The sequence below is a fragment of the Polyodon spathula genome, chromosome 17 (assembly GCF_017654505.1).
Source record: "Polyodon spathula isolate WHYD16114869_AA chromosome 17, ASM1765450v1, whole genome shotgun sequence".
Classification (NCBI taxonomy): Eukaryota; Metazoa; Chordata; class Actinopteri; order Acipenseriformes; family Polyodontidae; genus Polyodon; species Polyodon spathula.
In genome coordinates this window covers 24772488-24844576 of record NC_054550.1, presented here as the reverse complement: position 1 = coordinate 24844576, position 72089 = coordinate 24772488, and the positions used below count along the sequence as shown (strand labels likewise).

Sequence of the window (72089 nt, the reverse complement as noted above, 5' to 3'; positions counted from 1 at the left end):
TGCATTAAAAAAAAAAAAGAAGGCAACCTCCACAACAATATTTTTTGTTGTGTATACTTATTGTATTTGTATTAAAAATTATATAGATGGGTCTGTAGCACTATCGGGGTTGACAAAGGATCCTGCATGCCCTAACAGGCAATGCAGGACTACGGAGGTGCACCTCAAGAAGGGCTATCTGGCGGCAAAAGAGGCAGTCTGGGTATCTAATGTGGCCAGCCTGTTAACTGTGTATCAGGCAGTGATTATTAAGGCCCTCCCAGAACAACCCTCTGCATTCCTTCGTACTGAGTTGGGTTTAGTTGCCCAATTATTGGTCAAACTGGCCCAGTTGAGTGCTAGGGCACAGGGACAGAGCATAGCTTCATTGGTGGTGGCTAGAAGGCAGCTCTGGCTATAGCAAGCAAGAGACTGACAAGGTTCCCCTGTTAGATGCCCCTATAACACCGGGGCACACGTTTGGCCCAGCGGTGGAGGACATATTCCAACAATCTGCTAAGGCCCAGGAGGCTTCTAAGCAGATGGCACAAATGTGGCTGCATCAGGGTTTTTAGCCAAAACGCCCACAACAACAGCAGCAGTGGTGTAGAACACCGCCACACCAGCCGGCTCGCCCAAGAGGTAGAAAACCCTCACCTGATAATAATGCAATGTGCAGTCAGCCTGTTTTCACCAGACCGCAGAGGGGAGGTTGTGTTCTAAAGGAGGCGGTAGACCACATCCTCATGGCCCCTTGCAGACCTCTTAGGACTGGCCACAGGTCAAAAAGTCCTGAGACATCCAGGCAGCCTCCAACCCACCCCTACACCCCATCCACAGCTCCAATTCTGGCAACTATATACCGAAGACATCTGGGTACACAAAAATGTAGCTATTGGTTACAGCCTTCAGTTCTGGCGTCCGACTGCTGAACTGTCTGGACAACTGACTCGTCTGTGCTCAGTTAAGGGAGCAGTTGGTGGAGCATACAGTGTGGGTCACAGACCACATCCAGAGACTGGGTCTGAAGGCGAACTCAGACAAGAGTCGTCTCGTGCCGATCCGATAGACCGAGTTTCTGGGTCTGCATCTGGACTCATTGTCCATGGAAGCGACCTTATCGATTGAGTTGTCTCAATAGAGCAGTGTCTCTCTCTTTTCAGGTTGAGAAGAACAGTGAGCATGACTTTATGCCAGCGTTTGCTAGGGTTGTTGGCTGCCGCCTCTCAAGCCCTCCCCTTGAGCTTACTACACCAGAGACCTCTTCAGGCCTAGTTCAATGCCTTCTAGCTGCACCCGCAGCGAGACAAACACTGTCAGCTACAGGTTTCCCAGACGTGCTGGAGAGCCCTGCACTGGTAGAAGGTTCCATCCAATATTCGCCAGGGTATGGGTCCCATCTTTCACAGGGAGATGATCACCACAAACGCCTCCAACGAAGGTTGGGGAGCGGTCTGGAATGGGAGAGGGACCCGCGGAGTGTGGGCAGACCCTGGGAGGTCAGCTCACATTAATGCTGTGGAGCTCAGAGCGGTGGACCTCGCCCTGCAGCATTTCTTGCCGGTGCTTCGAAGGAAGCACGTGATAGTGAGGTCGGACAACACCATGGTTGTGGCGTATATCAACCACCAGGGCTGGTTGCTGTTTCAGGGGCTTCACCAGATGGTAGCACGGTTATTGCTGTGGGCACAACCTCGTCTAACCTCCCTAGTCTATTTGCCGGGCCAGGCCAATCATGCAGCGGATCTCCTCTCCAGAGGAGGTCCCCTTGTGGGCAAATGGCGCCTTCACCCTCAAGTGGTAGCACGCATTTGTGAATGGTTCAGCAGAGTGCAGGTGGATCTCTTTGCGTTGCGAGCATCCACTCACAGCTCGATGTGGTTCTCGGTAAAAGACCTCGATAGCCCCCTGGGAGTCGACACACTGGCCCACGAGTGGCTGCTAGGGCTCCTGTATGCCTTTCCCCTGATACCTATGCTCCCCATCTTCTTGGAGAAGGTCAGGGTAGAGCAAGCGACAGTGATTCTGGTCGCCCCCCGATGGCCTCGGAGAATATGGTTTTCAAACCTGGTGCAGCTCTTGCATGGTCGCCCGAGGGAAGTCCCTCGCGAGCGGATCTCTTATCCCAAGCCCACGGGATTGTGGCATCCGAGCCCCGAGCTGATGCATCTATGGGTTTGGCCCCTGAACGGGAATGCCTGTCCACTTTAGGACTGTTGACAGCAGTTATTTCAACCATTCAGAGTGCGAGAGTGCCCTCTACTAGGTCCCAGTAAAGTGGCAATTGTTTCAAGATTGGTCTGGCGAGGGGCTAGACCAATCTCCCTCTACACTGAAGGTGTATTTAGCTGCCATATTGGCTTGCCATGTACGTATAGATGGGTTGTCACCAGGATTCCATTTTCTGGCATCTCAGTTCCTAAGGGGCGCAAGGCTTTTGCGACCTCTGAAATGGACCATCTTACTGTCGTGGAGCCTTGATGTGGTGCTGGAAGCCCTTACCAAGACACCTTGAACCTCTCCACAATGTGGTGTTGAAGCTTATATCTGTAAAAACCATGTTTTTACTAGCTGTGGTTTCAGCTAAGAGGGTCAGTGCATCCCTCTTGTACTCACTTCGCAGGAGACGGGTCTAGGGTCCTAATTCGGCTTTCTTGCCAAAGGTTATATCCCCGGCCCATGTGAAACAGTCGGTGGAGTTGATGGCATTCCATCCTCCCCCTTTCTCTTCCTAGAGGAAGAAAAGTTACACACGCTCTGCCCAGTGTGGTCATTACGGTGTTATATTGATCGTACACGAGGCGTGAGGCAGACACAGCAGTTCTTTGTGTGTATGGTTCTAAGACCTTGGGGCAGGCATTATCAAAGCAACGTCTTTCCCATTGGATAGTGGATGCTATTAAGTTAGCATATGAATCTGCAAACCTTCTGCCGCCAGGGCAGTTGAAGGCGCATTCCACTAGGGGAATGGTGACTTCCTGGGCCGTCTTCAGAGGTGTGCCCATGTCTGAGATTTGCGCTGCAGCCAGTTCGGCTACACCGCATACATTTACGAGGTTCTACAGATTGAATGTGCTGGGTTTCTCTGCTCCAGCATCTGTGTTAGACTCTCTCATGCCACACAATACAGACACGTAGAGAGACTAGTACTTTTGGTGGTTACAATTCTACCTTCGGACAGGTGTCATTTCGAGCATAGACACTGAGGCGCTACTCCGCACATGCGTAGATGGACGCCTATGCAGTTGAGTTATGACGTAAGGCTGTTCTGCTGCCATGCTTTCTCCCTTGCGACGGCTTGGGTATACTGTTCCCATCCTTCATGGTTATTTTCGAATTGAAAGGGAACAATAGGTTGCGGATGCAACTCCGGTTCCCTGGAAGAGAAAATAACCATCAAGCCGCGAGGTTGCTTCGGGAGCTTTCGCAGCCTGAAGCAAAGGAGAACATGATGCTGCATGCACTGGGTATTCTAAGCCGACAGGGGGGCGGGCTTAGACGTCAGTGCATGTACCAGCCTATCGGCAGCTTTGATATAAGCTCAGCTAAATGCTACCGCCTGGGGGCAATATCCCATCCTTGATGGTTATTTTCCCTTTCAAGGAACCGTGGTTGCATTCGCAACCTATCGTTCAGCAATACATACAACAGCTTGTGTGTGCTGCTGTTTAATTTTCTGAAACCAGGCCGAACACAGTACAGAATCATGGAGGACAACACATTGTTTCTACATATCCAGTGGGGACCTACACATTATTTTGAAAATGACTGTAACTGGCACCTCATTAATAATAAAAGAGGACCAAATAACACATCAGATCATTTTTCCTTTGATCTGAATATATTTTTAAGTTATTACTTCATTGAGGTAGACTAGTGATTACAGCTCAGGACTGTTAGTCAGTTGCAGTTTCAAATACTGATAAATTTTTTTTAATTATTATTTCATCTAACAATCAACAGTCCTAGGCCTATTTTATTTCTAAACAAACTGGGCAAACATGGTGGAGTGATCAATTATGATGCATCTGATCTGTGTGAAGTTTACAGCCTGCAGTAGCCAATCACAGCCTTGAGGCTTCAAGCTACACCTGGTTTTCAGGCAGACAAACCTCTGCTGATCTGTCTCACCTTTTGCAAGCACTTATTTTAGTAACATTTAACATAGAATAACTTAGAACATTTAACTTAGAACATTTTTGATTGGACCAATATGTACCGTTTAAACTCAGGTCCCGGTCACACACACTACATTTGTGGTTTTGAAACCTTGTGCATTGAAAAATGTTTTTAAATGTTATAATGCCAAACTTTTTATCACATTAAAAACATCTATGGAAATACAGACAGCAGTTTTCAGTGGTGTGCATATGCATTGGCAAGTCCTATTAATTGAAATGTTATTTACTACAGTAGCAGTCAATTAATCTTTAATTAAGATTAAGTGTTTTAATACAGTGGTAGTCCAGATTATCTCCAGTTCTGAATCCATGTGACCATGTGATTCTGGTCATCAATATCTAAAGAACAATTTAAATGAATTGAAAGTCGTGCCATTGGAAATTAAGTATGTATGTACTTAACAAATAATATTATATGAATTTGCGATCCACACCTGCAATAAATATACCCTAATTCTAAATGCAGCAAATAAATATTTTTGTAGTTGCCCATAAAGCCTACCAAATGGCATGGTTCTTATGGTTTCGTATGGAATAATTAAAGAGCCTGTCTGAGAAATCAACTGGAAAATATAGTCTTGTACCCCGTTGTAACAACTAACTGAACTATCGAGAAACAGACAAGTGTGCGGTTCGCTGGTTTAAACCTTACCCTTGTGTCATGTGTAAATACAAGATCCTCCCTGGTGTGTTTATATCACCCCTCCCTAGATTTTTTTCAGAGCAATAATATGGAGATCAGTTATTTTACGCTACTCATTTATTGTCTTTGTTTAACTATTCAGTGTTAACCCTTACAGTACTACAGTAGCTGTAGTGTTCCGCATTTTTATCTTTAAAAACATTTGTTAGAGTTTAATTTACATATAATAAAATTGGCAAAAAATACTTTTTAATTTAAATATTGGTAAAAATCAGGGGGACAAAATCTCAGTATGCACACTTTGCATGTCGATTATGATGCGTAGCAGTTCTGGTTTCTGATTAAGTTCCATGTCCCTGGCATGCATGATGAAGCAGAATCTGTGCAAGTTGAAGCCACATTTTCCCAAGTTAGCTGGTACTTTGTGAAAGTTTGGGCAATTGCTGTGCTGACAGAAACAGTATCTACAGAAGGTATAAACATGAAATCATAAAAAAGAAAAGAAAATTCACAGAACTGGATGGTCAAACCATGTATACAAAAAGAAAGTAGTCTGCATCTAAAAAAAAGATATTTAACTATTTTAATATCATAGAACTGAGTATAAATAAACAAAGCTAAAATAGTGTGTTACAAGACCTTCTAGCACCATGTGCTTTCTTTGTACTCAAGTGCTTACCTGCTTTAAAAAATATAGCTGAACACAAATTTCAATATTAATTGCAATTTAATAAATATATAAAGTTTAGATGTCATCTTATTCTCATGCAAACCATTTCTGTCTGACTTCTAAAAAACATGGGGGCAAATGTTAATTTTCTGGAGATTTTTTTCTACCTCAAATAGTGCATGGGAAATGCTACCTATTTTCTATGCTTGTAGAATGTGCAGGTTATTCAAGTAATTTGAAATGTTACCTGGGTGAAGGGAAAGAGGGTGTTATTCTTGCAATGGAAAAGTGAAGGCATCCCAGGTAAGGGGAGAGGGCAGGTTACTGCAAAACAACAGCCTACTATAGCTGCCACCGTTATTTGAGAAAGCTTTTTTTCTTTTTTTTACTGTGTCCCATTCCTCTGTCCTCCCTCAAGAAGTGGGGTCAGAGGAAGAAGCCAGTAGAAGAGGAAGTCAATATTTACCTATTGAATTTGCAGCTCAATGACTTTAATTGCATTGCCCTGATCATGATCATGCAGGAGAGCCAACAGTAAAATCAGTGGTTGTAAATCCAAAAAAAGGGAGGTGGAGGTAGAACAAATTAAGTTACTCTGTTCGTATTTTTGTTATTCTTATTATTTTACTTTTTCAGGAACTGTGCCTCTTCCATGGCTGGGAGGCAGTAATTTGTTACAGGCATGAGGTCCAAAGGCCCCCTGTTATCTGGGATAGGATCATAGGCAAATTATATCAGAAGACACAATGTTTAAATATTGCTATAATTACTGCAATCATTTCTTTCAGTCTTTATTCAGTTTTTTTAATTTTTCCTCTTCATAATCCCATCTCTTAGTGTGGGCAAAAACCTGACAGTTGCATGACAAGAAATGTTTCCCTTTGTAAAAGCATACTTCCTCTCTGTGTAGTTTTAGACTAATTGAAATGTTTCCTATTGAGCTCAATCAAGAAGGCAATTACCTAATTATTCGCTTATGCCTCTCCAGCCCCTGGAAAAAAAAAAAAAAAAAGAAAAAAAAAACTGCACAGACAAGCATGCTGGAAGCAGGAGGGCTTTCTTCTAAAAAGCTGCCACAGTTGAGCCAAGGTCTACTAGATTTAAGCTACCAATGTTTGCATAATTGGGATGTTTAGAAAATGAGTCTGTGTGCCCTTTTCTGGGGCCATTTGAGATGGTTATGTTAAAAGAAGGCGGCTAGATTATGAATCTGTAAATAACACCTTAAGATGCATTGTTTTTCTTTCCCTTAACACTGTGTTCTTCACTACTGTATAGGATCTTGAAAGAGGACTGGAAGCCAGATTGCACAGCTGCGATTAGTATTAGATTGAATAGCTGGGAGAAATAAAGGCTAAGATACTGTAAAATGCATACAAAATAGGCTCCTAAAACAAACAGAATGGGCAACACCAAACAAAAAAACAGAACTGGGACAAAAGTCATCTTCACTGCTCAACCACCATGGTTATCCTACTTGAAAACTAGCCTTTCAACTGGATCTGTAGCCAAATAAGAAATTCACCAAAACAGAGAAAGGATTTTTGTTAACTGGAAATTCTTTTTTTCAGATGAGATTGGGGAAATTAACCTTGAGTGACCTTAACAAAATTGATTGAAGTCCACAAGAGTAGCAGCTCATCTACAGATAGTGCAAGATAGACAGTATGCGGTCTAATTAGCCCAGCACTTACTAAAGTACCATTTATTAAAAGTAAATTCTTGAATCTACTATTTCAGTGAGTCTTCAAAAAAATGAATATACAGGTACAGCTATGGCAAAAAGTTTTGTGTCACCTAAAATTGTAGGACTGAGACATAATCGAAAATAAATACAAAATATTAACATCATTTAGATATTTTATTTGACATCATGTAAATCAAAGAAACTACAAAACACTAACTATTAAATAGATGAAAATTAAAAGTGTACCCTTGGATCTAACACAGGGCTTTTTTTCTGGTACAAAAAGTTACCTTGCTGCCCCATTGGCACCCAGTTATAAAGTGCAAGTTTTCCATTGAGACAGTCTGGTTCACCCATGTTGCCCCAATTCATTCACATCGGGTGTATTATAGACATAAGGATTTATCATGTCCTTTATGGTCAGTTCTAAGTCTATCAATGTTTAGCATGGAGAGTAGCAAATCTTTCAAGTCCTTTGCACACATGTAACATCTACCAGTTAGACACCAGAAAAATATGATTTATAAATACGGTCGCAAATGTTTATCAGCATTACTGGTACTGACTGCCAAAAACTGCCACTATTTATACCTGGTCCAAGAATTCAAAGCAGCAGAGAATTTGATATATATATTAACACACACAAAATGGGTCCTGTCTATTTCAAAGCACACATACCACGCATGCAAGCTCTTACTTCACGAAACACGTGCATTACTGTTGTTTAAAACCTCTGCTGTATGACGTTTAGTGCTCTGGCTTGAGATCATGGAAAGCTGCAAAGCGTCAGTGCTCAGATGCATGGTCCCATACACTAATATACAGGGTTAGAAACTAACAGTAGTGTGCTACTAGTCCAAACGACTAGTACCTTTTGAAACTCGCTAGTCCTTATGTGAAATGACTCATTTGGAATCAACAACAACAGTTTGGGTGCCTAAAAATAGGCTTAGATTTTATTTTGATAAAAAAAAAAAAAAAACAGCGTCATAAATTTTGATTTACTTTTTTTTTTTTTTTTTTTTTTTTTTTTAACAAAGCACTTTCGTAAACGCTCATACAGATCGATCAATCACTTATTTGCATCTCGTTACTGTGCGACTTACTTACAAACGATAAACTTCACATCCTGCACAGAGGGAGAACACAAACGTAAAATGTCATTAAGTAGGGCTGGCATTGCAGGGGAGATGAAGGGAGGTTTCAGTTTTGAGTGACTGTTCTCAAAGCATTATTTGTGAATGCTTATTCACCACTGTGAAGGTATATGTGTACATTTGTTTTAAGTACTCGCCCAGAGGACTACTGCGACACAGACATCAACTAGTCCTCCAGATTTAATTTAGATTTGGGCGAATGTCAGTTTCTATCCTTGTGTGTGTGTTGTGTGTGTGTTTGTGTCTGTGTGTGTATATATATATATATATATATATATATATATATATATATATATATATATATATATATATATATATGTGTGTGTGTGTGTGTGTGTGTGTGTGTGTGTGTGTGTGTATGTATATATATATATATATATATATATATATATATAGAGAGAGAGAGAGAGAGAGAGAGAGAGAGAGAGAGAGAGGAGAGAGAGAGAGAGAGAGATAGAATAACATATGCTGTATATACAGTGCCTATAGAAAGTCTACACCCCCTTGAACTTTTTTCACATTTTGTTGTGTCAGTGCCTCAGAGTTTCATGCATTTAAATGAGGATTTTTTTCCACTTATCTACACACCATACTACACAATGTTAAGGGGAAAAAAGCTTTTTGTGAGAAAAAAAATTACATTAGCATTAATAAAAGAATCTGAATAGTGCAACTGGTCCAGAATGGTGCTGCTGCAAGAATACTGGCAAGTACAAAACAAACTCCACATATTACATCTGCCTTGGAAACTTTGCATTAGATACCTTTCAAATAGAAATAAAGATTCTTCTGTTGAACTTTAAGGCTGTCTGGGGAACTGGCCCGAAATATTTATCGGACTTGCTGCATCCTTACATCCCCAGTTGGGCTCTTCAAGCTCAGAGCTGCTGGCTGTTCCCTTGACCAGGTGTGTCTCTCTGGGAGGTCAAAGTTTCTCCACTAGTGCTCCTAAACTTTGGAACTCATGCCCACTAGTTGTGAGAGGCTCTCATTCTCTCATGAAAGCTAAAGCACTACTCAAAACACAATTGCTTTTCCTAGCTTTTGGTAATAGGTAGTTTTTTTTTTTTTTTTTAAATGTAAGTCATTTTGTAATGTTTGTAATCATGTCTTTTTTTTTTTTTTTTAGTTATGACATTGTACTTTGTAAGTTTTTGTATTTTTCTTGTAAAATGCTTTGAGATGGCATGCAATGAAAGGTGCTATATAAAAATACATTGATTGACCCTGATCTATATGGGGCATATTTTGGATTGGGGTATATATAAAATCAAAAAGAAAAAGATAATGTAGGTACACAAAAAAATGTAAATAATTGATAATTTAAAAAAAAAAAAAACACAGACTATAAAACTTCTCAGACTACTAGTCCTTCTTCAGCTGGATGGAAAAAGCAGTGCTATAAACAAGTTGTTGTTACAAACAAGTTGTCTTTCAAAAGATGTTATTGAGGACACTGGCATGATAACTTCAAAATAGAATGTTCATTCCCAGAGGTTCTAAACTCCTTAATTTGAAAACGGATTTGTGTTCTTTTTGCTTCTTGGCTGCATTTATCTCATAGCAGTGATTTATCCCAGAAATTGTGATGTCTTCTGCAGTCATGTCATTGAGATGTAGAGTGTTAATTCTTATACTTCACAGATGTTCCACGAAGCGATCAGCTAAAAGCCATTTTGTTTCTCTGATGTACAGTTTGTTAAACTTCACACAAGCAATCTAGTATATTATTCCTGTACTGGTGTGAGTAAAAGTCTCATGAATAGTAAATGAAGATTTTAACCCATTTTATCAGCATGTTCTTGCCCCAAAAAAATCATTTCAAAGTTTTTTGGTGATACTTTCAGACCTATTGTGGAATCTCTCCATATATATATATATATATATATATATATATATATATATATATATATATATAAATCATCAGTAATTGGCAAGAAATAAACATTTAAAAAGAATGGTTAGAAGAGTTTGCAACGATAAAAGTTTGTGTCATTTTCCAGTCAGTTAAAAGTTGGATCCCAGTCTGTGGGAAGCTATAAAATGGGATTTGTAGTTGGATTCCTACTAACACCCCCACACCCCCCCATCCCCCCAAACTGCGCTGCTCATCCCCCAGAGAGAAGGGAAGCCAGAACACACTCAGTACAGACTTTCCACTCAATGCAACTAACCCAGGTGGTCTCTATGGTATGCACAGTATTGTGACACTGTGGAAAGTCTGAAACAATTGCAAATGTGATCAGCCCGGGCCATCCCTGATTGGTACTGTATTGCAGTATATGGTTACATTTAATGGCATAACTTTTTCCAAATGCTGCAGTGGTTTGTAAGGGGAAGGAAGGATTTGTAACTGACTCAAAGATGTTTATACACAGCTCTGGAAAAAATTAAGAGACCACTGCAAAATTATCAGTTTCTCTGGTTTTACTATTTATAGGTATGTGTTTGGGTAAAATGAACATTTTTGTTTTATTCTATAAACTACTGACAACATTTCTCCCAAATTCCAAATAAAAATATTGTCATTTAGAGCATTTATTTGCAGAAGATGACAACTGGTCAAAATAACAAAAAAGATGCAGTGTTGTCAGACCTCGAATAATGCAAAGAAAATAAGTTCATATTCATTTTTAAACAACACAATACTATTGTTTTAACTTAGGAAGAGTTCAGAAATCAATATTTGGTGGAATAACCCTGATTTTCAATTACAGCTTTCATGCATCTTGGCATGCTCTCCACCAGTCTTTCACATTGATATTGAGTGACTTTATGCCACACCTGGCGCAAAAATTCAAGCAGCTCGGCTTTGTTTGATGGCTTGTGACCATCCATCTTCCTCTTGATCACATTCCAGAGGTTTTCAATGGGGTTCAGGTCTGGAGATTGGGCTGGCCATGACAGGGTCTTGATCTGGTGGTCCTCCATCCACACCTTGATTGACCTGGCTGTGTGGCATGGAGCATTGTCCTGCTGGAAAAACCAATCCTCAGAGTTGGGGAACATTGTCAGAGCAGAAGAAAGCAAGTTTTCTTCCAGGACAACCTTGTACTTGGCTTGATTCATGCATCCTTCACAAAGACAAATCTGCCCGATTCCAGCCTTGCTGAAGCACCCCCAGATCATCACTGATCCTCCACCACATTTCACAGTGAGTGCGAGACACTGTGGCTTGTAGGCCTCTCCAGGTCTCCGTCTAACCATTAGATGACCAGGTGTTGAGCAAAGCTGAAAATTGGACTCATCAGAGAAGATGACCTTACTCCAGTCCTCTACCTTATGGTCTATTGCAAACCTCAGCCTGGCTCTTCTTTGCTTCTCATTGATGAAGGGCTTTTTTCTAGCTTTGCACGACTTCAGCCCTGCCCCTAGGAGCCTGTTTTGAACCGTCCTCGCCGTGCACTTCACCCCAGCTGTCGTTTGCCATTCTTTTTGTAGGTCACTTGATGTCATCCTATGGTTACTGAGTGACATTCAAATGAGTTGGCGGTCATCCTGGTCAGTGGAGAGTCGTTTTCGCCCTCTGCCGGTCTGTAGCTTTGTTGTCCCCAATGTGTGCTGCTTGACCTTGTTCTTATGAACAGCCATCTTTGAAATTTTAAGGATGGAAGCAACCCGACGCTCACTGTATCCCTCTGCCAGTAAAGCCAGAACTGAACCCTTCTTTTCCTCACTCAAAACTTTCCTTTTCAACTCTTTGGGCATGGTCAATAGTTATTTTTTGATTCCAATTACTTTTGAGGTACTACTAGCACTGTTTTGCCATCCAGATGGTCCTATTGCAAGAGGATAGTGATGACCACAGGAGTGGTTTTTATACTTTTCCTCGTTAAATAAGATTTGGTTCAGGTGATCCCCTAATCAGTACCTCATTCAGTAGAATGAGGTGTGCCTGTGTTGGAATTCAACAGACACTGGAATGGAATGGCTGCCATACATGTAGAGATGCTGATTTAAGAAAAATTTGCAGTGGTCTCTTAATTTTTTCCAGAGCTATATATATATATATATACACACACACACACACACACACACACACACACACACACACACACACACACGCACATGTACATATACATATATTACTTATGGTTTACAAACTATTCCCAGTACATCTTGGGCCATAAAAATAGTCAATATTCTGTTGGTGGTCATAAAATAAAGCAACAACCACTGGCTCTGTCACCAATGGTCAGCGATACCCTTGAAAACAGAAATAAGACTATACTACAAACTTTAAATTCTTCCCATGCGGTTCATGTATACATAATGTAAATGTTTTTAGTTTTTTTTTTTTTCTATTTAATTCTTAAATTCGGTCCATCTGCGCCACAACATATAATGTTCTAAATATATACAAAAAGAATGAAAATGCCTCACTCAATGCCAGACTGTATCCTGTGGTGCATGCATTTTCATCAGTGTGTTTGTCTTCCAGACAAAATGAATATCAGATGGTGGATTTTGAAAAAGGGCAGACCCAACCCTGGACGATTTGTGTTTGTAAAACAAAAGTATTTAAAAAAAAACTAAACATAGAGATTGTTATCCTTTAGAAATTATTGCTACAATCCAGTTGATTAAGAACATGCTATGCCTCTAACCACAGGTTAAACAGATGGTTAACCAGACGGAAGGACTAAGGTACTGTAATTATGTTCAACTGAGCACTGGAGGTCTCTGCAGTGCAAAGCCTAGACAAATAATTTGATTTCCAATTTAAGTCTCTTTGTTATTGCCATAAAAAAGACATTTCCTCTTATCATTCCCCTTGACAGTAAGCGTAGTGCTGCAATATTAATATACACATATAGTAACAACAATCAAAGATAAACTTAGAGTTAGCGAATTATTAATTGATCCATCCCATTAAGCGTGGGCCACACACACACACACACACACACAAGTCTGGTATTGCATGTAGAAGGTGAAGGAAAATCAGGCATGATACAATATGTAAGAAAATCAGGGGAGAAGAAAAAAATGACAAAGACACTAATTAAAAACATCAATTTAAAGTTGAAATGGAAGTACTCTGGGCTGATGAGCATGATTTTAAAATTAAGTTGATTTACTTTGAGGGCAAGGCTTATTGCATGATCTGAGCAGCAGAAAACATAGCTATTAAAACGTGCATCCTTCCTCATCAAGGGAATTAAAGCCGGCTCATTCCAATGCTTTGAATTCGGTTCAGCTTTCCATTGCAGTACTTGGTGTTAGCCTTGCAGGTGTCAAATAGTTTGACTAAGCAAAACACTTACAGTTTTTAGAAATTATTTATTTTAATGTTATTAATATTATCATTACGAACACGTGTGTGGTAATATATGATTGTTTTATATATCCCCATGTCAAATACCCTTAGAGAAAATAGTTGAATCTTTGGCTTGTGTTCGTTTATAAGCAGATCCTACCTTTGAATTATTATTTTTAGGAATATATTTATTCTATTACATTGTTTCTGTTAATATGCATGCTATAATCTAATATGTTAAGACATATGACATGTATGTGCATACCTATAGAATATATATCAGGATGTGTAACCTATACTTCTCTCAATTAACATACAACATACAATACAGTAATAGGGTCCATGTATAGTACACTGCACCAGTATATAAAATCTAGTCATTCCTGTATTATAAATGCTCACTGTTAAAATAACATTTCAAACAAACAGGCTTCTAGGTAACTTAAACGCATTACTTATCACAAGGCTTATCTGTCTGAACACCATCATGTGATTTAACCAATTGTGATAGTGAACTATTGACTTGACAATTGGTAATAATATTGACCTAAATTTCCTGTGCCATTAGAGGAAAAACAACCCCACAGAAGGATATTATCACTTCCATGCTTGACAGTAGGTATGGTGTTCTTGTCTTTGTACGCCTCACCAGACTTTTTCCAAACGTAACGACTACCAACATGACCAAATGGCTCAATTTTTGTTTCATCACGCCACAAAATCTTTGACCAGAACGCATATCCATCATTTAAATGCCTGTTTTTTTGTTTTTTTTTGGTTTCTTCTCGCGTGAGCAATTGGAAGGAGGCAATAGTTTTGATAAGATAACAGTGGCACCAAAGAACAAGCAGAATTTGAGCCCCATACTACAACAGAAAAATGATGAAGAAACAATATGTCACTTGGGCATCATGGTAGGGGATTCTTATTTGTAAATGATTTTCACATTTTCATTGTACTTCGGGGGGCATATCCAATTGATCTAAATATTGCCTTCACTTAGGTAATTAATTTTGAGTTGTTCTGGTACCAGTGTATCAAACTCCCAGCAGTGCATGGTGGTGTCAGTAGGGCATTTATGTATGTATATAAGAATATGTAAAACTCCAGGGAGATTCTATTTTTAAAATAATGGTAATAAATATTGCTGCCACTGTTTAGGTCAATTAAATAGACTCCAATATCTTCTCACTACATCAATGATTTTCATCAAGTCCCTTCAGATGGTAGCTACCAAAAGTGGGGCTTGACCAAACCAGTGATAGTTACAATGAATCCTGCACCTTGGAGGTTAGTCATAGTGAAATAAAAAATATTCACAACTGGGTTAAAATACAAGCAAAACTTCCATTTTCCCCAGTAATGAATGCTGATGAGAATAAGTGAAAACGATCTCTAGTGCAAATGAAAGCAGCTGCCTGGCTTCAGCCTGATTGTCTCTGATTTAGGTTGTGATTATTATCCCGGTGTGGTTTGAAGGTTGCTCTGTATTACTGAAATAAGATAGCTCACAGGCCGCATTCAGCTTCTCCAAATTTAGTGTAGCATCAAGCAATTCCGTGGCAGCAAAGTCAATCAAGACAAGTAACCAACTAAAAATGTATTTACAACATAATACCGGGGGCAGCCAATATAGACTTGCAAGTCTGATTTAATTACAAAGGGCATACACAGTGCAAGCTCTGCGCTTTGCTCTGAAATAAAATTCAAAGAGAAAGAGTTGGACCACTGAAGACACAACCATTCTTCTCTCCTAGGGAATAAACTTACATGTATCAAATAATTGGACGATCAATGCAACAGATGGATACAGACATCCTCTTAGATTATAAATTGATGGTATGAAAGTGATATTCTTTCAATAGGCACACTGCTGCTGAATACAGCCCAAGGTACCAACAAATTGTGGTCTATCTCTTGTCTCAAATGATTTAACACACTACTGGGGTCCCTATGGGACTCACTGTACTTAAATAAAAGGTGTTTGTGTCATGTACATAACCTTTAAGTGGTCGTGCAGTCCAAACCAAGTTTCTTCACAACTGATAAGCCCGTCTCTAGATAGATGTAAACAAATACATGGACAGACAGACAGGGTGTCTCCAAATACCCCCCATATTTTGATACTCTTAATAAGCAACACTAACGAATGTCTTTTCATGTTCAATCACAATATTTTCTCTACATTTATGCAGATGTACTTTAAAGTAAGACAGGTGAACAGAAAAGCAGCCTCCATATAACCTCAGAATATGATACAGTTAATAATAGGTGCTGAAAAAAGTCCTTTACAAGTTTCAACACAATTGGACAAGAGGTTCTTTGGATATATTTTATATCCAGATGGGGAAATTGGGTGATCTAATGAGATATTCATTTATTTTAAAAAGTGACAGAAAGCATCTGTTGAACACAAAGAATGTCTTTGTTGCCTTGTTTGATGTGGAATGCTACTTCAAATACCCCTGTGCAATACTTTCTCTCCTGCAAAAGCCCCCTCTGAGGGTAAATTAACTTTCTGACTACATTGTTTTTATACAGTAAAATGGTAACTCCAAACCTAAACCTTATCAAAGTAGCCAAGAACAAACCTCTAGTTTCACTCTATCCAGAATGCTACTGTAAACAAACACACTGTCATGACCTACAGTATAAGACACATTGCCAAATAATTCCAGGCATATCTTGTTTCTGTGTGCTTTGACAAAATGTCCCTACATACTTAGCCTATCATTTTTAACTCAATACATTCCTGTATGAACAAAGACAAAAATATTTTGCCCACACACACAAACAACACAGTACTTTCTACGCAAATAGACATAATTAGAAATATAAGAAGAGTGATTAGACAGCCTGGTGTGACCAGTTCTCAATTAACTCGACATTTCAATCCTTATTTGCATTTGTACAGTTAAACCATCGTTTTCACTGTTTATATGAATCAAAATTCAAATTGAGTCTTCATGCCATGCAATGCAATTTAAGACACACTTTCCAAGTATTTAGTTTGTTTCACTACAATACTCGACACCCACTATCTGTAGCATGAATTTCAACAGATCTTTTTATAGCATCCATACGCTTCCTTTTGTCAAGCTTTCTGTACCTGCGTGTGCGTAGGTGTGACTCACAATAACGTGTCATGTCCTTGCCAGAGGACTGAATTTGTGACTTAAATCTGAATGTTTTAATGTCTTAGCAGTGTAGTATCCTATTGTGTGTGTGTTTTGTAAAATTATCTTCTGCTTAGATTAGCATTTATCTGGGTGTCCTTTTGCCACTATGGGAGATGATTTTGAAAATATTCCAAAATGCTACATTTCTGAAGTAATGACGACTGTAGCTGAGAAACTGTAATTCTTGAACACTTAGCAAATGTGGCAACTATGAGTCAGTATATGGAGAATCTCTTACAGTTACAGAGGGAAACTAAAATTAAGATGGCACCCCTTGTGGTCATTTTTCAAACCACCTCAGTTTGAAGTCTTTTCAGTAGCATGTCCAGTGGTTAAAAAGGGCTTTTTTTTTGTATAGTATCTGTAATATACATGGTGTTGACGCAAGCAGAAACAACAATAGAGAATGGAATCAATGCAATATAATCTATTTATAACAAAAACACAACTTGGAAAAAAAACAATTCCTTCTGTTCTGTTTCGCTTCTACAAAGCTTTAAGATGAATGTAATACTTCCTACTGTTGCAAGTAATATCAAGCGCATGCCTTTTTGAGTCGGATGTAGTTGCAAACAGGATAAAGAGACACAGAGGGGAGGGGGTGTACTTGTGAACATACTGCAAAGCCCTTTGGGAATGTGAACAAGCCTGACTGCAAACAAGACAATAATGTGATAATTACGAAAAAGGTCGTTTCATTTGTGTGGAGAATGTTGTGCTGCAAGAAGCTTTTCATGATAATTGCTGTACCACAACTAAAGAAACATTCTCTTCTTGTATTATTTGTTGAAAGAGTATATGATAATGAAGGCAGATCACTACAAGACATGTGATCACTTATGTTTTAATAAGTAATATCATTTAGAGTAAAACTGTTTTGCAATATCAAGCACTGGACAAATATACCAATATATATATACCATATATTGCACCTTGTGGTCTGTGTTTTCAATCTCATGTCACCAGCCCATCAGGTGTCAATTAGTAAAGCAACAAGCGTGTCACAGAACAGTTCCACATGATTCAGCTTAAAACATCCCTGCTATCGCACCAGCGTCTACAGCCTTGCGCTCACCCGTTTCAAAACAGATCGGGTTTCTGACATTATTATTATTATTATTAACTTTTTGCCTTCTGCTGTTTCTTCACTACTGCCCATGATGCAGGAACCATAGCCGTGAAGAGATAATATTGTTCGTTGGGAGATGAGGCAGGAATGGCAATAAAGAAAACCTAAACCATTATTGCACAAGAGTATTCGTGCTCACTGAAACTGTGGGTATATACTGTATTTTATGCCTGTCCTGTATATGGAATTGCAGGATGTAAACAAAAGTCATCTAATACATTTTTGCTAAAGAGTAAATAGATATCATATTTTGTTTTTAGCTTTGTATACTGCCCCCTAACCTTTGTAAGATTTTTGCAGTCATTCTGAGTGTATCTTATTGCAATTACCCAACTCACCTGAATCTAGGAGCTTCTCTTCAGTTTTACTTGCCAGCAATAGATATTTGTAATGTAGTCTAGAGTAGCCAACATTTCTTTATATTCAATTATATCTATGTCTTTCTTTTTCAAGACAACACTCTTAAGATAATAAGCGTTGTTGCTAATAATAAAGCTTAAATGTTATTCTTCTTCAAAATAATAAATAATAATAATAATATAATAATAATAATAATAATAATAATAATAATAATAATAATAATAATAATTATAATAAAATGTATATATTTTTTCCACTAAAGCTTATACCCTTTTCTGTTTGCCTCATTATAAGATGCAACTTATAATGAGGCAAACAGAAAAGGGTATAATCCACAGACCACCAGCATAATTTTCCCCCTCTAATGTTTATTTAAACTTTCACGGCTTGGCTTGCTTTTCTTTTTCACGAGTGTCTTCACTTTTGTTTTTTTCCTTCCCACCACTTCACTATGCAGCGGAAGGTGTTTCCCACAGTTGCCCTGGTCAACCTGGTGTATGCCCTTTTGACCCTGCTATTCCCCAAAAGCCTGGCCCCAGACAATAGGCTGCTTTATAGCTCAGGCCTGGGTCGGCTCTTTTTCTCCAGGAAGACCTCAAGCTGGAAAGCCAACAGTTTTGACAACACAGCCAAGATATCCTGGGTTCCAAGTACTAAAAGACACTGGAAAATAAATGGGAATGCTAACTGGGCCTGCATCTGGCATCCTAATGGGCCACCAATGATTCCCAGCCTGCAGAGGAATTAGCACTGTTGTTTTATCATCCCTTGTGTTAAGTTTGCTGTTTATGTACAGCAATAAATGATTTTTTAAAAACATATTTGGGTCCTGAAGTCATGTACCACCAGCATTGTGGCTCATTTTCTAGGCTTGGAGTCAAAATATCCCCTTATGCACAGATGTGTGAGGTAAAAGCAACCTCTCTCTCGCTCTCTCCCTCCATTTCTCTCGAGGCTGTTTCTCCTTTGTGTGAGGGGGGGGGTTAAGACATATAGCTTTTAAAAGGAAAATTAAAAAATATCTTATGGCTCGCGCTCTCTGTCCAGCAGTAAAATTCACACCAATATTTTCCTACATGGCTGTCCAGCCAATGATAGCCTATGCGGCGATCCAGCCAATGATAACACAGAAAGCTGAAGCAGTAATCCAAACAAATTGTGCTTACCAGGAAATGCCAGAAAGCTACTTTATACATTATCCCTCTCTGCCAAGAGGGTGGCCATGATGGGTCTACCGCATTCTCAGAGCTAAAGTAATGGTGTTGACTGCAAAAGTATAAGGGCACTACTGTGTTACTGTAATTAGTTTACAAGGCACTGACACCAATGCCTGCCACAATGCTGAAGACTGGAACATTGGCCATAAACATGAGAAAATGTGCTTGTTACAAAAGCTAGTATAAAAAACAAACACAAACAAAACAAACAAACAAAAAAAAAACACTTCAGATATTTAATTTAATGGCTTTTTAAGTGAAGTAAGTTTTAATTTTTACACTTTTGTAGTGATTAGCTTTGAAAACCACGTTTATTCTTTAAATAGGGGCCACAAACTCAAATACAACATGTAAAACAGTATTTCTTACTATAACAGGGCTGGGAGCCCTGCCCTGCTCCCATAAAGTGTTTGTTTGTGTTAAAATCTTTAATTTATTTTTTATATTCAAATAAACGGCGAACAGCACGTCTTTTGCCCTGCAGTACCTTACCTCTGTGTTTTTGTTCCTGCTTCTGGCCTGTCATCATCACAAGCCGTCCAGTCACACATGATGTTAGCTGTGGGATCACCAGTGCCTCCTGGATGCAGGCCAGAAAGGGTACTGCAGTATTTTCCTTTTTTTTATTATTATAACTTTTTGGAGTGGGTGTTCAGAGGAGGAACAGGAGATCGAGAGGAGAAACGAAACAAAACAAAAATAAAAATAAAAATATATAGGCTCCGTGAATAGCTACTGCCCAGCCAGACCTGCGTTTCATGAGATTTGTTTTTGCTTGCCTTTTTGTGCTCTATGAGAGTCTATTTTTGTTAAAATTTTATTGTATTTTTGTTTAAAATTAAATGGTGCACAGCCCATCTTTTTGCACTGCAGTACCTTGTGCATATTATTCTTCCTGCATCTGGCCTGACATCACCACAACGCCAGCCTGTCACACCATTACATACACACACACACACACACACACACACACACACACACACTAAATATATATATATATATAAAATTTATAGAAGTTTTTCAGTCAGGATGCCTAATGTCATGGCAGGCCTTATAGAAAGAGTATAGAAAGTTTAGGAACCGGTACATAAAAAGTGCCTGGTACAAATTCCCATGAAGACTAAAACCTTTTTGTATTTGCGCTTATCGAAGGGGATTTAATGGGATAATATATTAAACAGTGTGCTGGCAAAATTCCTGTTTTTTTATCTGCAAGAAATGTATATCAGACAATTACACACAAGTCAGACCGTGTTTAATCTCTTCTAGCAAGGCAGAGGAGATTCTATCAAGCAAACAAGCACCACGATTCCGACTGTGTGAGCAATTTCGGCATTTCAGACCCTCGCCGATAGAGTGGAAGCATTTACCACACAGAGATATCATTTAGTCTGTAACTAAAACAAGCATTGATAACTTCTTTTTTTTTCTCTCTGTATGAGAAGATCATATCGAGCAAACTGGCTGGATTTTTTTGGAGGACTTCAAAGCTTATTTATAAAAGTGTTTAGAAAAATGCAATGGAAACAGGAAAATAACTTTCTGATTTTATAAACTTTACAACATCTGTTTTTACTTACTGCCATGCAATGGAGCAGTTTCCTGATTCTTTTAAGTTGGACTGAAACACTCTACATTGAATGTTTTCCCACAGCTTAAAAGTATGATAGTCTACTACTGCTGTACTGAAATAGTCAGACAAACAAAAACCCTCCATACGATGGACAAGTGTGTGCTACTTACACATGGTAAGGGGGTAGTAAAACATGCAATAGAACAAAAGACAATGGGTTTCTGATGAATTATTGTAATTGATGAACTATAACAGCCTGAACAGTCGTTTCTAAAGGCCAGGTCACACCTGAAAAATGAATGCTTTATCTGGTTAAACAAATACTCAAAATACTTAAGGTATAGAAGATATTTAAATATGCCTAGCTTCTGTCATACCCTCATGTATGGGAGAATACTGCAGAGTAAAATAAATAATGCAAAATAACCATCTGCGCATAAAAAAGTTCTAACCAAGCTTCATCAAAATGAGATAAGCAGGTTAGATGCGGTTTGCTATGTGACATGCGTATAGACTGACACCTCAACTATGTAGACTAACTAGATAGCAGCGGCATTCTTTTTACAAGTACAATTGAGAATGATCATAACCACTGAATGTAGTTTTGATACACAGCAGGCTATGAATCCAACTACAGTGCAAACTAATTGAAAGACCAACGATAAAAACAATGTTTTAACTGTGCTGAGAGGCTGAGCACCGGACACTTAAACCAGCATACTTTGCAAATTTGAATAAGCTCTATACATAAGTTCTCTGTGAATTGTTCAAAATGTTGTTTGAGCAGTTCTGGATGCTATTTCATCATTCTGCCTGGCAACGTAACATGCCATTTAAACCAATCACACATTTTAAATATGTAGACCTACTTACTTTAAAAAAAAAATGTAGATGAAACATTATTTATAAATACTGATATACAACTTAAAATAAAAACAGGACTGGAACAAGTTAATTACCACTTACTGTAAGAGAAAATGCTTTTGGAACATTCCAATACTTTGCAAACCTAAATATATGATTATGTTGATTTATGACTGCTGATCTTTTTTTTTAATAGATCTACGCAAAACCAGCAACAAAAGAAAAAAGGTACTTACTAACACAGTGTGTTTAATTTGATCCTGAACTGAGAGCATGACAAAATTATGAAGAAAAAAAATGTAGTAAAAAATAAAATAATTGAAAGAAAAAACAAAAAAACAAAAACAAACACAAAGCAGACTTTGTTGGACAAAGTTTAAAAGGTTTAAAGTTTCCATAGGTAATATTGAAACATAAATAACCAGCCTTGGTAGATAAATCTGTGTGATTGACAATCCAGTATTTTCATGATTGCTCTGTAGTAGAGCCTTTTGCCTGCCAAATTTGATTTCCAGTTATACTCAGAGACAAAGACCAATCACATTAAAAAAAAAAAAATCCCAATGTGGTATTTCAAAAATAGATATACTGTATAACAGATATGGAGATTTATTTCTCTATCTCCCTCACCCTACCTCACCAGACAATGCTGTTATAAATTGAATACATTTTAGCCGGTACAATGGACAGCAATGCAACTTTCTGTAATCCTAGAAGCCACCCGACCTTGTCATTCAATTGTACCCAGCCATACAACTATAATGTCATTATTGTCGTGATGGCCACTGTACTGAACATTATAAACATAATAAGCTTCATATTTTCTGCATTTACGAACAGCTTTTGTCCATACTTGTAGTACACAGTTCTAATTGATGAATCTTGCTCTCCAACTTCCCCTGTCAACATGGCTTCTGACCACATGTAGACCAATTAGCAATGTTTTGGGGGATATTTGCCATGAAAGCAGTTGCAGTCTACAATACAGGTGTCCCAGTTTTACAAAGACTAATCAGATAACTGCCCTAAGCCTTCCATACTGCATAATGAATCACCATAGCATTGCATGAAAACTGTACACCCTGAAGCTTTTAATTAAAATAATATTACACACAGAGTCCCTTTTAATAGCATGAGACCTTTTACCTAACTTGTGTATCGGTCTCATATACCGTCTATTTAGAAAAAGAAAGCAGAAAGCTGATAATGAAGTTTTTATTGTTGATTCTAATACAGTACAATTAAACGTTTTTAGGTGCAAAAAGCACATTTCTTTTCTTGTACAGACTGCATCTCTGACCCCTACATCTCCCTTCAAGTTGACAGTGTTAAGATCTCATTAAAAAAAAAAAAGACATTTAGACCTGAAGCAAACAAGCCACTGACATTCATCCATCAATACTCAGAGCCTCTTAATAAATAGCAATTATAGGGCATATATACAGAGACGTGGATAGCATAAGCCATGGAATAATTTCCTTCCGAGAAAATTAGCGACCAGTGAAAGACACAGGCAGTGCGTTCTGCACACCCTGCCCTATAGCAACCTGTGTCCTGACCTGAATACTAACAAGCCCTTCTTGGTTTCCCTCTCGCCCTTACAGACTGCCCTGCAGAGCCACACAGACATTTTGTTTGGGGTTACACAGACTCTTTCGCAATTTGTACTGGAGAAGAAAAAAAAAAGAACTTTGCTGAGGATCATGACATGCCCACAATGTATACAGAGATCTCAGAGCCGCTTAAGGCTCCCATTTTCCTTTCCTAACTCAATCATTCTCAGATTTCATTTTTTTTTTTGTTTTGTTTTATTTAAGAGTGATTTTTTGTTTTGTTTTAAACACACTCTCGTTCTCTGCAAACCACATAGGTTTATACCACTCTCCTTCCGGTTATATGTTAACAAGGTTGATCTCTAGGCATGTTGGCATGACAGACAGGTAAGTCTGTATTTGCCTTTGGCTCTGTGGGTAGGGGCTGAGGTTTAGCTGACACAGACTGCTGGCTGACAAAAGAGTCAGGAGGAGTTCTGTGATAAAACCAGACAGCATGCAGTTAAGTAGAAAGTACCATAACTAAGAAATAATGAATATAGGTAGGAGATAAGCAGGAACATGGGTACACAGGTAGTACACACAGTATCGTTTGTAGTCAAGGTGGTAGTTTGGGAGAACTACCTTGACTAAGGTACTACATTAGCAGTTTATCAGTTTGTTACATGCTAATATAATTGCTAAGATTGGAGTCCAGCCAAGCATCAGCACAAATTTAAAAGACATAATAGCCCACAAAGTCTTTACAAAATATCACTTAACAAAGGATCTTATGAATCCATGTTATTTTATTTTTGTTTATTTATTTTCCTTAACTGTGGCTGTATTACTAGAGCAGGAATTACCTTTGTGGGGTTTAAACAAATAGGACCGTCAGCAAGGTTTGCGTTCTGATAAATTAGAGCACAGAAGGCTAAATTACGGAGGTTGGGGAGCACACAGTCCTACCAAGCTGTACTATGGACAACCTAACTGAAATCACTTTCAGGACGGATAGAGACAGATGTACAGATCATGTCTGGCACAGTTTATGTGGTAGACAAAGGATTACTTTTTAAATGTTTCAAAGTCATTTCCTTGAGTTTTCCAGAGGTTCCTGCAACAGGAAAAATACCTCGTAAGACACTGAAATGAAAACAAATTACTGTAAGTAACGTATTGCAGAAATAGTACTTCAGTGACACTTTAGAACCAGATTTGTTAGGGCTTTTCTTAAGAGGAAAATACAACTGCTAATGACTTAGGAATGGTTTTAATTTTCCTACCAGAAATTACATAACGCATAATGATGCACCAGATTTTAGAGAACTATTATAATACAGTAGATTAATTATTGTGTGTTTATTAATGAAACTAGTATGCTGGAATCAAATACATCATCCATAATTATAAAACACTCAAGAGTAACAATAACTTAATAAATACTAAAAGACTTCAAAACATTTGGCATTTAATTTATTTAGTTTCTATTAGGATTTCTGAAATACAATAATAAACAGATTTGCTTTACCTGACCTTTTTTTTTTTTAAACAGGCAATGTAATGGGTTTCAGTAACAGACTCAGCCAGCCCACTTTAGAGTGCAAAAAGAACATCCAGAAGTGGTGGAGTTTGACCTCTTTCCTGGGGCAGGTGGGGAGATGATGGGGTTAACAGTTTTAAATCTTCAGTTCCTTCTGCTAGATAAACACTAATTTCATGCCCTGTTGGGCCCAGGTTGTGTGTCTCCTAATCGGCCTGCAAAGTGACATCTTCCATCACCCAGGCCTGGCCAGGCCCCCCTCCTGCTTCACCCATTTATTTCCGCCTTGCCTAAAATTATGATGAATGGTCTGAGCTCCATTCAATTACTGCAAATGTGCAAAGAAACAGAAACAATGCGAACCGGCCAAGTGCGCCGCATTCTTCGGAACAATTTAGGCTAATTAGCATCAACTTCTCCCCCATTCATCATGCTCCTTAAGAAATATAAACAAACTGTCAGCTCTAACGTAACAAACAGATCACCAAGCTACTTAACACAAATTATTCTTACATGAAAAGCTCCTTCTCAGGCAATATTCTCCTCTAGGGCATCTGGGGAACTAAAAGCTATTAAAATTGAAGACATATGTTCCAGTCAACTTTAACTCCCCAGATTGCAACGATTGCTGTTGTGACAGTTTTAGGTCTGTGTACATGCCGCCAGTGAGCCTGCAGAGTGTGTTTCTGCAGGACCGCCGCAGCGTGGAGTTCTGAACAGGCAGGAAACTAAACTATCAAGGCAGGCCCAATTGGATCAGTAGCCGAGCGTCTAATTGTAAAGCTGGCAACCTATTTCCCCAAAGCATCCACTCCAACTGCTTCTAGTAATAAAATAAACACATATGGTGCATACGTTTATATGTCTATCAACTCTTTCTTTTGTATAGGGAGATACATTTGCACATACTTTGGTTGTGCACTAAGAGGGCCTTGTTTTGAAGCAAGTGATACGTTTGCCTCTAATATTATTAATAAACATTAAAAGGGGGGCACTTGTTTCAAAACACCCAGCTAAGGTTTTTAAGATAATGTCTTTTTTCCCCATTTAATTTTAACACATTTTTTTTTGATAAGCCTCAAGCAGCCGGGCCTGTATAACGACTTGAAGTAACTGTTATAGACGGCAGCTTGGTCTACAGCAAGTTCAGGTAGTCTCAAAGGCTGCTGCATGGCTAATTTGTTGACTTGGAGGTTCCTTTTTAAAGTTCTCCCATGTGTGAAATGCACAGCTAATTACCTTAATGTCTGGCAATGCTGATTGTTGTTGTTTGGAGTGTCACGGCATGTTTCACTCCTACATTAATAGTTATGTGTGGCAGGCTGCAACGCTTTTTTGGCAGAGGATGGATAATGGTGGTTACAAAATTTAAAAAGAAGAACCAACATATGCACATTTTATTTTGCAAATTGGAATTGAAATATATCATTGTCAGTTTAAGCCACGCTTATGATCACGACATGGGTAAAATTTCATCTCGTTACTGGGCTAAATAAAAACATAAATTTCAGTAATTACAATTCACACAATTTTTTGGGCAAGGTTTTTATTTTTTATTTTTTACAAAAAATGTTTATTATTAAGAAAATAACTTTGTTAAATATATACTGTTGATATATGGAGTGATGAATCTATCATCCTCACAATCACATAATTGTGTGCTAAGTACATGTAGTAAATATTAATAAAATTCCAAACGCAAGTACCTGCATTAGGAATGAGGATGAAACTGTTCTAGATACACATCTAGCAACAAGATTCAATGTTGATTTAACTCTTTCAATACTGCTGACTGAAAGAGCCAAGTGCTCAATATTGATTTTAGCAGCTAGTTTTGTTAAATGACTAGTTTTATTTTCCATTCACAAAAGTAGTGTGAATAACACCTGAAAGAAAAAAAAAGTTTCTAAACATTCCATGTTAATAAATAAAAGTAAGAAAATTCTACCATATTAACTAATCCAAAGAGGAGAAAAATTAGTCAAGCTCCTGGCTTCAACAAAACTCCACTAATGAAGAACTGACCCAGGTATTGCTAGTACAGCTGGGTTGACATTGGATTCAGATACAAGCAGACTAATTTCTTTGTGTTCAATGCTTCATTTTTAATTCTGGCTCCTAATTTTAATTTATATAGTAAGTGACTTCATAAAGTACTTCCCCCCCCCCCCCCCCCCCCCCCCCCCCCCCCCCCCCCCCCCCCCCCCCCCCCCGATCCCCCCCCCCCCCCCCCCCCCCCCCCCCCCCCCCCCCCCCAAAAAAAAAAAAAAAAAAAAAAACATGCACTGAATTAGGAATGGCTAATGTTGGAAAGTAGGAATTAAATAATTGTTTGACAGCACTACTGGTCTGAGAACCACGCAGGCCTACCAAGCAACTCATAGGCTTCCCAGCCTATCTCTGTTTTCTGTCCAAGAAACAAGCAGATATCTGTGTGTGACAATGCAAAGGTCTCAGTGTGTGACAATAGAGCTAAACTGCAGGCTTGTGGGTTCAGATTTAAAAAAAAAATAGGATCTGATTTGTTTTTCTTAAATGTTCTGGTCTAGATCACAGTTGTGAGTGACAACAATGGTGTATGTCAGTATAGTAAAAGCAAACTTTAACACATTTGAAACTCAAGAATAAAAAAGTGTAAACTCAAAAGGGTTAATTGCAAATGCATTAATGTTCAACACTGTGGCTATTTATGGCTAGATAAGAGGTTGTGATAACAAACTCAGTTCACAGTCATTGCATGCTGTGGAAGTTATTAAAAGTTTATAACACATATTTTTCAGGAATATTATATGTTTTACTTGTTTAGGATTCCACTATTTATGTTTTTTACATGATTCCATTTGTGTTGCTACTTGGATCATTTATACCTGGCAACTACTTTAACTAATGTCCTTTTTCAACCATGACGGCTGCTTCTGAAAAGACTCCGAAGCTTAGGAGGTGAGGTGGTTTAAGAAATTACCACTAGGGAGTGCAACTCTAATTTCTTTCCCCACTACAACTGTGATGTTGTATAAATTTAATAACCTGCAGTTGCCACAATTGCAGAGAGGTTAGAATTTACAGTCTGTGAAACCAGTCGTACTTGGGGACATTTATATTTCTTATGTTTCCGTCCCACCGAACTGTCAAGTTTAAAGAGAACCCCAATGTAAATAAGATGTGGCATCTCAGTTGAGGAACAGATAAAACAAATTGAAAGTCACTTCTTGTAAGCTGTCCCAGGTAGATTTTGCACAAAAGCAGACTGTTGCTCAATGCCATGTTTTATAGTGGCGTATTCACTTTCAGCACATAAAACCACAAACAGCCCATACATGTTCTGACAAATCCCTACTCTTACTGATGGATGTACCAATTGGCTGACATTTTGGGGGGGGGGGGGGGGGGGGGGGGGGGGGGGCACATATTTCATTGGTACCAATGATTACAAATAGGATGACTGTTTATAAATAGATATTGATCCCAGCAGCATCAGTCTTACTATGCACACAGTTATAAGATCTAAAAGACACTGTATTCTGGTATTTCTACATAGACTGACAAAGGGCTGCAGAACTCTTGCAGTTTGGTACAAAAGTATCCATTTTCACTGAAAGCCACATAAAACTAGTGACAGGGGACACACACAATAGTATAGCAATGTGATGCTTTGGTGTCCCCTTATATGACTACAATGCAATTAAGGGTAAATGTTTAAAAGGGGAAAAAATACTGCTTGGTAAATAACATTGTGTTTAAAGTTTAACCTGAATATCAAACGATCAATACATTTTGCATTAATTTGCACGCTTTTTCTTTTTTTATTTATCTTGCTACATTGTAAACCACTTTAACTGAAAACTGTATGTAAAAATCGATAAAGAAAATAAATACAAAAGTATAATAAGTATGTCTATAAATACTAAATAAAATCAACTTTTTCACTGGAAGTTTAAATGGTAAACATCCATTTACGCAAAAAGTTTTCATTTATTAAATGTAGCTTTACAGCCTTGAATACCATACAACAACGTTTCCCAAAGTGGGGAGTCGCGACCCAAAAATGGGTCGAGGCAAGGTTTCTGAACCTGAAAGGTTGCCAAACAATCTACAAAATATGACGTTCAGTGCACACTGTTAAGATTCTGTTTCACTATACAACTTTTGTGCTTATATTCAAAATAAATATAATTTGCATTCAAATTAGCAGTACTTATGTAAACAATGTATCACCAGTCGTCTTTAAATATGAACCAGAAAATAAAGCATAAGAGGGCATTTTATTTGCGGTTACTTGTGATTTTGAAAACAGTTGTTAAAATGGATGCAAAATGAAAAATGTCTAATCCTACTTGCAGCTCAAAGAAACAAAATAAATTCTCGCAATTATGTACTTTCTTATATTAACTTTGGTTTTTCTTACATTGGAAACAAGGATGATCCCTGTACTCAGTGTGTCATTTGTTGTGTAGTATTGTCTCATGAAAGCCTTAAGCCATTCAAATTGAAGCAGCATCTTGCAACACGGCCTCCAGATTGCGTTAGGAAAGGACACAAGTTTTTCCAGAAGAAAGCTGATCAATGAGCTAAACAGCATTGGTCACTGTCTCAGAGAAGGTAATGAATGTGCCCTGCCTGGTTGCAATGCATATTGCAAAAAACTAAAAACTGCACATACAAACTGCTGAGGAACTAATATTACCAGCGGAAATCAACATGTGCAGTGAAATCCTGGCTGCCAGTGCTGCAGAAACGTTGAAAGCAATTCCACTGCTTTCTACACCGTGAAGCTTTGACCTGTAAGAAAATGTCTGAACTTCATGAAGTTTTAAATGCAGCAGTTAAGGCTGTGAGCTATACTGCAAATGGTGTTTTAAATGCATGTTGCTTTTAGGCTTTGTACTGTGAATTAGGAGCTGATCATGAACAGCTATTAATGCACACTGAAATGCATTGGCTTTCCTCTGGGAAGATGCTGCAGCGTCTATTTGAGCTTCAGGAAGAGGTGTGTTCCTTCCTCACTGAAAAAAGCACCCCTTTGCTGATTTTATTGATGATAATTATTGGCCTCTTTAGCTAGCATACCTTACGGATTTATTCAGTTACCTAAACAAATTACATTTAGCAATGCAGGGAAAAGGTGGTAATATGTTTGAGCAGCACTGCTTTCAAAGTATAACTGCAACTGTGGCAGAAACAAATGACAGAATGCCATTATGAAATGTTCTCACTTCTGTCTGAATTTATTGAATAGAAAGAGCAGTTTGAGATCTCCATTACTAAACAGGTAATTATCCAGCACTTAAAAGCTCTTTACAATAAGTTTCAGGACTATTTTCCTAGAAACCCACATTCTGAATATGGCCGAGTTGCCTTTTGTCATGGACGTAGCAAATCTCTCTTTGCCATGCCAACTGGTGTCACAGTTCATTGATCTATCATGTGACCACTTAATAAAAGGTACATTTTACAATTTCCCTCTGAAGTTGTGGCTCCTTGCTGTAGGCAAATACCCAGAACTCACTGGTAAGGCAATTTTAATTTTACTGCCATTCACCACCACCTATCTGTGTGAAACAGCATTTTCAGTTGTGCCTCTATTAAAAACAAAATACAGAAGCAGGCTGCATGTAGGTAAGGTGTAGTGTAGTAAGTGTCATGTAGTGTCAGTAGTGTAGTTTAGTGTTGTCAGTAGTGGCTAGCCTAATCTTTGATAGGTTGTCGGTATTGTAGCGTGCACAGGGGAAGGCAGCAGCAGGGCTGGTAAGTAACGTAATCACACATGAAGACATAAGCCCGCTATACGCGCCTTGCAAGGGAGCCAGCTCTTTTGTACAGCGGTATCAGCGCTATGCTTCAGTGCGAGAGGTCCCGGGTTTGCGCCCACCCTCCGCCTGTGTGTAGATTGCCTCGCCCTGTGTGATGCGCCTGTCTGCGGGAACAGATAGCGTACATTGGTGTTAAAGATGGGATGCAAGCACCCCATTACGCACTCGTCGGACTGTAGCCTGGTGAGAAAGTCTGGGGCAGACTTTAGGCTGGCGGGGGAGAGTGTAGAGTGCACGGGGGAAGGCAGCAACAGGGCTGGTAGGTGACGTAATCACACATGAAGACATAAGCCCAATATACACTCCTTGCAAAGAAGCTAGCTCTTTTGTACAGCGGTATCACTACTATGCTTCAGTGCAAGAGGTCCCAGGTTCGTGCCCGCCCTCCGCCTGTGTGTGGATTGCCTCGCCCTGTGTGATGCGCCTGCCTGCGGGAATCAAGATAGTTACAGTATGTTTGAAATGCTTGATGTTGGAATGAAAATGAAAACTGGCATTCAGTATGTTGCAACACAATTTTAAACTGATATGTTAATTTATACCTTTTTGTACTCAATTAATTTGATGAAAGCAAACATTTTAGCAACCTGTAAAACGAACCTGTGAAATTTATATACAGGTAGTTCCTTAAGCAAATGCCACCTCAAAACTATGTACGCTCAAAAACATTAACAAGCTCTGTGCAAAGCAAACCTGGCACAGACAGAGCATAGATCTTAATTTTAAACGCACTCAAATTTCCAAAAAACATTTAAGTTTCCATACCAAGGTAAGAAAGCTATTCCTCTGTGGAGAGCAATGCAAAGGAAAATGACTCATGGTCATAGAAGCCCCCCAATAAGAAGTAATAAGATTGAGAAGAGAGGGTGACAATGGCCTGTCCTCCTCCTTTTCCCTTTAATTCCAAGACCTCTCTCATAAGTTGTTTGCTTTTCCTCCTCAAGACATTAATAAGCTTCCAGGCCCACAGTCAGTGTGATGACAAACTCTCCCAAAGTCTGCATTCCTGAGCAACCACTGGCATTTCACAAAGAGATAGATGTAATCAGCCCCCCTCATACAACAGAGGGAAAAAAAAGGAAAGAAAGAAATCTGGCAGAATGTTCTGACGGAAGATTCAAACCACACTAGGCTCTTAGTGTAGAAATATGGGATGGGGGGGGGGGGGGTTGTCAGTGAATGAGGGTCTGGTTTAAATAGCACTAAAAATGAGTAGAACTGAATTTGCATATGATACTGTTCTGTACTACTGGGGAAAAAAATGAAAACATACTATAAAACGTTTATATACATTCTTAGCATTTTGACAAAAATATTTCTCTGTATTACAGCTTAGTACAATATTTCAATATAGTAAAACTGAGCCCTGGACCCTGTATGACTGCACAAAAAGAAGGAAAAAGCACAATGTTATTTATTTCAAAAATTACTGTTAAACCCTGGGGACAGCTTACAAGAGGGGAGGTACCATTTATAGAAATTAATAAAGGGGAAGATGATATCGCATAAAACTGATTATGAAGTTTCACCAAGATTTTTTATTTTATTTTTTATTAAGGTCTAAATATTTGTCCTAGCACCAGTAAAATATATACCACACAGAAATGCACAAAATGAACTATACATGCACAAAAGTCCCAGAACAAGTGCTAACAAGTCAAAGAAAATAAACATTCCACCTAAACAAAACCTACAATCTAGAGAATAGATTAAGTTTCTACCTTAACTGTTCAACAGGAATTTAGTCTTTCAAGTCTTTTGGTTTATTTAGAGCTGCCTATGTAGAATGGGTTGGGGAATGTTACAACAAACATACAATCACCATTTATTTTTCAATCATTATTTGTTTTTTCACCTGCGCTTTACCTATAGTTTTTTTCTTAAAATACTGCTGTGATCCTACCCACAATAAAGGCTGTGGAAGAACAAGAGGCCATTTGTCAAACACAAATCTGTACATTACTATATAACTTTAAATTGTTTAGTAAGCCTCTCCATCCACTTTAGTATATGTAATGTGTTTTTTGTTAGATAATTGAAAATAATAAGAATAAAAATCACCTGAATATCTAGAAATATTAAAACTTAAAGAGTTCAGATCAAACATTAGATTTTTACATTAGATTCCCCAAAACAAATAAAAACAGGTGGTCTTTAGTCTAGCAACATGCAAAGAAAATACATGTTTCTGAGTAGCCAGCTCCAGGGGGCTCCAAATAGGGCACCAGGGCGAATTGATTAATGAATGTTAATTGACGCTCACAAAATAAAATCCAGAGCTATTGATTGGTTGATTAATTGCTTCATCAAGTGGTGCCTCTGCAGTGAAGATCATCAATGAATTTGAGACGAATTTCATGACATTGAATTTCCCTGGTTCTATTAAAAATCATTTCCATCAATAAGACCTCGCCACACATACAGCTTTTTACAATAACGACTTGGCAATTCCAAATCTGGCAGGATTCGGATGCAGGAGATTTCCACCTCTCCAGAAATGTAAACAAATGTAATCCCCTTCCCTCAAACAACTTTAAAGCAAGCTCTTACAGGCGAGTTAGTGTAAAACATTGAAATGTTTTTATTAGAAATGGGTTGGCTGCTTTCAACCGCTAAATCGGCCACTAATTAGGGTGCGTGTTCATTTTAGTAGAGGGTGTTATTAAAGTCTCAGATTTAAAAACGTGGAGTAGAGTGGGGAGTGAAGAGGCCCATGCTAAGAGAGACAGCAGTTTCATCCTTTTTTCTTTCTTTTTTTTTTTTTTTAAGAGAGCTGCTATTTTTTTATTAATTTTTTTTTAACACCAAACAACTGTTAGGACTGGAAAACAACAGAGAATACAAAAAAAAAAAATTAAAAAGTCAAAATGCCTATTCAAAAGCCGGGTGGCGACCATCAAATGCTCACAGATTCAGCAGGATTCAGTGCAGAAGAAAAGTAATTCTTCCATCTATTCTTTAGCATTGTTTTCTACAAAATATATAAAAAACAAGCATGACCATGAAACTAATACCCTGTCATGACTGCAAATTAAATTTAGAGCCATTGGTAATATGAAAAAGTGATTCACTACTATGACCGACACTCAACAGCAACCTGTGACCTGAAACACTGGTGGGTACGGTAGCTATCTAGCATTACCAGATCTTTCATCACAAACAGTTCTCTGCCAGATAGTTACAATCAAGACAGCTGCAAACAACACTTTACAGGCTAGGGTCTCTTTTATCGACAGCTGCGCCTGCACTAACCTGAGCGTTTCAAATGGAAATAACATCACACTCTCGTGCTGTTAATAACATTCTGAACTACACAAGAGTCAGGTTTGATTTCTGTTAATGTCTCTGGCATTAGTGGTTTAGCTTTTTTGTTGTAGAAAAACTCCAGACATAGCTGTCTTTGTGCCATTTTAACAGGGTGTGGCGGAGCGTCCCACCCTTTATGTTTATTAATGTTTTACGTCCATTTTGCGTTTTGTCTGTCTGTTTGTTTGGCCAACGCGACCTTTGTTTTGTGTGTGTTTGGTTTTGTTTACACCTTTTACTTCCTGTTAATCATTTAACAAATATACTGAGCGCTACGGCTCAGTTTTCACCCGCCAGCAAAAGCGTGTTTTGGTTTCTGTGTTATTCCGGGTCTGTGTTGATCTTGGTCACACAGGGTTACATCAAATTCACTCTTTTTTTAGCACATATTTTCACTGACTGAAAAGGTGAAAGGCTCACACAAGAACAAATATAACGGTAAAGGGTCTCAGACACTTTGGTTATGTTATTAGGTTTGAAATAAACTGCGCACTTGCATATTCTCTACCCACTTATGAAAAACATAAAAAAAAAAATATTTTTATTTTTAAATAATAAACCCTGGCAGCCTTGGCGTAGCCCGAATTTTTTTCCTGGAGGGGATGGAAATGATAAAATTTTTAAGCTGAGTAATCACAGTGGTGCAATTGGCAACCTGACAACCTGATTTCTTATTCGTGCATTGATATAACGTAATATTTATTTATTTATTTATTTAAACATTAGATCCAATAACCAAATACACTGTTGTGTAAAACAAAGCAACCATTTTATTTATTCTCACAATTCCTGACTAATTTAATTGCGAGTGGTGGTTCATATGCATATTGAAAGCGATACTGATTGAAGCGTATTGAGGCCATCACACTTTTTTTTTAAACCTGTAACACAGAGGCTAAGCCACTACCTGGCAGAAATCGGGGGGGGGGGGGTAATTGGTCAGTTATTCCTGGCCCCTGTCAGCCTGGTACACACCAAAAACAACACAGTCTTGCACATTCACACTGCAGCTTGTCTGACTCAGCTGTCACCTCTGTCTGCGTTGATGTGGGCTTTCATGTCCCCGCCTACCCAGTTTCATGTCCCCGCCTGCCACTTCCCTGCCTACACACACACACACAGGGTCCGGACAACATAGACCATTTGTGTAACAGTATAAATCCTGGGTCGTTACAATATATACAGTGTAATAGAAACTGCTATTGCACCAGTTTAAAGTTTACACAACTCTTATTTAAATTGTATACTTTTTTAAATAAATGTTACGTTTATACACACTTAAATTATTTTGTACTTGCTTTGTAACATTAACTGACAGGTTTTTTTTTTACTTTTAGAAAAAAATAATACAAAATACAGTCCAAATTTGAACTTAAAATGGTTTAAATACAGATATGTAAAACAACAATAAAACCCAAAGTTTGTGGCTAAAATTTCATTATGGGGGATAATGGGTGCCACGGCCATAACGCGTTATAAGCGATTCCACCGTGCCATAATCTCACTTTCCATTTTCACAGGAACGCCTTCCATCTTCACTCCAACAACAGGATAAAATGGCTGAAAGACAAAAAAAAAAGCACTACTGAATGGTAATTCTCTGACTTAACAGAAAATGAATTACAAAACATACTACAAAAGAAAGAAAAAAACGTGTATTTATTTACTTATGTTGTATCAGCTACATTTAAACAAAATATTTGGCGACTCACACCCACAAAACCTATTTTTTTCCAGAAATGTTGACGACCTTTTGCACTGGTAGTAGTATATTACTTAATTTATATGTACAGCACTAAGATACTCATGCCAAAAATGTTCTTTTTTTTCCATATGTGACAAATGCATAATACGAGGCTTGCAAGTATTTATGGCTTTACAGTTTATAAAATCATATTTACTACCCAACCTTGCTTCTCATTATTTTGTCCGACTCATATATTAAGTATGTACTACAAACTCAGCTAATAGTGGAAAATAAAATGCTCCTCAGGAAGTCTATTGTTACCTCCAGGGTGCATTGCCCTCAGCCTGTAACTTCAGTCATTATAGCCCTGTCGGTAACAATAGTCTTCCCTCAGGTCAATCATTTTTCACTATAGCCCTCCTCTCCAGTATATATATATATTTGCTCAAAGAGCCAACTTCCCAATGTTTCAATAGGTTTAACATGCCTTTGTCAAGGGAAAGTGTGTTTGAACACAAACATTGGGGGTATTTATAGGCTTTTGATGCCATAGTAACCACACATTTGTTTCTCTTCAAATCTAATGTCTTTGAAATCTCATTTACTGTACAGCTAATGATGTAATGATCTTCTGTTCCTTTCTATTTAAACCTTCAGGCATCATGGTGTCTAGTCTATTTATCCATTTGCTCTTCTTTTATTCTTCTATACTGTACATTTTCTAATTTTATTTTTTCTAAAACCATAAACTTTATGTCATCCATGGTGTGTCTGTTTTTTGTAAAGTGCTGAACTATTGGTTAATTTACTATTTTATTTCTTATATTTGATTGGTGATTCTGTATTATTTATATATTGATGTACCCGTCTCTCCTACATATTTTGTTGTATTACATTTTGTGCAAAATATACTGTATACCGTATACAGATTTTTTAAGACTGAATGTTGTTTTTCTTTATTTGCAATTTCACTTTTATCTTTATGAATATATTTGTACACTTTACATATGCTTTTACTAGTCACAATGTCCCTTCATGTATCTATGATTCCTTTATGTTTACTGTGGACTAAAATGTCAGCCAAATTTGCATCCCTTCTAAAAGCTATGATCATTGCTTTCAGAAATTTTTTTTTTTTTTTTTTTTTCTGAATTATGAAGTATATGTAAATGCTCCCAAACAATTTTTGAAATGTTGGGTAATAATTGGGTAATAACAACGCTTTGCATTTAGACCAAAAAGTTCCATTTTAGTTTTGTCAGACCACAAAACTTTTTGCCACATGGCTACAGAATCTCCTGAGTGCTTTTTTGCATACTTCAAAACGGCATTCAAGGTGGGCTTTCTTGAGTAATGGCTTCCTTCTTGCCACCCTACCATACAGGCCAGATGTGTGGAGTACTTGGATTATTGTTGTCACATGCACACTATGACTTGGCCATAAAAGCCTGTAGCTCTTTCAAAGTTAGCACTGGCCTCTTGGTAGCCTCTCTGATCAGTCTCCTTCTTGCTTGGTCATTCAGTTTGGAAGGACGGCCTGATCTAGGCAGAGCCTTGGTGGTGCCATACACCTTCCACTTCTTAATAATCGTCTTGACCATGATCCAGGGGGTATTCAAGGCCTTTATTATATATATATTTTTTATACCCATCCCCTGATCCGTGCCTTTCAACAACTTTGTCCCGGAGTTCTTTTGAAAGCGCATTGGTGCTCATGGTTGAGTCTTTTCTTTGAAATGCACTACCCAGCAGAGGGAATCTACAGGAACTGTGGAATTTATCCTGATATGATGTGAATCACTACAATTAAACACAGATGGAGGCCACTTAACTTGATGTGAGATATGGAAGATGACTGGTTAAACCTGAGCTAATTTAGGATTGCAATTACAAGGGGGGTGGACACATATTAAACCAAGCTATTTCAGTTTTTATTTTTAATTAATTTTCTACAAATTTCTAGAATTTTTTTTTTTTTTTTCATTTGGAAGTTGTGGGGTAGGATGTGTAGATAAATGGAAAAAAAACAAAAAAAACAATTTGAATGCATTTTAATTCCAGGCTGTAAGACCACAAAAGGTGACAATTTTGAAAGAGGGTGGAGACTTTCTATAGGCATGAAAAAAAAAAAAAAAAAAAAAAAATATATATATATATTGATATAATATATATGATATATATATATATATATATATATATATACTAAATACTGTAAAAAAGTAATTTGATCATAACTAGAACCACTTTAAGGACTTTTTTTGTTAAAAGGATAAATGGCACATAGTGATAATATCCAAGCAGTTAGATAGAATGAGGTGAAAAAGGCAACAGAAAATCACATTGGATATGGGACAGCACACTGTAGTCGAGGCATTGTCAGATGGGGCACTATATGTCAAATCTTATAAAATCATATAAAACACTGTAATGTTGTTGCTTCGATGTTTCCGACTTGGGAGGGAGATTACACTGCAACTGTGTTTTTTTTTTTTTAATGTTCTTATTATTGTGGTACATTAAATAGCAGTTGGCCTATAGAATGACAGCCTTTATAAATGCAAAAAGATATTTTAATAATAAGCCTGTGGCATGAGCAATTCCCATTCAGTTTGCACTCAGTCTCATTAAATATCCTCTCAGTTGTTCACAATGCTGTTTGCAGTGCTTCTTACCACATGTGTAATCCTCAGCACACATGCCAGAACCACAACCATGAAGAGAAGGAAGACCCAAAATAAGGGAAATGACTCTGATGTTCTTGAGTTTCATTCACCCCACCTGATAGATTTAAACATGACCTTAACACATATACACAGACACAAATAAATGAGTATTACATCATGTTGCTATTGTTGCTGTGTGTGCTGTGTTTATAACAAATAAACCATAAACAAAAACTGCAATATTACTGTCAACTTTCTGTTTGAAATCATTTATCCATATCTAATGATATGCTTGTACAGTTTAAACGAAGAGGCAATTCTATCATTATGTATAATTTCTTTTACATAAATAATACAATAACTGCACTAACCGTGCAGTGGAATGTTAAAATAGAAATGTTTTGACCCTACATATTGTTAAATCTTGTTCCCAAAGAAATCCTATAATAGTTGAACGACTTCTTGTTGCATGTACAGCTTCATAATGGGGGAGGGGGGAAGAAGGCATTGTTACAAATTTACCAAACTTTTTATCCAATCAGTCCATTTTTTTTTATTTTTTTTTACTTACGGAAACTGAATAGTTTCTAATGTCACGACATTTACTGAACTACAGTCCAGAATCAAAAGACAGAAAGCATCAGAGAAGACAGCAAGTACTTAACATACAAATTGTACTCTGCATACTGTGATTGAATAGGTCTTCCACAAATGATGTTTACATGAAGTGGCATTCCTACTGAATTCCCTGTTTACATGTAACTTTGGCAGTATAATATGCTGAATACCAAGCACTAATTGGAAGGCAGAAATCCCATATAAACAAATGAGGCTTAGTCTTCTTTTGGGAGGATTCCACCATTATGCAACAAATGTCTTTTTATTTTATTTTTATTTTTAGTACTCCACATACTACTGGCATATACCACCTAGCAAATACGGAATACAAATGTGGCCGATCATACAGGTCTGCAGAATTTTGTAGAAAGTTTTTGAGATTTGGCCGAATACTGAATCCATCTCAAAAGGTTCGGCTGAATACCGAACCAAATACCAAATCAAAAAACTGAAGGAAACTGCTGAATGAAAAACAGACCGGCAGCTACTAACAAGGGATGTGCACACTCTATTGTTTTGATCTTTTTAGTTCATAGTATTTTTATTAGCAAATGGAAATATATCCCTGAATAAGATTTCAGTTTGAAACTTTCACAATTTACTGCTAGCCCCCTCCCCCCGCAACAGAAATTTCAAAATACAGAACTGAGCATAGAGGACAGGTGCAGCGTCAGAACAGCAGACCACATAGAGGACAGGTGCAGCGTCAGAACAGCAGATCACATAGAGGACAGGCCAGGCATAGCAAGTCAGTGTCAGGAAACATAGATGAACAATGATGCAGCAAACCAGTGAGTACAAACATTATTTTTCTGTTTTAGTATCATTTTAGTGTTGTTCTTGTATTTTAAGCAGTTGAACATGGAAGCAACCAACTTGCTCTTAAAGTGGCACCTAACAATTGGATTTGGCGGCCAGAATTTTTGGCCTAGGAGCCATTGGCTCCTAAGGCAAAAAGATTGTCTGGAGCCCTGATGTTGTACATTAAAATACAGCGGCTCTCAAAAGTATTCACCCCCCTTGGACTTTTTCATATTTTATTGTGTAACAACATGGAATCCAAATGGATTTAATTAGGAGTTTTTGCCACTGATCAACACAAAAAAGTCCATAATGTCAAAATGAAAAATAAAATCTACAAATTGTTCTAAATTAATTACAAATTTAAAACTTATTTCTTGATTGTATAAGTATTCACCCCCTTTGCTATCACACCTAAATAAGCACTGGTGCAACCATTTGTCTTTATAAGTCACATAATTAGTTGAATGGAGTCCACCTGTGTGCAATTAAGGTGTTTTACATGATTCCAGGTTAAATATACCTGTCTCTGGGAGGTCCCACAGTTGGTTAGTACATTTCCTAACAAAAACTACATCATTAAGATGAAGGAACATTCAAAGCAAATCCGGAATAAGGTTCTTCAAAAGCACCAATCAGGGGTAGGATATAAGAACATTTCCAAGGCATTAAATACCCCCCGGAGCACAGTAAAGTCCACTATTGAGAAATGAAGAATATGGCACAATTGTGAATCTGTCTAGAACAGGCCGTCCTCAAAAACCTGGGCGAGAAGGGCACTAGTCAGGGAGACCATCAAGAGGCCCATGACAACTCTAAAGGAGTTACAGTCTTCCACAGCTGAGCGGGGAGACACTGTTCATATGGCAACAATAGCCTGGGCACTTCACAAAACTAGCCTTTATGGGAGAGTGGCAAAAAGAAAGCCATTGTTGAAAAAAAAACTAAAATCAAATCTTGGCTAGAGTTTGTCAGAAGACATGTGGGAGACTCTGAGGCTAAGTGGAAGAATATTCTATGGTCTGATGAGACCAAAATAGAGCTTTTTGGCCTCAACGCTAAGCGATATGTTTGGCGCAAGCCTAACACCGCACATCATCCTGAGAACACCATCCCTACCATGAAGCATGGTGGTGGCAGCATCATGCTATAGGGATGCTTCTCTGCGTCAGGGCCTGGAAAGCTCGTGAAGATAGAGGGCAAAATGGATTCAGCAAAGTACAGAGAAATCCTGATGGAAAGCCTGCTGAAGTCAGCAAGAGACTTGGGACTTGGGAGAAGATTCATCTTCCAGCAGGACAATGATCCCAAACATACAGCCAAAGTCACAATGGAGTGGCTTAAAAACAAAAATATCTATGTCCTGGAGTGGCCCAGTCAAAGCCCAGACCTCAATCCAATTGAGAATATGTGGAAAAAGTTGAAAATTGCTGTTCACTAAAGGTCCCCATCCAACTTGACGGAGCTTGAGCAAGTTTGTGCTGTTTTGTTAGTCTGTGCAGGCTATAGCTGCCATCATCTGTGAAACCCAGAAACTCAGAGGAGATTACTGGGTTTAAAAGGCCAGTTGGAGCTCAGCAGCAGATGAAGATTTCTGCTGGATTAGTGGCATTCAGGCACAAACCTACAGCATAAAACTGCCAGTGCTGCCAATGGCCCGAATCGTTCCCATTTCTCCAGACTGTAATTTTCTATGGGATCTGCTGCCTTATCTAGGAAGCATCTGGACACAAGGCCTGTCATGTTGTGCCAATAAGACAGCCTCTGTCAGTGCACTCATTACTCAGCCCTGACCGGGGGAAGGGCTGCTCCAGTCCCCGTGGATACATATCAAAAAGCAGGCAACTGCCTTACGCCCACTCTGGGTGGTCTGAACAGAACTCAGCGAGGGCTGCGGTGCATGACAATCTATAGAGATCATTTGTTACATTCATATGTATTCAGAATTAGTTGGTGAGACGGCCACTTTTTATGTAAGCATTAACCCCTCTTGTTCCAATGTGGAAAACAAAAAAGACCTATTTATAGCTCATCCATACTAATTTAAATATATCATTTTTAAAAAAAAATTGGTGGGGGGGGGTTATGCCCTAGTCTTTCACTGCTGAAGGCCTGAGTTCAGATCAGCTTTAGATTTACAATTCGGCATGCAGGCAGAATAAAAAAAAATTAAAAAAAAAGATTAGAATGGAATTGTCCATCTTCAACCCCAAAAGGTTTCCATCTCCAGGGCAGGCTTAAAGCCTGAGGATAATTACACTACATTATTAGTAAAAGTAACAACAAACAACAATAATCATTTGAAAATAACAGATTGTGTAAACATCAAAGCATGCCAACCAAAAGGTGACCTTAGTCTTTCTCATTTGATGGTTTACAGTATGTTCACGGCATAGTCTGTCTTTAAAATGCAGTGACTCTACATGCACAAGAGGATGTGTCTCAATTATTCCATATCCCAAGAATCAGCTTTCATTAATGCGTAAAGTCCCTTCTCAACATCTTGGAGGCAAGCCATTCTCTATCCTCTAAAATGAACACACTAGTGATAAAAGATCCCTATCCTGAACCTCAGGGTGCTTGTGTTTTTAACATTTTAAGTTGCTATGTGTATCATGTTTTATTATAACCCCCAGTGGTGTCAATAGGGCACCTCTGCTAACAAGATGGCTCACAAAGATATCCCAGAAGGACTGCATTATAAATAAAAGTTGATAGATAGTTATTCGTTTTGTGAAAGAGCAGCAGTGCTCCATTTGGCTTGTGATGACATGATATAAATAAATCATATGTCAAGACACAGCACACAAGAGTCTCCTTCATGAAAAGGCAGTCTATCATAAACTGCCCCCTATGGAATATCCATGATTTATTTTGGCATGCTTTAGCAATAAAAATAAAAAAATCTACTATAATACAGTCATTTAGGAAGACCACAATGATTTAGAGCACATAGGTAACTGTTCTCTCTATACACCAGAGGCCACAAACACAAAAACTGACCAGTCAACAAAGAGACTGAACGTTACAGGCTGCTTAAAGAGTAGCTTCATACGTCATTTCAATTTCATTTTATTCAATTTCCATTGCTATTTTATGGTGTTTGCAAGCAATAGGAGTGGTTCTGTTGCTTCCACATGAAGTTATCATTTTCATTAAAACTGCTTTTTATCTGTTTTTAAGCATGTTTGCAGTATCCCACGTGCCAGGTTTGAACAAGATTCCAATCATGTGAAATTGCAAACACCTTATAGGGAGGGCAATATAAAAAAAGTATTTCAATTGACATTGAAGATGGTTACTCTATAAGGTAGTAGCTGCTTATTCGAGGTGCCTTTGTAATTTACTTGTATTGCAAAATGAAAACCTGTTCTGGTGCTTATGGCTTAGTTCAGGTGTTGACAAATACAGACTTTGGGCTAATGGAAATATGAAATACCCAACTCAGCATTTACACATGTTTAAAATTACACTTTGGCATCACAACCCTGAATTACATCACTTGACCACATGAGTATCTTTTGACATAGCTCTGCACAAGTATAAGAATCAGATCATACAGGCTGAATATCAACAATGAATATCCAATTTAAACCCATTTCTCTAAATTATTCAATTATGTTGATTGTTATAGCAGTCCCACAGCACTGTAGTCTAAACTGAAGTCAACAATAATAACAATACTATTAATCACTTTCTTTAAAAGGGCTGTTAACAATCAGGAGTTGTTAGGTCACTTGTTTTAAGAACACTGAAATTCCCTTCAGAAAAGTTTTTGGCAGGCAAAACAAAAAGCTGATCTTTGCTGCCCCCTAGCAAAACCAAAATGGTACAACGTTTCCCTTTTCATGCATTTATCTTAATACAGTGGTGCAGTCTCCTGCACGTTCATCTTGTGCAGTTCTCAACTTGCTCACTTAAGCAGAAAATCTGGAGACCATTCTGGCCACGTCATGACATCACATCACACCATCATTTTTTCCATTGTTAAAAACCTTTTTTTTTTTTTTTTTTTTTAACTTTTTTTAAATTATTATTTCAAAATTTATACATTATCAGATGATGGCAGCCAAGAAAATGTAAATCAGGAACACCGTTATGGCACATGAAAATACTATACATTAGATATTGGGAAAAATGCATTACACTTACATTAAATACCAAAGTATGTGGTGTTGTAAAATGAATTGCTTTCCCTTATATTTGAAGATACAGCCTTTGCAATCAGACTACTGTTAATCCAAACTATTACAGTTTTTGTCTCTCAGTAGTTTTCTGCTCAATTGTTTGCTGGCTGTGGACCGATATCCTCATTCTAGATGGTCAAGTGATGCTGTGATCACAGCATCACCTGACATGCCTAAGAGTAGGGAAAAAAAATCACAGAATGGACAGACAGCTACAAAAATGCAAATACATATAAGCAAAACAATTATGAACTATTTCATTATTTCATACATGTTAATAAAAAATAAAATACAAAAACCAGAAATATTGCTATGCGCATGGTCTGAGACTTTTGGTCTTAAACACTGTAATTCTAATGCAATATTCGTAACAATTACATCAATGGCTAGCATAGACTCCAGTGCTGTAAATCAAATCATGATTACAGTGCTACTTGCGTAATAACATGCATCTTGATACACTTAACATCGAAAATGTCTGTTTCCCAGATACAAGGCTGTGGTTTGCATCAGGGAAAATACGGCATTACTCTCTGGCAACATGCTACACTTTGTGTCACTGAAATATGCACCTTGTACAGTAACTAACTTTGATCATTGTGTGCAACTTGTTTGTTTTTGGCTGCATCCCGCTGTGTATCTAATTGACCCATGCTGTGACAGTGCCACTGACGACATCCAATCCTTTCCTCCTTAGTCAGCTGATGCTTTCATCATAATGTTTATTTAATTTAGGAATTAAGATTGTAAAGCTATGCAAGGTTTCAGGCATTAAACTCTAAATACACCTGCAATAATTATTATTTGATTGACTGGGAAATCACCAAAATGTAAGCAGGCTTTGGACAACTCCCACATTCATGTCAACATTGATTCGGTGGTAGTTACCAATCGTAATGAAGCCAGCTAAACCTCATTTGACCTCACCAGGTTGGTTAGCAGTCAAACTGCCCCCTGTCTGTTTTCCAAGTGCTCTAAAAGATGAGAGCTGAGCACTAAAAAAACAAGCAAGACAAAAATGCTGTTTTAAATGCTTATGTCCTTTGTTTTCATTCTCAAATAAAATGTTTTTAAATTGCTAGATTTTTCCTAGTTGAATGTTCCTTTCTTAGTTAAATATGTAATAAAAAAAAGGAGTATAACAGTTGGTACAACAAAAGTTTTGCATGCTGTGAAGAATCTTAACTGCATATTAAATGTTTTTTACTGACATGAACATTCCCATTTTGCCCCGGCCCACTTAGTCTAAGTGCTCAATTAAACATGGCTTGTTTTGCTGTTTCAGACGTGGATTTCCACAACTACCCTATTTTATTACTGCCATGTGTAGTGTTCTTTTTCGGGAGCATCATGAAGTTCTTAAAACATCTTCTCTGACCACACCTGTAAATGCCTCTATCCTCTGTTGGCCTTGGTGCTCTGTTCTGCCCAGTTGCCCATGGTGGGTCACATGGTTGAATAGACCGGAGCTACATCCGCAAAACTAGTACAGTAGAACCTATCATAGCCAATGTAATTGGTTCAAGGGGTCAATCGGTTATGTGAAAGTATTGTATCTCAGAGGGAGTCGTTATACTACATTTAGATCGTGGCATGTGTGTCTAAAACATCAAAGTGCTATACTGCACATACAAAGAAAATCTGTGAAACATGCAAAACGTAGTACTGTAAAACAGTATTTGGCAATTTATTGAACAGTGTTCCAAAAACAATTCTCACCGTGCTTTCTCGGGCCATGCCAAAGTAAAGTAGTGACAATTTTTTTTTATTTATTTTGCACCGTAAATAAACTGAGACGGAAATGGGGTCTTTGGAGGTCGTAGAAAAAAATATACAGTTTCAGCTTTCTAAAGGTACAGTAATTCTATTAATCTCTTGCTTTTTTGTATTTGTCAGGCTTGGTTCTGGTGCTCAGACTCACCTTCCAGAGCGCTGAAACTTTTCACCACATCTCTCAGCCGGTGCTAAGAGATGGACCAAGATGCAATTTGACTTCCAACTCCCCCGGCATTGCTGAAAATGAAGTGGAGTTTGGGGAGAAGGAGGTAAACTGAAAGCACTGCACTGAGTGGAAAGAGAGGTAGGATTGAATACACCTGGCTTGGTTAATATTTGTAGCTGTCACTGATTGAAGGTTGACGTAATTGTGAGAGTTTACTCCTTAGTGCAACGTCTGCTTGACTTTTGGTGATAGCTGTAAGGATTTCACTGTCATTCAAATGATCATATTTACAGGTGTATTTAGAGTTTCTTGCCTGAAACGTTACCTAACTGTACAGTTAAGATATCTTGAATAACAGCAATTGTATGGGTTTTGTAATAATGGTGCTCTAGACATTAACATTGCTGTTTGTGTGCTTGTTTTGTGCAGTTGTGCTGCCATTGCTCCATGAAATTCTATGATCAAAAGCCATCATTTTTGGAAGCTTGATTATATGCCACAAACAATATGACACAGTCACCTAATTAAGTTAATAACTGCTTTTGGAGTGAAAGTTGATGTCTTTAATGAGCTTTTGCGTCACAGTACTAAAACGTTTTATGTAAAATGCTTTGCCGATGTTTGGGGTATGTTGAGTTTGAACCGTCAGGGACTGGATTGCCCTTTACCAGCAGTGAAGTTACATTAAAAGGGGTTGACTATTATACTGTTTAAAAGAACAGTTTTCAGAATTTAAAATGATAATCGTCTCAAGCAATGCTACACAGTTTGGACTGCCATACTTCCCACAAACATTCCAGCTAGCATCATAATATAACCGAAAACAAGTGGTTCTTGATTAGCTCAAATGTACGTTCAGGTTTGGATTAACCTTAGCCACACCCAGGAACACACATACCGTACAGATGTTTTGAAAAATATCTCTGTAACCAGAGAGGATTTTCAATCACCACATCCCATGTTGGATTTGTCCCAATCTCTAAAAATAACAGAAATCTGTTCATCAAGGCCAATAAGTTGATCCACTGTGCCACTCAAAAAAAAAAAAAAAAGATTTTTTGGTTAATGCTACAATTGACTAATCTTAATAATTACCCCCTGAAAATGAAAGATTGCTATGCTCTGTCGAATAGCCTCCCATGTTGAACAATCATAATTATCCAGTAATTCTGCTCGGTAACAGGATAATTATCGTTATTGCTTACAGCAACTAAACATGGAAGATAAATGATCTTTTCTTAAATAAAAAGCAGGCAATGCCTTTTGTTCCCAGCCTACCCCTATTCACAGTGCAGTACAGTATGTTTGGGGAAGCTAAATTTTAATGCACTTTAAAAATATATGCTATTAGTTACTAAAGTGATCGATCAGTTAATGTATTCAATGATCTTTCTTCTACTTCAAAGCAGGTTACCCATATTTTTTAAGTACTCCTCAGAATGATGAATGTAGCACTCTTTTATAATATTATAAATGTTCAAACAATTACAGTATGACACCTACTGCAGTTAGTCTAAATTATTATTATGCTAGGACAGGGGTGTGCAATAAAAAAATTAATACAAAAAATAAAAACTTCTTGTCCAAGGGACAAAATACTAGAAAACTCATCTTGTCCTTCTTAAAGTTGTTAAAATATTCTTCCTAGAATTGGCGGTCAAACTTTAGTGGGCTCCTACTGCATACAAAGGTAATTTAATTGTCATGTTGCATTAATTTAAATATGTTTGCTACTGTGTATGACTGAGGGTTTGTGAATTAAAAGGATATGTGTATTTGTGTACTCTGTATATATTTCTGCTTTGACGTTCAATTACACTTTTTTTTTTTTTAAACTTGACTTGTATGAAGTACTTGTCTGATGGGCAAAGTATAACGTCACTCACTCAGAATTTGTAGTCCCTCACACAATCCCCCAGTCTTCCGCCGCAGTCTTTCATTCATTCCTCTCTCCCTTATTATTTGAGAATATTGCTAGTATGTCCCGAGTGGTGGCCATCTCTCCACCGACACAACCAGAGGTTTCCTCCTCCATGGGTTTCTTTTCCTTTCCACTATGCGATGAAATTAGTCTTTATAATTCTATAAATCTGAATTTAGTTTTTTAAACTTCTACTTCTTTTCCTCTGCATTGCTTGTGCAGGTGCGGGGAGCAGTGTGTCCTCTTTTAGGGGCAAGTGAAGCTCATTTCCCAACCTCAGAGGCCCGGCCAGGCCGGCCTCTTCTTCTGCAAAGATGCTTCTCTGTGAGTCAAAGGGGACCCCAGCCTTCTTAAATCCTTGCTTCGTTTTCTTTCTCGTGTTCACTCACTCTTTTATCAAGATGTAAGAAAATGTAAACTTTGTTAGCCTTCACTTAAGGACTGAACCTTCTTGCCCTATCCGCACTTTCAATTTAAAAAAAAAAAATGTTGGAAAAAACATTTTAATGAAGACTAAAGCCTGCATTGCAGATATAAACTTTACAGCAGCCTTGATACAACCAAATCCAGGGGTCAGTGTGTTTGGTTTGCAACAGGTTATTTATAATATAAAACATCTCGGGTAGAGCCTTTATCAGTCATCATTAAGGTTCTATCCTAAACAAAAATAATAAATTTAAAAAAAAGATGCACAAGTAACTTCAGTAAAATGCACCAAAAAAACAGAAACAAACATCTTAGACATTGAATTCAGGAGCTTCCCAGTTCGTTTTATATAAATGATGCGTCTTCATTATATAGACAAAAACAGTGCTAATGACAATTTGAAGTACTGTAAATAGCTTTAGTCTACTTGACACATAACTTTTACTATAGCTTTTATGATGGAGAGTTTTACTTAAGGATGAAACAAAAAAGGAAAATAAGCACACAAATGGTATTTAGAAATATTTACCTTTTAATTACCCTTTTTTGTGTTATGTCTCAATTTTCAATACCTTTTTTTAAAAAAGAGTAGAATACTGAATTCTCAGCTCTGACTGTGTGCTGGCCATTGCGAGACACTAAGTCTAGCTTATAAGGAAAGAGTTAAAGGAACGCTACAGCGTGCTTCCAAAAACAACATTACCTCAAACATGAGGTCATCTAAACATCTGTCTACAACATGTCCACTGGGAGTTAAATCAAAGCCTGCTAAACATGTACAATTGTTTCTGGAAATAAATATTTGGAAATAAATATTAAGAGTTAATTCAGTCCCGATTGTGACAGCCTATCAGGCATTTGAAAGGAAACACTTATTTACCGGGGATATCCAAGTCAATGAATAATCCTCATAAAACTTCAACATTTTACTTTTGTTTTAACGAAATTTACATTTGTTTATTTAAGTTTAAACAATTATTTATACTTTTGAGTAAGTAAATGTATACAGCATGTAGGACATATGGAAGCTTTTGAATACAGTTCATCAACGCATTGAGTGGAGGAAAGCAAACTATAAAAAGCACGTATTGGTTCATGTCTAATTTCTCTGTTTTAACCTGAACACAATTAATAACAATTAGTGCTGTGGCAAACATTTAAATGTTGGACCAATACGTTTAATGACTCAGTGTATTTAATGATCTTATCAATGCCAAACTATCAGAATCCATCTCATGTCACCCTAGGAGTGTTTTATTCAACCCCTTTAAAATACAGTAGAAAGGGTTCCACAATAAGGCAGATTTTTTTACACGGGCTGTATTATTATCAACCACTGTTTAAATCATTATAATAGACCCCAGTGCTTGCATCAAACTTAATTTATACCTACAGAACAGTGGATGGGCTGTGGTGAATTACACTGTTATAATTGCACCGGAGTTCTGCTGACATAATAAACCACTGGTGGTTTAAGATTAATTCATCTGACCCCTAACATGCAATTATAATCTGAAGTAGTTCACGTCTGTCCCATTTGTTCATTTTTATAATATATGGATTCTACAACATTTGTTAAAATCAGTAGGTTTTTAATTTTAAAACACAGTAAAACATCACAAAAGAATCGCTGTCTCGTCTCTCCTACCTGATGTAGGTATGTTTTCACAAGGTTTCTTTGCTGCGTTTAAGTTTTCACAAAGGTTTGTTGAATGACTCTTTAGTTTTTAGTGTGGGAATTTCAAAAAGGGACAATAAACACATTCTACTAATTAGTGGGTTTGTTTGGGTTTCAAAACATGTCTCTATTGAAAAGCACTATAGCCCTACAGTATATTACTGTATGTATACATGTTGTACCTTATTAAACATTATTTTAACAAATACTCAGTGCCACTTACAACAATAAATATTGGGTCTGACTTATCAAAGCAAATAGTAATTTTTTTTGTGGTTTCACAGGCCCTGATAATTTATGTTACCTAAGGCAAGGTAGTCCAATATGAATCATGGTCTGTGAAACCGGTTGCTATGTTACAAAACTAGTAAGAAGCAAGCCACAAATTAAATTCTATGCGGAAAGTAAGCTTTCTAAAAAATGTATTTATTATTATTATTATTATTATTATTATTATTATTATTATTATTATTATTATTATTATTATTATTAACACTAGAACCACCAGGCTTCTGGTTTGAGGGTTTCAAACTGAAATTACTCTGCATGTCTCAAAGTTATGCAGTTGTCCGTTAATCACTTTCCCTAAATATATGTAAATACCCTGATGTTTGAAAGGCACGATCACACAAATAAGGAAGTTAAAATCCCACCCACCTAGAACCACCATAGCAGTTATTTTGACAGGCTTTTATAATACATATTTTTATTTTGAATATAGCCTACAATATTTTATATATATATATAGAAACACACACACACACACACACACAAGCCTGTTGTTATTTCTACTGGACCTGGCAATCATCAATTCCTTCATTTTGTACAAGGATTGCCACCAGAAAAAATATCAGTAGTAAAGACTTTGTCTTGAAGCTAGCCACAGCGCTTCGGCAGAAAGATTTTAATTAGAAAACTGCAAAGCAGCAGGCTGCAGCAGTTCAGCCTGGATTCCGTGCTACACCAAGTGACACAAGCCAGAGAAAACACGTTACTTTCATTTTAAATTTAAAAAGAAAATTTCATTTTTACAGTTTTCTACATATCCAACTACATATTCAACAACAAACTATTTATATGAACACAACAATAATTTGACATGGCAAATCTAAATTAGTTTAGTAAAAAAAACAGTATTATAAGAAGCAGGATTTAGAATGGATTGAAATATTTCTTGAAAATATGAATCAATTAATGCAAAAACAGGGATCTGATAAATTGTTGTAGCACTACAGTATGTGGTATGAAGAGAAGTAGCAGAAATCTCTTAATCTTGTTAATGTTTCGCTACATAATTCCACTTTTAGACCCTATTTAAGAGCACCTTCAGTACAACGGGTGTTTAAGGCTAATTAAGTTAAGTGATACTGTGCTGGAAAATAAATTAACTTCACCGGGGTACAAGTGAAAATAAAGACAGCAAAACTTGTATTGATAATAATGAAAGATGAGAAAAGTCGTGATTAATTCCTATCAAGTGATTGTGCATAATGGTATTTTTCTGTTAACTAGACTAAGGATCAGTAAAGGTGGATCTACATTGGAGGCGAGCGGTGCAAGTAAATCATTTAGAAGTGACTGGAGTGTATGGGTGTGCCTACACTGACTGCGAGTGATGAGAACAAATCATTTAGAAGTGGAGTGTATGGGTGCGTCTACACCGATGCGAGCGGTCAGTCTGAGTGAAGTGAGCGAATCCACAGGAATAAAAATGTGTTCTATTTTTCCTGCCAGTCGCGAATGACTAGAGTGAAAAAGACCAACCAGAAGCAAAGTCAGTTTAAAACCACTCACAAAACCACACCCAGGATCAGCTTCAGCCCTATTTCCAGGCACAGACCTAGGGTCAGTCTCAGTCCCTGCCCCAACCCCAGTTCCAGGATAAGCCCCGCCCTCAACAGCTTTATGCAGTACGGACTGTTGGGAGAGGGTGGACCAGAAGGGGAAATTATGTAAGTAGTTGTTTGAGTACTGTTTTGTGGGCGATGGGGTGTATTGTGTTGTATTACTGCAAGTGTGATTGTGTGTGGTTTCCCTCTTCTCTCTGTCAGCGGGACCTCTCTCTCTCCTGGATGTCTGGAAACTTCACCTGTCATTTCTCTCTTTGGTGTGTGTCGGCTTTGCTTGTTTGTTCTGTAGTCTATGTGCTGCGTGAATGGTGTTGTAAATGGGCCTCCTCTATCTTGTGTGGGATTGGGTGGTAGATGATGGATAGGACAGGGTCACGTGACAGTTTCTGCTAAAATATTGCTTTTGGTGTAGATACAAATTTTGCTTGCATCTCGTTGCTCGCTTCCAGTGTAGATCCACCTTAAGACCCTCCACTTTTGAATCTACCTTAGATTATGAGCCATTTTGCCATTATAGGCTACAACATATTACATTCTCATTTCCAATGTTTCTGCTTAAATTACAACAAAGCACCTTCTGAGACATCAATTGTTGTCTCCGGCATCAGAACCAACTTCTCTTTCATACTGCTGCTACTAATACATTACAAATCAATTATCTACAGTGCCAGGCTGAGGTTCCTTTAATCATAGTTATTGATGCGTCTAATAGCAAAAAGTGACAATTAGGGGAGCTTTTCTGAAGAGTTGAACTGGAACTATTACTGTGCGGCTTCAAAGATCATTATGTCAAACTTCCCAGCACTTTCATGTCCTCCAATGCCTTGGAAAATCGCTTTCATTGGTGCGCCACAGCTTTGTTTTATTTTATTTTTAGTACAGCTATAAGTGTTATTATTTTTATACTGAATTCTGTTTCCCTATATATTAACATCAACTGCATTAATAACTGTGTAGAGCAGTTCAAGCTGAATAAGGGTTCTAAACATTTAACCCATTAAATAAGCAGCTTAAAAAAACATTACTTAGCCACTTGTCAAAGTTCCTGAGACAAAACATGCATTTTATACAAAGATAAACTTTTAGTTTGTGTCCACTTTCTGTACCTTCACCAGTTCAACAAAAGAAAGTTTTTATTCTCGTTCATTATATCTGCATCAGCTTTTGGTGAATTTGTCTCTTTAGATCAAATCATTTATAATTGTATCTTTTATTTGTATCTAATGCCACCTTTCCAACATTTTTACACAATGTCATAAGAGGCAAACAGATTCAACTTGTTCGTTATGGAACAGGAACATGTTTCAGCCTCACTACTGTAGACCAAAGAAGTAAACAGTATTGTATCTGAAAACTCTGTACTTCCCAATCCCAACAACAATGAGAGGACCAGGGATAAAAGGTGCTATCGATACAATTAAGCATCTTATTCAAATATATCTGTGAGAACGTTCTGGATTGAGTACCTCTTGAAATTACGTCAAAGAGAAAATGTTAATTAACCCTGTTCACTTATTTTAGCAAAAAATACTGTACATGCTCATCATTTTTTGTAAAATAAAAACAGGTTAATTACAGTTCAACAGTGCCACCATGTGGCTGGAGCAGACATTAACTTAAGAAATATTCTACCCTATATAAAAATAAAAATAAACTAAACAAACAAGTATGCGAGTAACATACACCCCCAGTCATGACAGCTAATTAAAAATTAGAGCTATCAGCATGAGGCATACATTGATGGCTGTGGCATATCAACAGCGTATAGAATAAGGATTAGAAATCAAATGTGTAATCGTAATTTGATAAGCAATTCTTATAAGTGTGACATAAAGATTGATGGATGAACCTCAATATACAGCAGAAATGTATTGTGTGACATACCAATGGACAAATGAACAGACAGACACCCCCATTCATGCCAAATAATGAAATACAAAACATTCTATTTTATGCCATTAGTACTAGGCTTGGCTATTTTTCTGCTGCTATTTAAAAAAAAAAAAAATTAAAAAAAATTAAAAATTTAGAACAAACAATCCTTTACAGACTTGCAAACTTAATATAGTAATGCTAAAAGTAATTAAATACATGTAATGACATACACATTGTGTTTTTAAAGGTCTTTAATTCTGAAATTTATATTCAAATAAATAACCCAGATAAAATATTTATAAATCATATTTTTAAACTATAGGCCTACCTTCAAACTGGCCAGATATGGAGAGCTCATTATTGTATAGACTTACCAAAAAAAACTAATAATTGTATATTATTATTAGACATGTTTTATTGGTTTGTGTGTGTGTGTGTGTGTGTGTGTGTGTGTATTTATATATGCACGGATTACATCCATATACCTTTGGTGCTTTCATGTGAAGCATAATGATGAGAACCTGTGTGATTTCATCAAGTAGTCCTGGTCCGTGTAAACGTGTGGTTAAAGTCTGAATATTATGGATGCTGACTTTGCCAGTCTACTAGCAATACATTAATCACAAATTATGACTGGTCTTACATGCCAGTAAACATTTTTGGAGCCTAGCAATGCTAGCCGTTTCACTCCTTTACCACTCTCTAACCAACTCTGTTATTAGTTGGATTAGATAAAAGGCTAAAAGAACACTCAAAGAAATAGAAAAGAAACAATTAATATAAGATTATAAAATATATAAACAGAATAGAATTGGGTTCCTTGTGTGATTTAATACTAAGTATTGTTCTCTGTAGATAAAACAGTAATGAGAAAAGGGAGGTTTCCAGAGGAGCAGCCAAATATACATCTATCTAATTGATGCTTGTGTTAGTTGTCGCTGTATGTCTGGGACTATTTATACCAAGGCCTAAAAAGTTACCTTCAAATGATGGATCAATTACATTATTGTTTTATGACAGACGACTTGGCATCAGGTTGCCCACTCTAGACCTAAACCAATAATTTCCATATCATGATTCCAGAGTTAGCTTGTAAAAGTGAAATGTGCAGCCAAAAATAACATTCTGAGAAACTGGGCCTGTTGCTCGAGGTTTGTTTTCCAAATTTCTATATAACCACTGGCGTCTGTTACACAGGTACCAACACGATGAGAACTAACTGCCTCCCCTTAAAGCTGAATCTTCGATTTTGAATTTTTTTTTATAATTCAATTGCTTTTCTAAAGACTCTGAATTCAATGCTCTAAGTTTCAATAGTAAAGAATGGAATGTATTGTGTTATAAAAGAAACCATTACCATTACCACACTAGGCCTTTGTTTTGCGACAATAACTGTACTATATGTGGATCCCAACAAGGGATAATATTACATTTAGATGTACAACCTCTTACACCTGCCTGATTTCCAGGGAACCAATAATTCTCTGGATTCTATACATTGGAAGCAGACCAGCGAGTATCTGGATGGTATTGCCAGCATCAAACAGGTGCACGAGGTGTTCCAATATTACTTCTGTAATATCTCATTAACCAAATGTTTCTCAGGGCACAATAAAACTGATCGGAACAGCATTCTAATAGTTAGCTTCTGATTTTGCGAGTCAACACCCAAATATGGCACAACAATAAACCATGCATGCCCTATTGTCTTAGGGGCTACAGCTTGCAATGCAACTGGAAATCTTAACGTTAGTTGCCAAAAGGGGTAATGCAACATAAAATAACAGCCGAATGCATTAACAAAGTAATAATCACAAGAAGAAACAGCAGGTTCTGGCATGCAAAAACGTGGGCCCCATTCCAGTCCTTCTAACACCAATTTGCCTGATTAATTTGAGACTTGGCTGAGAATTTAGGATATTTTTTTTTTTTATTATTAAAGTGGGAACAACACATAGACAACATTAATTAATGTATATGAAACAAAATTGATGAAAACTTGGAAATGTGCTGCATTAATATATATATATATATATATACTTGCAAAAGTATTCAGACCCCTGACCAATTCTCTCATATTACTGAATTACAAATGGTACATTGAAATTTCGTTCTGTTCGATATTTTATTTTTAAACACTTAAACTCAAAATCAATTATTGTAAGGTGACATTGGTTTTATGCTGGGAAATATTTTTAAGAAAAATAAAAAACTGAAATATCTTGTTTGCATAAGTATTCAACCCCCACACATTAATATTTGGTAGAGCCACCTTTCGTTGCAATAACAGCTTTAAGTCTTTTGGGGTAAGTCTGTACCAGCTTTGCACACAGTGTCGGAGTCATTTTGGCTCATTCTTCTTGGCAGATTTGCTCCAGGTTGTTCAGGTTGGTTGGACGACGATTGTGGACCGCAATTTTGACTAGGCCACTGTAGGACATTCACCTTGTTGTTCTTGAGCCACTCCAATGTTGCTTTGGCCTTGTGCTTGGGATCATTGTCCTGCTGAAATGTGAATTTCCTCCCAAGCTTCAGTTTTTTAGTGGACTGAAGCAGATTCTCTTGCAGTATTTTCCTGTATTTTGCTCTATTAATTCTTCCTTAAATTGTAACAAGATGCCCAGTCCCTGCTGATGAGAAGCATCCCCACAACATGCTGCTGCCACCACCATACTTCACTGTAGGGATGGTGTGTCTTGAGGCATGGGCAGTGTTAGATTTGAGCCACACATAGTGCTTTGTGTTTTGGCCAAAAAGCTCTATCTTGGTCTGTGACGGAGAGCGAATGAATCCGAATCAAAAATCTCTCTCTCGACCAGTGAGGGCACTGTACAACAGGAGCTGCGGGCTTCCTACTGAATGGTTGGGCAGTTCATCCTGGGGACAGTCGGGAGCCGGCCATTCAGAAAGAGGGCGGCGTTACGGTACCTGGAGTCATCGCCCTAGTACGGTGAGCGAAGTTTCAGTCATGAATTGGAGGAGACGTGATTGAACTAGCTATCGGAGGGGGCGGGGCTTAGGGTACTTTAGGGGGACGTGACGCCGTAATCGGCTCCTTTGTTGTGGTTAATGGGAGGAGACAAGGACGGAATCTTGAATGAAGTGTGGGTTCATTGAGGAGTATTGTGTTTGTTTTGCCAGACGGCTGATACGAAGCTGGAGCTGCAGCAAGAAGCCCGGACCTGAACGCACACGAGCACCAGCACTCAGAGCACCGCACCTACACCACAGCACCCAGTTTGGAGACGTGTTTTTGTGTTTATTATTTCGGGACTGCAACCCCTTTGTTTTGTAGCTGGTAATACCCATTGCTGGGTAGAACCAGCTTTATTATTTTGGGTCCAGTTTTCACTGGCAATACCCATTGCTGGGTAGAGCCAGCTTTATTATTTGAAACCCGGTTTAAAAAGGGCATTAAAAGAAACCTGACCGGTAGACTTTGTGTTTGTCCTTTGTTGGAGCACCTCAACTCACCTATACACCGGAGCACTACAAACCACTTTGCCACAATTGGTGTCAGTAGTGGGATCCATGGACATGGCTGCACTAACCACGCTGCTACAGGCACTGGAGCACAGACGGGAGACAGAGGATAGACAGAGGGAGGAGAGATTCACGGCGCTGATCAAGAGGGTCGGTCTTGGAAACGCACCCCGAACTCCAGCAGTACCCGTGATGGCGCTTCTCAATACACGGGCGCAAAAGATGACTGCGGAGGATGACCCGGAGGCGTACTTGGTTGCCTTCGAGCGGTTGGCCACCACTGCGTCATGGCCGAAGGAGTACTGGGCCAGCCAACTGGGTCCCTGTCTGATCGGGGAGGCTCAGGCAGCATATCAGGCCATGACCAACGAGGAGGCTAGCCAGTACGACCTGGTCAAACAGGCCATCCTCCGACGCCTCAATATCACGGGGGAGAGACATCGGCTGCGGTTCCGGGAGTATCGGAGGCCACGGGAGACCCGCCCCAGGGTGGTCACGCAAAAACTTTGTGACCACATGGTGCACTGGCTCAACCTGGCAGAAAAAACGGGTCAGCAAATGGGGGAAGCCATCGTCCTGGAGCAGTTCTGCCATGTGGTCGGCTCCGAGACCCAGGGATGGATACGGCGCCACAATCCGACCACCTTGGAGGCCGCTGTCAGACTTGCGGAGGATTATGAGGACTCCCTGGTCTCCGTAAAGACCGGACTACTGACCCCTCTCGGCGCGCCCATCACCCGCGGATCAGTGCCCTCGTCTCTCCAGTTGGGAACCAGACCTCCCAGATCACCAGCCTCAATGGGCCGGCCCACCTCCCTACCATGGAGACAGCGGTTGGCCCCCAGCTGGGGTAGATTTACTGCCCCCGACCCGCTGCAGTATCAGCAGCGGGACAGACAGCTAACCCCAGTGCCTTCTGCCCCGATCGTCTGTTTCAGGTGCCATGAGCCTGGACACATCGCCCGCTTGTGCCCCGCGGCAATGGAGTGCAACGTGGCAACCTGTTCTCTGGCATCTGAGGCAGGTAAGGTACGGGGAAAGGGTCGGGAGGGGCCTTGTATTATTGATGTAGTGGTTGGTAATGTGAGTACCCATGCTTTAGTGGACTCAGGGTGTGCACAGACCTTAATTCAAACGTCTCTCTTAGGCGGTATGTCGTGGCAGCCACAAGGCAAGGTGGCGATCTCCTGTATCCATGGAGACACGACGACATATCCCACCCTAAAAGCAAATGTGTCGATAGGTTCGACACAACGTCACCTCATAGTGGGGGTGGTGGAAAGGCTGCCGCATCCCGTAATCCTGGGTCGGGACTGGCCACAGTATCGACAATTGCTCCAAAAGGCAGTCCCGACCACACACGTAACCATGGCAGACAGAGCAGGGGAAACGATTGGTGATATTTTTCCCCTGCAAGCCGACCTGTTTAATTCTCTTTTTTGTCCTAGGAAAACAAAGAAAGAGAGACGGATCGAAAAATGGGAAGGTGCATCTCTGAAACGAGGCTGGGGACTGGTGGGAAAGAGCGCAGATGGTATCAAACGCCACTCAAAGGGAGTCGGTACACAGTGTGACCGAGAGGGCGAGGTTACTGGGTCATCCAGGGCAGATGCTACTCCAGCCCCTCTCAATGTACCGGACATGTGGGGCTCAAGCGCGGACCTAGTGTGGGACCAGAAAAACGACCCCACACTGGTGCACGCTTGGGAACAGGTCCGGTCTATTGAAGGTAAGGACGTTGAAGGCGCTGGGGCGCTGGTATATCCACACTTCATTATCAAGGGGCAATTACTGTATAGGGTAAACCCTGCCACGGGCACAGGACAGCCTGTAACGCAATTGATGGTACCCCCGTCGTGTCGGCCTGAGGTCATGAGGTTGGCGCATGACATCCCCTTTGCAGGACACTTGGGAGCCGACAAGACGAGGGAACGCATATTGGCTCGATTTTATTGGGTAGGACTTCATAATGAAGTGTCGAAATATGTAGCCACATGCCCAGACTGCCAGCGACTAGCGCCGGGTCGAGTGCGCCCCGCTCCTTTGGTCCCACTGCCAATTATTTCCACTCCCTTTGAGCGCATTGCAATGGACATAGTGGGCCCTTTGCTACCTTCTGACTCTGGGTATACGCATATATTAGTAGTGGTGGATTATGCAACGCGATACCCAGAGGCAGTTCCATTGAGGTCCACTAGTGCCGCTGCAATAGCCAAAGAACTAGTACAGATTATGTCGAGAGTAGGGATCCCCAAAGAAATACTGACAGAACATGGGACTAACTTTCTGTCTCAAACGCTACAGCAGGTGTATAAAATATTAAAAATACGTCCCATCAGGACGTCCGTTTATCATCCACAATCGGACGGTTTGGTGGAACGTTTTAATCAAACATTAAAACAGATGCTGAGACGATTTGTGAATCAAGAGCAAAAACATTGGGCATCGCTTCTCCCCTACCTCCTTTTTGCAGTGAGAGAGGTGCCGCAGAGTTCAACAGGGTTCTCCCCCTTTGAGCTCCTGTACAGCCGACAACCTCGCGGTATCCTCGATCTGTTGAGAGAGGGGTGGGAGGAGCACAAAGGCTCGTCCAAAAACGTAGTGCAGCATGTGCTCCTACTCCGTGATCGCCTGGATTTGGTCGGTCGTTTGGCCCAGGACAATCTAAAATCGGCACAGCACCGACAACAGCAGCATTACAACAAAAATGCACGGATTCGGACCTTTCGGCCAGGAGACAAGGTAATGCTGCTTCTTCCCACGTCGGAATCGAAGCTATATGCTAAATGGCAGGGGCCATATGAGGTGATTCGGGCTATAGGGAAAGTTAATTATGAAATTCGGCAGCCCGATCGCCGTAATGAACGGGAAATTTACCATGTCAATTTATTAAAGCCCTGGCAGGCAAGGGAATTTATTTATAGCCCCAGGTGAGGTAGAGGATGATTTTGGACCCTGTAGAGGCTCCTAGCATACAGAACATTCCGATGGGGGAACAGTTACTCCCAGATCAGCAGAGAGATCTGCGTAGGTTAATTGAGGAGTTCAGGGATGTTTTTTCTGATGTGCCCGGCAGAACTAATCTCGTTGAATATGACATTATCTCTCCCCCAGGTGTCACGGTTCGAGAGAGACCTTACCGGATCCTAGAAAGTCGACGAAGTGGCGTTCGCAAAGAGGTGCGGGCGGTGCTCGAGCTTGGGGTGATTGAGCCTTCCAGGAGCAAGTGGTGCAGTCCGATTGGGATAGTCGCCAAAAAGGACGGCACCAACCACTTCTGCGTTGATTTCCGCAAGGTGAACGCTATTGCCAAGTTCGATGCATATCCCATGCCTCGGGTTGACAAGCTTCTAGACAGACTGGGAACGGCGAGGTTCATCTCGACTTTGGACCTGACGAAGGGATACTGGCAGATCCCATTAACCCGCAGATCACGTGAGAAAACGGCATTTTCTACCCCTGATGGTTTGTTTCATTTCACAACCATGCCGTTTGGGCTACATGGTGCGCCTGCTGCCTTTCAGAGACTAATGGACCAGGTTTTACGCCCACATCATGAATATGCAGCAGCGTATATTGATGATGTGGTGATTTACAGCTCCACCTGGCGGGAGCATTTGGCTAGGGTCGCAGCCGTCTTGCAGTCTCTGAGGGTAGCCCAGCTGACAGCTAACTTGGGTAAATGTGCCTTTGCCAAAGAAGAAACACAATATTTGGGATTTATTATGGGACATGGGCAGGTGAAACCGTTCGCCACCAAAGTCCAGGCTTTGATGGACGCGGCAATCCCGAAAACCAAGTCCCAGGTGAGGTCTCTCTTGGGGTTGGCCGGTTATTACCGTCGATTCATCCCCGAGTATGCCACAGTGGTAAACCCTCTAGTGAACCTCACTAAAAAGAGCGCACCAAATTTAATTAAATGGACAGGGGAATGTCAAGGGGCCTTTGATACCATTAAGCAACGACTCTGCCGAGCCCCCACCCTGATCACACCAGATTTTGATAAGGAATTCCTCCTCCACACCGACGCTTCTGATGTTGGTCTGGGGGCGGTCTTGTCCCAGCAGGTCGACGGAGTAGAACACCCCATCCTCTACATAAGCAAGAAAATTCTCCCTCGGGAGCGCAACTACTCCGTCATAGAAAAGGAATGTCTGGCCATTAAATGGGCCACTCAGACCTTACGCTATTACCTCTTGGGTCATTCATTCAATCTCGTCACTGACCACGCCCCACTCAGATGGTTAAGCACGATGAAGGATAGCAACGCCCAGATAACTCGGTGGTATCTGGCGCTGCAACCCTTCATGTATTTCATGACACACCGTGCAGGGAAAGATCATCAAAATGCGGATTACTTTTCCCGGGAGGGGGGTGTAATGGGTAAGGTAGATTCAGCCGAGTGTTCCTTCGGCTCCACTCTGAGCGGTGGGATATGTGACGGAGAGCGAATGAATCCGAATCAAAAATCTCTCTCTCGACCAGTGAGGGCACTGTACAACAGGAGCTGCGGGCTTCCTACTGAATGGTTGGGCAGTTCATCCTGGGGACAGTCGGGAGCCGGCCATTCAGAAAGAGGGCGGCGTTACGGTACCTGGAGTCATCGCCCTAGTACGGTGAGCGAAGTTTCAGTCATGAATTGGAGGAGACGTGATTGAACTAGCTATCGGAGGGGACGTGGCGCCGTAATCGGCTCCTTTGTTGTGGTTAATGGGAGGAGACAAGGACGGAATCTTGAATTAAATGTGGGTTCATTGAGGAGTATTGTGTTTGTTTTGCCAGACGGCTGATACGAAGCTGGAGCTGCAGCAAGAAGCCCGGACCTGAACGCGCACGAGCACCAGCACTCAGAGCACCGCACCTGCACCACAGCACCCAGTTTGGAGACGTGTTTTTGTGTTTATTATTTCGGGACTGCAACCCCTTTGTTTTGTAGCTGGTAATACCCATTGCTGGGTAGAACCAGCTTTATTATTTTGGGTCCAGTTTTCACTGGCAATACCCATTGCTGGGTAGAGCCAGCTTTATTATTTGAAACCCAGTTTAAAAAGGGCATTAAAAGAAACCTGACCGGTAGACTTTGTGTTTGTCCTTTGTTGGAGCACCTCAACTCACCTATACACCGGAGCACTACAAACCACTTTGCCACATGGTCTCATCTGACCACAAAACCTTTTCCCAAATCACAGCTGGGTCACTCTCATGCTTTCTGGCAAACTCCAGGTGTGCTTTCAGATGGTACTTTTTGAGTAACAGCTTCTTTCTTGCCACCCTCCCATACAGGTCAGTGTTACGCAGAGATCTTGATATGGTTGACTGGTGCACCATTACTCCACTCCCAGCCACTGAACTCTGTAGCTCCTTCAAAGTGATTGTTGGCCGCCTTCTTGTTTGAGCGCTGAGTTTTGAGGGACGGCCTTTTCTTGGCAGTGCCTGGGTGGTGTGATGCAGCTTCCACTTCCTGATTGTTGATCCAACTGTGCTCACTGGGATATCCAAACACTTGGATATTATTTTGTACCCTTCCCCTAATCTATGCATTTGTATTACTGTATCTCTAACTTCTGTAGAATGCTCTTTCATCTTCATTTTCCTTCAGATTCACAGAGTTATCAATGATCCTTCCACAGTGAATTGGTCAGGGGTCTGAATACTTTTGCAAGGCACTATATATATATATATATATATATATATATATATATATATATATATATATATATATATATATATATTAATGCAGCACATTTCCAAGTTTTCATCAATTTTGTTTCATATAAATTCTGTTTATGTTTTGCTTTTTTTTTTTTTAAAGAAATTATTATTTTAGCCTGGCAACAAAAATTGCAATTTTGAGAAACAATAATAAGCAATACTGGTATTGGCAGTTTAACATTATGAATCTTTAGAAAGAAATGTTGCCTTCATGTAATGTCTGTATCTAAAACCTTGTCCAGCATCACTGTAGTGTACAGGCTGTGTATGCGCTCCTGTATTGTAACTTACTGGTAACCACTGTATAAAATCCTGACCTTTCTCACTCTATAACAATTTCTTTCTTGCCTAATAAAAATGTTTGTTAAAAAAAGAGGTATTGGTTAGTATAGGTATGTGTGGCAGGCTGGCGAGTGGATAGAGGCCCAGAGACAGACTGCAGTTCAAAAAAAATAACTATTTTATTATAAATAAACACAAAATGAAAGGGCATAAGGGCCAAAACAAAACAATTTAAACACAAAGAAAGACAAAAAGCAAAATTTACAAAAATAACAATCTCCAGGCTGGGCAATGCCTTCACTGGATTCAAGCTCTCCAAACAACCAAAAAAAAACCAACCTGCTTCCTCAGCTCCCTCTCCCCAAATGAGAAGCAGAGGCCTCCTTTTATATCAGGTGGCTGGGCGCTGATTGATCGTTAATCAACTAATCAACCCCAGCCACCTGAACCTAATAAACCCAGGCAGGTAGGGGAAGTTAACCCCATCTCTGCCAATTTAAAGGGCAGAGCTTTGCTCTGCCACAGTATGTTAGTAATTGACATACACTATTCCTTTGTACCGCTATAAATATGGTAGGGTATCATGATTAAGTATGTAACCAAGACCTACATGTAGGAAATATCATAAGAAATGGCAAAAAATACAGTTAACTCGACAAGTGGCAGCTTACATGCGTACATACAGACAGACAGACAGACAGGCAGACAGACAGAAAAACAAACAGAGATGAACCTCTTCACTGTATCCCATTTGCCAAGCTTATAGCATCCCTTTGGGAATAATTAGACATGAGGTGGTACTTTTATAGTCGTTATCAAGCCCTATCTATTTCCCATGTCATGTTTCAGTAACACAACGTTGCTTGTAAACTTAAGACAGAATCATATCAATTCCAATACACTATATCTTTAGAGCACAGACAGTACCATGCTTTATTTAGAGAGTTAAGCCTGGCTGAAACCTTCCTCATTAAACATGTGATAATGTGGACTGCACCTCTAAGAGAGTTATTCAAGGTAAATCCTGAATATTTCAATTCTTGTACTGGGTTTCACTTTGTTTTCAGATGGTTGGGTCGGTCAGACAGGCACCTTCTATTTATACAGTATAACAAGTACAGAGAGATTTAGCAGCGAATAACTTTTACATATCCGGTGGTCCTGAGCGTTTTTTTTTTTTTTTTTTTTTAAATGGATCTCATTTTGGAATCTATTTTGCATTCATTTAAATCCAACAACAGATTGACCAGATGAATTGCAATGTTCCAAATGACACCACGTTACATTACACTATAACTACATGGTTATGTATGGCTTGTTATCTTAAATGCTACCAAAATTGGCATGTACGGTATGTATGTAGGAATAAACAAGATTAGTTTACTTGTCTGCTGTTTTGAGTGGAGTTATATTTTCAATACAGACATGGCAATTTATCCCACAACAATATACTGATTTGCAGTGTTGACAGAGTTTAATGTACATGTTAACTTTGTTTGAAGAGCATGAAGAAAGTAGCCCTGCAGTTCATATTTGCAGAACATAATTGCACGCCCTGTCGTGTGTTATTGCTCAAATATACAACTGTTATTTAATGAACAAGCACACTGATTACAATGTAGTGTGGCATACAATATTTATTGTACAGCGAGAGATTCAAACAGTTACTATCCTCCCAAAGAAAAACACATACTAAATATTTTTGTTTTATCTAACTGGACATAGTCCAATCCTTCAAATTTGAAAACAACAGAATGGCTTCAATAATAAATCAATCACAGTCCTTTACAGAGTCCCACAACTACCCTCAGCACTGCCCTCCTACACAGCTGTATTCAATCCCTAATTACACCACCCTGAACACATTGCACAGCCACAACTAATTTCCTCAAGATGTGGCAGTGCACTTACTGTACACACTGTGTGCTGATTGTCAGGCACCTGGGAGCTTTAACTAGCCGGGTACAGTGGGATCAAAAACACAACATGGAAGACATTTTCAAGAATGGCATGTTGAAATGCAAGCCCATTCAGCACTCACGCCTACTTTGGGAATGCTTTTAAAACCCTTTTCACAAGTGGAAAATCGATTTTTTTATCTGCAATGTTACAAAACTTGTGCATACTTTTAAATACTTAAACAAATATTTTTGAGTTCCTTGTTACAAGCTTTGTAATATTAAAATAGAAAAAGTAACTTTTATTTATTTTTTTTTTAATTAATATTCTGAGGTGTTTGCAATAATTCTGAGGGGTTTGGGTTGTGTTTCTCCAATATTGCAATCTCTTTTTTTTCTCTAAATCTGCCTTTACCTGTTTCTAAAGTTCTCAGCTTTATATTCCACTCAGAGCATGTGCCAATGTGTCCAACCTATTCCCTCTGTTTAGTAGCATTTTACATTATTTTATAACATGAAACAACCTCTGACTTCACATATATAGATAAATAATGTGAGCAAAATACAAGGCTGTCTATTTACCATACTATTGATACAGGTTAACTTCAGATTTACATGGTCACACAGACATTTCTTTGTATTAATATTGACTAGAAGCAGGCAAGCTGCTAGTCAATCCTTCCACCAGTATTGCCCTGACATTTACCAAGAAACATGGGAAAACTGATTAACAGCACAGTTTCCTTTTTTTTTTAACAATGATAAATTCCCAAGGCTTTGTCTAACATTAGCAGTTTGTTTTTCCTTTACAAAAAAAAATGTGCAACCTCGGCATTGGGTTGAATGGTTTGTGAATATAGCCCTTCCGTGGTACTGATTGTTCAGGCAGATAAGGTCACTAATGAAGATGGCTCCATTCTCCACTAACTTGTAGAGGGTTTTTTTTTTTTTTTTTTTTTTTAATCACAAATTTAACTCTGTATAACCAATACGAGCCACAGAGTTTGCTGACTAGACTCTCAAAAGCCTAAATAATGTTCATGTGTCAAAAAAAACAAACATTTGGCACACTGCACATTTCTGTCTGTAAACTCAATGAAAAACAATAAAACACGTTATGGTTCTGCTATACTTAGACAGACAGAGATTCAAAGAGGACAATTTATTATTAATCTATCTGATCTTTCCTCTGCCTCCAAATCTCCACCCACTGGCAAGGCTACCTTACACATCTGTAACTACAAGTCCAGTTTCAGCTTTGCTATCATTCACTCCCTCTCCATACTACCAACTATGCCAGTCTGTCTCTTGGTCCTCGTTGCTGCTAGACTAAATAGTCTCTTTATATTACAAAACTAGTTTAGCCAAGAAGTGGAAGTGAAATGTCATGCCAATATATAAATGTACACTCCCCTGGACCAATATGAGGTCTGACTGCCCTTTATCATCAGTTACTGTCACACGTTCACATACAGTGTCATCAAGATTGTCTGTATGACAGTTCCCATTCAGGAGTACTTTAAAGCAACACATATTGGGAGCTGTATTGCCTTCTGTGCAGCCCAGATCTCAGCTGGTTGATAGTGTAAGTTCTCGAGACCAGCTCCTACAAGTGAATAACATCTCATGAGACACTGGACACATTATGAGTCTGGCTACACTTAATGTTGCAGTGGATTTGAAGTGCCGTCTGTACCAATATTTTTACACCATTTTCTTTACTTTGCAGATTAAATGATTTCAGGGACTACTACGTAATGTAGTGATTTAGGCTGCAATAAATGTTCACGTAGAAGTTTTATTGTATCTACAGCAAGTCAGGTGTACATTGTTTAATGTTTTATGGATTTGTTACAATGTTGCCTTCCATGCACATCTATGATTGTGAACTCCAACGTATTTATATAGTTAGAAGAAAGCAACATTTTAATATTAATAAGCAACACATTGTATTGCTAACAGCCATGGAAGGTGCCCACTGTATGACAACCCCATACAAGAGAATCAATGTTGAATCAATGAATCAATTTTCTTGAACCAGTATGGCCAATTGAAAAACATTAATATCAATTTCCAACAGGAATATATACAGATCTGTAGGCAATTTTTTTTCTTTTAAATCACCAGTTGCCTGCAGTTGTGTTTTATGTGTATGGTGGTCAAGCAAATATGTCTCTATAATCATTAGTAAACTGCATAGTAAACACAAGCAAAGCAGAAGCTTTGGGTCAGTTGCAGTGTACCAGTGATTTACTCCACATCTACTGGACTAAAATGTGGACTAGTCTACAGCCGCGGCCAAAGGTTTTGCATCACCCTATAGAATTAACACGTTTTATAAAGTCGAATGAAACTTGTTAAATAATGCTATGTTAATAATTACATACCACTTTGTAGTTTTTCATATACTTAATAAAAAAAAAAAAAAAAAAAAACGGGAAAGTCTGATTTAGCAGATGATCTAAAAAAAAAAACAAACCTTACACTAGTACCTGCCCTCTGTCAAAATACTGTAATAATGTAACCACAACCCAGGAACTAAAGTTTAGCCAACCAAAAATGAAGACTACTAGTGCTACGAAGGCTCAATTTCGTAACGTGATTCACCCGGGTTGCCATCAAACTGATACGTTCTTGTTGTTACATGCAAAAGAGTTTGTTTTGTTTTGTTTTGTTTTTGCTTTTTAGGAAAACTATGTTGTCTGCTATTCGACCGAAGACCAACGTAATAGAAAATGTCTACACAAAAAAGACTTATACCTGTCACGCGATTTTGCAATAGGAATTGCAAACAAGAACTCAAAATTGTTATTAAAGTGTTGACTTACCAGCGGAACCGCCAGCCATAATTTGATGAGACGCTTCTCTCAATAAACCGTGTTGTTGTTTTGACGACATTTCTGGACCTGTTGAAATAAAAAAAGGCAGGAAAACAAGAGAATGAATGTAAGGAATCTAAAAACAATAAATCGGAGGAGCTGACATTTGTAGCATAATAATAATAATAATAATAATAATAATAATAATAATAATAATAATAATATATTATTATTATTAGTAGTAGTAGTAGTAGTTGTATTGTTAGTATTAACGTCTGTGTACCAAGGGAAGTAGCTTTACCCAAGAAACAGAGCTATAAGAGGGTTGACTTGCTTCCTGCAGTTCAGTATTAATTTCCAGTTTCCCTTTGAAACTCAACCGCACTATGTGAATTGGGGACTTTTTGAGTTCAGTTTTTAGTTTGCTTTGCCAAGTTCAGTGTGTTCATAATTATTTTACTACCAGGCCGGAGAGTTGGTGAGCGACGAGGAAGACACCTACCCACTTTCCAGCGTTCATTAACCCTTAGAGCAGCAGTTACATAATTATAACCCGCTGTCAAAGAACAGTACCACCCCCAAGGAGGAATGTCATTCATGAATGGATATGATGTATTTATTTATCTATCTATTTATTTATTTATTTTTGTCAAAGTATTATTCCTACAGTTTCTGTGCAAACCTCTCCATTGTAGGTGGCCCTCACCTGTATTATGTTTTAAAATGTAAACTAAAACATTAAAAAAAAGAAAAGGTATTGTAGGAGGATCATTTTAGACACTGAATCATGTTCTTGATGCATTAATATGTTAATTAAATACTGCAAGTGAAAATCAATGTAAAAATGTGAAATAAATACAAAAGTAAAATACTGTAAGGATGACTAATAACAATGAAATTATAAGGCGGAAGTAAACCATCTAAGAAGAATAAGTAGTAGTTACCATCAGTAAATGTATATTATCACCACTTTTGCAGTGATACTTTATGGAAGAGTCAGTAAGGGCCCAGAGTAGTGGAAATCTTCAGCAAACAGAATGGCCCAGTTTTGAGATTGTTCTCTTTGAAACATCAGTAGTTTTGCTGTCTGGGTTCACCTTTTGTATGTACAAATTGCCTTTTTTTTTACTTTCAAATATGGTTTTATCTGGGTTTGGTGTGACATTATGTGCAAGAAAATGTAAATGCCTTGCCAAATAGAATGATTAATTTATGAATTCACTCTCCCACTGCTAGACTAATGTATGAATCACCTGGCAACAAAAGACGGTCCAGTTAAATACCCAGTGAAAGGGGTGTCATATAAATACAGATTAATTTATTATCTACCTTTTATAAAATGTATAACATGCCATTGCCTGGCATTAAATACAAACTCCCATTGTATGCTGTCAGATGATTTACAGTAATTCTTTTGTATATATATCCTTCAACTTGGCAGCATAGGATTGCCATTTTTTTTGTTTTCTTTCCCATACTGTTAAGTTTACAGTTTTCTTGGCTAATTTATCACGCTTTTCCATTTCACACCAGAGGGTACATATTTCCATCCCAATAAATATAATTTATTGTATGTCTGGCTTATGGCACAGTAATTCTATTATTATTATTATTATTATTGTTATTATTATTATTATTATTATTATTATTATTATTGTCTATTATCAGAGTGCAAACCATGGTTTTAAAATGTGTTCTGTAATTTGACGTTCTATGTAGGGCATCTTTTGTATAAGATATTTAATCTGACTGCTCAATCTGTACTTGCATCTCTTGAACAAAAAAAGACCCTTTCTTAGAAATGATATACAATACCTTTTGTCAGCACTGGCCCACTTTGTTCTGTTAAAAATCCTTTGGTTCTGCCTGTTGAATATGTACAGTGCCTTGCAAAAGTATTCAGACCCTCTCACAATTTTCACATTTTGTTGCTTTAAAGCTTACAACCATGACGCTTTGAAGTAGGAATTAATGTGTTATATACACAACCTACTCCACACTTTCAAAGCAAAAACAAAAAGAAGTAAATAGAAAATTAATATGAAATAAAAATGGAAAAGTCATACCTAAATTAATTCAAGTGCACAAAATGACCTTAACAAGCCACACAATTAGTTCAATGGCCTGTGCAATATTAGTGGTTCTCATGATTTCAGAATAAAAACACCTGTCTCTGTGAGGTTCCTTGGTCAGGTAGTGAATTTCAAGCAAATACTCAACCATTAAGACCAAGGAGCTTTCAAGCAAGATAAAGTCATTGAAAAGCACAGATCAGGAAAAGGGTACAAAAAAATATTGAAGTCTCTGAATATCCCTGTGAGCACAGTCTACTCAATCATCAAGACATGGAAGGTGCATTGTACCACCCAGACACTGCCTAGATCAGGCCGTCCCTCCAAACTGAGCAGCCGAGCAAGGAGGAAATTGGTGAGATGCCACTATGAGGAGCTACAGAGTTCAATGGCTGAGATGGGAGAAAATGTGCATCAGTCAACAATATCCAAAACACTTCACAAAAGTAGCCTGTATGGCAGGGTGGCAAAAAGGAAGCCATTACTAAAAATAAGCCATCTCAAAGCCTGCATGGAGTTTGCAACAAAGCACCTGAGTGATCCTGCAAAAATGTGGCAAAAGGTGTTGTGGTCATACGAGACCAAATTGGAACTTTTTGGTCTAAATGCCAAGCGTTACATTCGGCGCAGACCCAACAGCACTTCTGCCAGTCAGCACCATTCCTACAGTCAAGCATGGTGGTGGCAGCATCATGCTATGGGGATGCTTCTCAGAAGAGACTGGAAAGCTTGTTAGGATTGAAGGGAAAATGGATGGAGCAAAGTACAGGCAAATACCAGAGGAAAATCTGTTTCAGTCTGCTAAAGACTTAAAACTGGGGCAAAAATTCACCTTTCAGAAGGATAATGACCCAAAGCACGAGGCCAAAGCTACACTGGAGTGGCTTAAGAATAAGAAAGTGAATGCCTGTGAGTGGCCCAGTCAAAGTCCTGACTTGAATCCTATTGAGAATCCGTAGAAATACTTGAAAACTGCTGTCCATAAGCAATGCCCAAGCAACTTGAGAGAGCTTGAGCAAATCTGCCAAGAAGAATGGGCACAAATTGCACCAAGCCGGTGTGCAAAGTTAGTAGAGACTTACCCAAAAAGCCCTGCGGCTGTAATCGCTGCCAAAGGTGCTTCCACCAAATATTGAGTTGACGGGTCTGAATACTTATGCAATCAACATATTTCAGTTTTTTCTTTCTTTTTTGCTGACATTTACTGTAACTTTTCTTACCCTTAGAAGTCTTCAGTTTGAGCATTCAAGTTTTGAATACAATATTAAGTTTAAAAAATGGGTATGCATCATTTTGTAATTTCACAAAATGGGACACCATAGGAAGGGTCTGAATACTTTTGCAAGGCACTGTATGTATTTGAAATATAATACTATAGATGAAAATTTGTTGAAGCTTCCTGGTACATAAACACTTCATGTGTTGTTGTTCAAACTCACTACAGTGATTGAAACTACAATAAAGGTACCAGGATGCTGAATTTTATGCTAACGTATTTTAAATTATGCATATTCTTAATTAACTTAAAGGGTTTAAGGCATTATTTTTGTGTAGTTATATATGGTTATTTAACATGTTAAGATTATAGTGAAAAAAATGGATAGCCACCATTGATTTTCATAGAACTTTCCATACACAATTTCCTTTTTTTTTTTTTTTTTTTAAATATCAATATCGTATCAATCTTCCTGTTTAAGTGGTGTATATTCCACAGAAAGTAATAAGGGGTAAAGCTGTGGTCCTTAATAAAACCAGGGATTAAGTCATGTATTTCTGGTTACATGGGATTTACTACTTGTTGTTGGCAAGAAAATACCATTAAAGCTTTGCCCTGTTTAAACTCAAAATATTCAGAGAATGAGTCACACACATATTTTTTCCTGCTGTTCTCCAGAAATTTTTTCTTGATGCAGCAGTTACAGTAAATAACTGAAGCAGCTTTTCTATGAGAACACGTGATGCAAACGATTGGTATAGTCTGAATGCAGCTTTCTTACTGTGATGTGAAAAAAAAAAAAAAAAAAAAAAAAACTACATTCACCGCAATGAAACCTGGCAACACAACATTTTAGGCCACCCACTATATAT

The 72089-nt window shown here is 38.6% G+C and overlaps 1 long non-coding RNA gene across 1 annotated transcript; it reads right to left on the bottom strand.

Annotated features, from left to right (window-relative positions):
* Window positions 1-35408: 35408 nt before the first annotated feature.
* LOC121330416 lies at window positions 35409-68403 on the bottom strand. Its single transcript, XR_005951857.1, has 3 exons — window positions 68231-68403; window positions 67939-68016; window positions 35409-35647 (listed from the first exon to the last, which is right to left on the bottom strand). It is a non-coding gene; the product is annotated as an uncharacterized LOC121330416 (long non-coding RNA).
* Window positions 68404-72089: the final 3686 nt, after the last annotated feature.